This window comes from Balaenoptera borealis (genome assembly GCF_965194805.1).
Source record: "Balaenoptera borealis genome assembly, chromosome: 19".
NCBI lineage: Eukaryota > Metazoa > Chordata > Mammalia > Artiodactyla > Balaenopteridae > Balaenoptera > Balaenoptera borealis.
Window position 1 is genome coordinate 22816485 of NC_138878.1, and position 72089 is coordinate 22888573.

Genomic DNA, 72089 nt, shown 5'->3' on the forward strand with positions numbered 1-72089 from the left:
AACCCTCAGAATGGGGGAAAATATTTGCCAAAAAAGCAACTAACAAAGGATCAATCTCCAAAATATGCAAGCAGCTCATGCAGCTCAATATCAAAAAAACAAACAACCCAATCCAAAAATAGGCAGAAGACCTAAGCAGACATATCTCCAAAGAAGATATACAGATTGTCAGCAAACACATGAAAGGATGCTCAACATCGCTAATAATTAGAGAAATGCAAATCAAAACTGCAGTGAGGTATCACCTCACACCAGTCAGAATGACCATCATCAAAAAATCTACAAACAGTGAATGCTCTAGAGGGTGTGGAGAAAAGGGAACCTCTTGCACTTTTGGTGAGAATGTAAATTGATACAGCCACTATGGAGAACAGTATGGATGTCCCTTAAAAAACTAAAAACAGAACTACCATATGACCCAGCAATCCCACTACTGGGCATATACCCAGAGAAAACCATAATTCAAAAAGACACATGCACCCCAATGTTCATTGCAGCACTATTTACAATAGCCAAGTCATGGAAGCAACCTAAATGCCCATCGACAGACGAATGGATAAAGAAGATGTGGCACAGATATACAATGGAACATTACTCAACCATAAAAGGAAATGAAATTGAGTTATTTGTAGTGAGGTGGATGGATCTAGAGTCTGTATTACAGAGTGAAGTAAGTCAGAAAGAGAAAAATACTGTATGCTAACACATATATATGGAATCTAAAAAAAAAAAAAAAGTTCTGAAGAACCTAGGAGCAGGACAGGAATAAAGATGCAGACGTAGAGAATGGATTTGAGGACATGGAGAGTGGGAAGGGTAAGCTGGGACAAAGTGAGAGAGTAGCACTGACATATATACACTACCAAATGTAAAATAGATAGCTAGTGGGAAGCAGCCGCATAGCACAGGGAGATGAGCTCCATGTTTTGTGACCACCTAGAGGGGTGGGATAAGGAGGGTGGGAGGGAGATGAAAGGGAGGGGATATGGGGATATATGTATATGTATAGCTGATTCACTTTGTTATACAGCAGAAACTAACACAATATTGTAAAGCAATTATACTCCAATAAAGATGTTTAAAAAATAATAAAATCTAAAAAAAGAAGGCAGTCTAGAAGCAGTGACCACAGAACAGGTGTTTTTTTTTTTTTTTTTTTTTCACACTTATGGGAGTTTTAGATGAGAAAGAACTGGTTGCTTCCCAATGATTTTGTTGCTTGCTTTACAAATGATGATTATACTTCTATTCCACATAGAAGCCACTGCTGTTTGAAATTCCTTGCATGTTTTGCACCTGTGCAAATAATTTATCTTAATACAGACCTTGTATGTTGTCTTTTAGAAGTTTCTGTTTAACAGCTATTAGGTATAATAACCCACCTGTGTAATCTGGGCAAGTCTTTTAATCTTCTTAGGTCTTAATTTCTTTAGTTATGATATAATACACTTTGTCCAGAGCGTGAGCCAATGAACACTATACATCTATTAAGATGTAGTCCCAAGGGCCTGGACCTTAACACAATAAAATACAGACTGTGCCTTCAATAAGCTCACCACGTAGTGGGAAACAGAGGCAAGCAAAGAAGCAGACACAAGAGAGAGGTATCAGTACCACAGCAGAGAGATGCATGGAGTCCTATCAGAACAGGAAGGACATGGCCAACATTGGGGGTATGACAGGAGTGAAAAGTCAGGAAATATGTCACAAAAAGGGAATAATTGACCTATGTTTTTAAGAATGAGTAGTAGTTTGTGGGCAGATGTAAGGAGTTGGATAGTCTAGAAAAGGAAAGAAACAACAACTGTAAAGAAATTAGTTATCTTTTAAAAAATTGTAGAGGGCAGCATAATGCTATTAGGAGTAGCATAGAGGCAGGAGGCTGTGTAGGAGAAGTTAGAGATTCCAGCACCGCCCAAATCCTGTGCTGCCCCGTAAGCCTACTGGGACTGCTGAACTTTACTGCAAAAGTAACAGGAAAACACTGAGGAATATTAAGCAGCATTAGGTAATATCACAGTTAGTCCAAACATGTTAATTCTAGGGAGTTTTATGATCTCATATTTATAAACTACTGAATAAAAGTGAAAGACAATTAAAAGCAGGAGGGGGCTTCCCTGGTGGCGCAGTGGTTGAGAATCTGCCTGCCAATGCAGGGGACACGGGTTCGAGCCCTGGTCTGGGAAGATCCCACATGCCACGGAGCAACTGGGCCCGTGAGCCACAATTACTGAGCCTGCGCGTCTGGAGCCTGTGCTCCGCAACAAGAGAGGCCGTGATGGTGAGAGGCCCGCGCACCGCGATGAAGAGTGGTCCCCACTTGCCGCAACTAGAGAAAGCCCTCACACAGAAACGAAGACTCAACACAGTCATAAATAAATAAATAAAAGAACGTGAATTTCTTTTAAAAAAAAAAAAAAAGCAGGAGGAAAGTATGGTAAACACCCTTCATATTTAGGGTTGTACTCCGACTGTCTCAAATTTCACTTTTATGTGTGGTGACCATAAACCTTTTGAAATCTTCATGCTGTATCTTTATAGGTTTGACTTGTAACAAGTGTCTTAGTTGATGCTTGATGAAAACATTATAAATTATGTATATTTGGTCTGAAATCTTCTAAATCCTTGTGATACAGTCCACAAAGGATTATTTATTTATGTAATTTTTGTCTCCCCATTAAAATCACTAGAGACTAAATTTGGCTTAAGATAAGTGAACTAAAATTTGCCGGGTCATTTCATATCTCCAAACCCTTGGGCTCGTTTTTTGTTTTCTTTTTACCTTCCGAGGTACATGACTTAACCTTCTCCATTCTCAAAAAGGTACTTGGCTTCAGGATCTGATTGGCTCCTTGTCCAGCAGAGAGCTGAATGGTTTTCTAGTTACAGTAAGAATATCTCAGCATATATGTATTATCTTAGGGCCACGAATTTACTGTGCCAATCATTCTTTTGGAATTTCAGCCCACTTTTTAAAAACGTTTTATTTCATATTGGATTATAGTTGATTTTCAATGTTGTATTAGTTTCACGTATACAGCTAAGTGATTTAGTTATATATATACATCTATTCTTTTTTGGATTCTTTTCCCATATAGGTTATTACAGAGTACTGAGTATAGTTCCCTGTGCTATACAGTAGGTCCTTGTTGATTATCTATTTTATATATGGTAGTGTATATATGTTAATCCCAACCTCCTAATTTATGCCCCCCATTTTTCCGCTTTGGTAACCATAAGTTTGTTTTCTAAGTCTGTTGAGTCTGTCTCTGTTTTGTAAATAAGTTCATTTGTATTATTTTTTTAGATTTCACATTTAAGTGATATCATATGGTATTTGTCTTTCTCTGTCTGACTTACTTCACTTAGTATGATAATCTCTAGATCCATCCATGTTGCTTCAAATGGTATTATTTTGTTCTTTTTTATGGCTGAGTATTCTATTGTATATATGTACCACATCTTCTTTACCCATTCCTCTGTCGATAGACATTTAGGTTGCTTCCATGTCTTGACTATTGTAAATAGTGCTGCAGTGAACATTGGGGTGCATGTATCTTTTCAAAGTATGGTTTTCTCCAGATATATGCCCACTTTTGAATCCTCAAAATCTTCCCATTCTGATATTCAACATGTCTTTCCTCTTAATGAACATCCTTGCCTTATCTCTCTGATTCTCAGGAGCCTTGCTGTTGTTTTTATTTACCTAATCTGGTACTTAGTGGGTACTAATAAATACACACACCTGCACATGGTAGACATTGCCTTATTTTCCCTTTAATTTCCAAGAGGAGTTTAAAATGAGATTTTCCTCTCCAGCCTTCATTTGGGGCACTCGTTACAATTTACACAGTTACTTTCAGTTAAAAGGAAATGCAATCCCCTTTGCTTGTTGGAAATACATTGGGCAAATTGATTTTTAAATATATACAATTTCTGTGGTAAACTAAATGGAGAACCAGAGGACATTGACTATTAGGTACTGACATCAAAAAATGCCAGTTTTCTTAAGGGAAAGTTGTAAGATCATGGAAAGAGAGATCAATCAATTGGGAGATCAATCAATTGGGAGATCAATCCCAATTCTTTCGTTTCTAATGATTCTGTGACCTTGGGAAATTAAAATAATCTTCTAACACAAGTATCATTATTTTGTAGACAAGTAAATGAAGATTTTGAGAGAATATTTTGAAAAGGTTGAAATAATTTACAAAGCACCTAGTACCAAGTGCATGACACATGTTAGAGGCTTGATAATTGGAAGTTGTTATCATTCGTTATGTCTTCACTCATCAGTACTGATAGACATTCTTACCTCTATAAAAAGAACAAGGATATTTTTACCTGATCACACCCTGAAATTGAAAAAATCAGGTAGAAAATTGAGGATTAGAATCAGAGAAATACTCTTTAAAATGTTTAATGGTTCTCTGGTTCATAAAAGGAAAAGAATAGTTCATATAGACTTCAATTTGCAAAGCTCTTTTTTTAAACTCTCTGGAATCTTGCTATAAATAAGGGGGGAAAAAGAAAACTCAAAAGTTTGATGACTTGAAAAGATTGCCCTCCCCAATGTTGCTCCCATGACAAGTTTAAATACCCTACTCGGTGCTCCTTAAGCTCAGCTCTGACATTTGTCTTTTAATACTCCTCTGATCGTTCATATGTAATGTAACAGTGAATCCAAGTCTGAGTTATGGTTAATAACAATATTTTAATGTCACCCAGCATTTTAGTATGCCATAGTCTCTAGAAGAAATGAACCTTCATTATAATATAAATGTCTTTTATATATAGCCTCAACCAGATTCTTGACTACTATTTCAATACACTTATTTTAAGCATAATCAAATTCTGAGAAAAATGGTTGGTGTAGTGAGCAATGGCTGAATTATCCATCCTGTTGAATTTTCATTCATTGTCCTAAGTAAACCTGAAATTGACAGTATGATTAGAATGCAAAGTCAACCACTGAAATGAACATGTATAATTTGGAATTATTTCTATCACAGTATGTCCCTAAGAACATTGGACAAAGCAGTTACCAAAGGATTTTACTTTTAGAAGCTTAAGAGTGTTCAGAGAACTGTTGTCTGCAGTTAATACGTGTTTCCATGTTAGGACATTGATCTGGTTAGTCATTTTTATTGTATAAGAAAATCAGTAAATATTTTTAAATAAATATAATTTTGTGATTAGTATCAGTAAGGCAGTAATTTTTTTGTGCTTAATTCTACACAGTACTCTTGCACATACATATACCATTATAGAAATCCACAGGGTGTACTAAGCAAACATACTGATCTCCATTTTACAGATAAGGAAACAGGTACAGAGTAGTATTAACTTATCTAACTTCTCAAAAGGGATTGTTCAACTGAGTGAAGCATGTCCCCACAGGTGGGCAAATACTGGCATTCTTATAGGAAGCACTTGGACCAAAAGACTCTGATGTAACTGAGACACTCTTTGACTTAGAGTTATCACTATAAATAAATAAAGCCAACCTTTCATTGAGTTAATGACCATAATTTCAGTGGCATAGTGCTCCATCTCCAGAAAATTAAAGTCAGGGTGATGAAAGTGAAGTGGTAATATTCCTGGGGGCAGAGGAAGGTATATAATAGCAAATTGTTTCTACAAGAGCAACAAGAATAATACGGATTGGAAAACATAATGTGACCTGTTACCCACCATTAAAGTTCCACATTATCAGGACTTCTCTGGTGGTGCAGTGGTTAAGAATCCGCCTGCCAATGCAGGGGACATGGGTTTGATCCCTGGTCTGGGAAGATCCCACATGCTGCGAAGCAACTTAGCCCATGCTCCACAACTACTGAGCCTGTGCTCTAGAGCCCGCGAGCCACAACTACTGAGCCCGTGTGCTGCAACTACTGAAGCCCGCTCACCTAGAGCCCATGCTCCACAACAAGAGAAGCTACCACAACCAGAAGCCTGGACACAGCAATGAAGAGTAGTCCCCGCTCCCCGAAACTAGAGAAAGCGTGTGCGCAGCAACAAAGACCCAACACAGCCAAAAATAAATAAATAAAATAAATAAATTTATTTTTTAAAAAAGTTCCACATTATTAATGTAGGCTGGCATTGCATCTGACAAAAGAGGAGATATATTCATATTTAGTGTGTTCATCTTAACTCTTTGTAAGCCTCTGGCCTTTAGCAATATAATTACGGGTCAATCAGCGTCTTGGTATTAGAAAGTTAGGTTAAATGATTCAGTTCGGGTCAGTGAGAATCAGAGCTTTGTTACTTTCCATGCTGGTAGAGAAGGACAAAAAGGCAAAGCTACTTTATATATTGCAAGGTTATGAAAGGAAGGAGAGAGTGTGTGGTGCGATCAGAAGATTGAATCAAATGACTGAAAATGTTTTCTCCTGGGACACAAGAAATAAGAGATTTTAACAGGCTGTATGTTTTCACGGTCTTTACCTTTCATTTATTTTAGAACAGTAAAGAAATTTTTTTAAAACTTTATGAAAATGTCTGAAACTACAGAAAATTATAACGAGGAAAAGCGAAATCCCCTCTAACTATTATAATGCATTGCTCCTCTGGCTGTCTCTAGGTGGAAAGGTGAAGAGCATTGATCTTGGAGTCAGGATGCCTAGTTAGAGTGGAAGCTCAGTCTCTTGCAAACTTATTAACCTTCGGTAACTTTACCAAACCCCACTGTATCAGAATTGTCTTATCTGTAAACTGGGGTAATAATAGTACCTACCTTATAGGACTGTTATGAAGGCTGAGTAAGTGAATATTTGAGAGTACACTGAATAGTCCCAATCACATTCTAAGAGCAAGAAAAATGTTAGATATAATCACAATGATAACAAGTAATAGTAAATATGGTAGATTACAGTATTGTTGCCAACAATTCTAACTATTCACTCCTGATTTCTGTAAGAGCATTATTCATCCTCTCTCATTACAGTGCTCCTCAGTATCTCCTATGAAAGGACAATGCTGCCCCACCCATCTAAACTCGTTTTGGCCAATGAAATGTGAGCAGGCATGACAGACACTATATTTGAACAGGACCTTAAAATCCATTGTGTGTTCATTCAGTGCTTTTGTTCTTTTCCCTCTGCTGTAATAACAGCAGGTCTAAAACAGGGACACCTTCTTTGGCCCATGTCCATTTCAGACAAAAAAAAAAAAAAAATATATATATATATATATATATATATATATATATATATATATATCTCAGAATGAAATAAATAGTTCTTGTTCTAAGTCACTAAGATGTTTTAAGACCTCCACTACTCCAGCAAAGTTGACTAATACAATAACTAAACAGATGAATATATGAATGAATGAATGAATAAATAAATAAATTAATTAAAAAAACTCTATTAGCATTTAGGTTATTTTAAAAACATAACCCTTGATTATTTAGATATTCAATCTCTGTAATAATCTTAGATTACACACACATATATAGTTTTGTAATTTGCTTTTTTTTCCACTTCGCTTATGAATGTACTTTCCCCATAGCATTAAATAGCCTTTGCAAATGTTAGAGCTTATAGGTAAACTGAAATAGCCACTAGAAGCCTATAAGTAGTAATACTAGTAATAATTGTAGTGATAAGGTTGTTCTCTGATAATGAAACTATAAATATGCACATAGTGTATTTTAAACAGTCTTGTAAAGCCATATCGTGATGTTTGGGAAAGTGATGACTCTAAGGTCAACACAAGTTGACTGTAAAATCAAATGTATTAACATATCTAAATAAAGTAGCACAAAGAATGACACAGAGGTTGAAATTATCAGTGCCCATTCAGAAAGTGTTCAGTGATTATACAATAGATTTGAGCATAGCAGTTCCTTTGGCAGTTCATCCAGAGGATGAATTGTGTGCCTCTAAGACTGGTTTACCTAATACAAAGGCTAGCCACATATTCATGGTATCAGTTAACATGGATACAGAAAAGAAATAACTTGATAATATTAAAAACTTAATGATTCATCATGAAATATTTATAAATTCATTGGACTTTCTTATTCTTTTTTTACCTGTGTGAAGGTGGAACATATCATTATCATGCAGTGTATCCATCTCCTAAATGTCTTAAAGCTGACTGTAAGCATGGCTTTGAGGAGACCTGTTGCTATTAAACCAATATTTTTTGAAGCACATTTCATGAAACACTTGTTCCACACCATGCCAATAAAAAGGACAACAACAACAAAACAAGCAAGAGATTCCATAGTCAAAAACTTTCTAAAACTTTTGGTTAAACAATGGTCAATAAATGTCTTTACTCTAGACATTTACAGACCATTCGAAAGTGAATATACTAATTGGTAAGAAGAGATATTCTACAATGAAATTTTTAAATTGACCACAGGGCCCTTTTTAAGTGTATTATGCTTTTCATTAATATAAATAGGAGCTTGTCTGTTGTATATTTAATATGTCAACTAATCCTTGTTATGAATTAATGTTCATCAAACATCATTGATATCACTGAGTTGCAGTTTCCCAGTATTTTTTTTTAATTAATTAATTTATTTATTTATTTTTGGCTGTGTTGGGTCTTCGTTTCTGTGCAAGGGCTTTCTCTAGTTGTGGCAAGCGGGGGCCACTCTTCATCGCGGTGCGCGGGCCTCTCACTATCGCGGCCTCTCTTGTTGGGAGCACAGGCTCCAGACGCGCAGGCTCAGTAGTTGTGGCTCACGGGCCTAGTTGCTCTGCAGCATGTGGGATCTTCCCAGACCAGGGCTCGAACCCATGTCCCCTGCATGGGCAGGCAGATTCTCAACCACTGTGCCACCAGGGAAGCCCTTTTTTTTCATTTTATGTAAATTAAAGACATCAACAAAATGTATTCAGTTATCTTCAATTAGCTAAATATATCACTTGTAAGAAATTTATAAGCAGACTAAACTATCTGAAAATCCAAACAAGGATTAAGATGATAAATGAATGACTAACCATCTGTTTGATTATTTGTTTCATAATGAGAATATTTACAGGTGAAACTATGAATGATAGCCCAAAACACTAATATTTTAGAAAGTGTAGTAGGCAAAATAATGGCCCATGAAAGCTGTCCATGACCTAATCCCCAAAACCTGTACAAATGTTACCTTATATGGCAACAGGGACTTTACAGATGTGATTAAAGTTAAAGACCTTGAGGTGGGAAGAATATTATGGATTATCCAAATGGGCACAATGTAATCAGTGTAGTCTTAAAATCAGAAAAACCTTTCACCGCTTTGGTCAGAGGGAGATGTAATACAGAAGAATAGTCAGAGAGATGCAATTTCTCTGGCTTTGAAGATGGACAGAGGGGGCCAGGAGCCAAGGAAAGTGGGAAGCCTCTAGGAGGTTAAAAAACAAACAGACAAACAAAAAACCAAGGAAACAGATTCTTCCCTAGAACATCCAGAAAGGAATACAGCCCCCTGCAAGACACCTTGATTTTATTCCACTGAGACCTGTGTCAATTTTTTGACCTTCCAAACTGTATGATAATAAATTTGTATTGTTTTAAGCAGCTAAGTTTGTGGTAACTTGTTATAGTAGCAATGGAAAACTAATACAGTAACTATTCTAAAATGTCTAAAAATTAGTCCAGATGCTTTTAGGCTTATTGCTGGAAGTGGTATTAAATACAATTAAAACCTGTGGTTACTCAAAATATCAAACACCATCAGGACAATGTGTATGACTCAGTCACATAAAGTGAGGTTCTTACTTGCCAGCTTCTGCCAAGAAGACCCAGCCGTAAAATTATGAGCACATACATTTCCATGTACATATCCAGTCTCTTCTACTTTGGACAACATTTTAGATCACTCATTTCAGAGACTTTCCTTCTTAATACTTTGTTTTCAAAAAAGGTCCATTTTTTTTCCCTCCATCCCTAGCTTGGGTCCCACAGTGGATTGTTAATCTGTGGTCTGACTCTGGAAGTGTCATTTAAGGTAAGGCATGGGATGTACCTCCTCTTACTCCAGTATTTCTTAATTTCAATTTTAAGAGAAAGCTTATTTTGGCAAATTCTGAGATACTAATAAATCTTTCAATTCTTTTCCTATCTCTAAATCCCTCTACCAATTTATCAGACCCCCTTCTAGTCTTGTATTAAAATGCAAAAAATCTTTATCTGTTATCTCTTTCTTATTTTTCTCTTGCTCCATCTTGGCCCTACTATAGCCAGCCTTAGCCTTTAGTCATTTACCTCTGCATCCTGTCTAGTGATGTCACCCAAGATCACTTTTTAAACATTTTTGCAATATGTTTATCTGTTTTTAGATGAGAGATGGGGTTATACCATTCAAGTAGTACAACCAATTTATTGCTTATAACTCACGTGCCAAATGAGAATCCCCAAACTGCCAAATATTTACTCTCTGAACTCCTATCAGATACCAAATGCTTGGCATCAGTTTTGCCCCCACTTCCCTACCTATAGGCCCATGTCAGATATTGTTACCAGATCAGTAATACCCGGGATCAGTCTCCTCAGACTGTAGTAAAAATCGCCATAAACTGTGTAGTGGCAAACAACAGAAATTTATTCTATTGTTGTTCTGGAGACTAGAGGTCTGAAATCAAGGTGTCAGCAGGGCATACTTCTCCTGAAGGCTTTAGCTTTTGGTTTGCCAACAGTTCTTGGTGTTCTTTTGCTTGCAGCTGCAACACTCCAATCTCTGTCATCATATGGCCTTCTTCCCTATGTCTCCTGTATCTTCAAGTCTGTTTCTTCTTATAAGGACACCTGTCATTGGATTTATCGTCCACCCTAATCCAGTATGACCTCATTTTAACTTAATCACATCTGCAAAGACGCTAGTTCCTAATAAGATCATATTCATAGATACTGGGGATTAGGCTTTCAATATATCTTTTGTGGAGACACAGTTCAACCCACAGCATCCCTAGAGAGAGCTTTAGAATACTCAACAAGCTATTCCAAACAGCCACTTACAATCAATCAGTAAGGGATGGAATAAAGAATCAAATGTAATTTGGAAGGCAATATTGAGGAGTATTTAAAGCATGAATTCTGAAATGAGACAGCCTTGATTTGAAGGCTGGCTGGACTTAACAGCTGTGTGACTTTGTAAAGTTACTTGGCCTTTCTGTTCCTCAGATGTCATATATGCAAAGTGAGGATCATAATACGACCTATTTCATAGGGTTGTGGAGATCAAATGAAATAATATAGGCAAAAGCACAATGTCTGGCATTTTAAATGATCAAGATACGTTGGCTTTTAAAATTGTTAGTTTTTCTGAAAATATTTTAATTGGTTTATTATTATGAACACTGAGGTGTTATATGTGATCAGTATTGTGCAAAATATCTGATTAATGAAAACAGCCTTGACTTTATCTTTTAAAAAAAAAAGTTCGTATTATATACAATTTTAAAATTTACAAAAATTGAATTTTAGTGATTTTTATTATTAAAGTACTAATTGCTCTATAGTGTCAAGCATAAAAAAGGTGATTTAAAAAAATTTTGCAGCTTTGTCTATTTCTCTTTCTCTGAGTCTCTTTTCTCTTTCTCCTTTCCTTTCTCTCTTATTATCTATTTATATATTACATATATATTTTATACACTTATATATTGATATAATTACATTATTTTATTATATTGAAATCTATAGTATATATAATGATATGCATACACATTTTTCAAGTTTTTTACTAGCCTGTGGAAACAATTGTTAGAATTCTGTGATAGTCTAGTAAGTGCACTTATTGAAACTTATATAATTTTATAATATTTTTAGCACTGTATTTGGTGCCCGATTTAAATATGCTCTTAATGTTAAAATATCTGACACCTTAAGGAAAAGAAAGCTGGGATATTTTTAAAATTAAGTAAAAAGTATGACATAAAACTGAATGAATACTTAGGGACAAGGTAGTACTTAAATACAGTTGAAGTAACAGAAGTAAAGGCTAATTCTAGAAGCTTTGCACAGCAGTTAAAGATCACACTTCACATATAATAAACAGTTAAGTTAAAGTTAAGCTCTTATAAGATTTCTTTATATATAGGTTTTTAAAATCACGAATCCATACATTTATTTCTATGTAGCCCTGGCTATGGTATATTAGTAGATGAACAATGCTGATTTTATTTGCTGTTATGTTAAATCAACTTGCATTTGTGCTTCCAGATCATTTTACTAAACAATTTTTTCAAAAATGAAAGAGAAAGCCTTTGATATTCATTTATTACTACTAAATTTTGATGACACACACGAGGAAATTGATGCATAGCAGCCATCCTTCCTCTTAAGCTTTCTTGCTTTGGTTTATATATAATCCCCCTGTATCACACAGCCAGCTTTGGACCTTAAAGGACATCAACATAAGGAAAAGATGTATTATAATTAGATACAAATTATTAATCATTCAAGGGAAAAGCTCAAACTGTTCTATTATGACAGACAGATGCCGTGAGTTATATGACTAACTTGATAGTTCATCTATCAATGTCACCTGACTTACTAAAATATACACTTTTCTCTCTTGCATCAAAAAACATTGTTCAAGATTATTCTCCCTAAAATAATGTTGCATGGACTCTTGTTTTTGTATATTTTTAAAATACCTCATGTGTAATTTTTCCAAGCATAATGAGAATGAGTAAGAAGGAAATGCCCTAACCTGTTGACTTAAACTTTTGAGATGGACCTGTGTTTTTTAAAGACCCAATGACACTTTTCCCCTGGGGTGGACATGGGGAGTTATTTTCACGTTTCTCCTTAGCAGAAGCATAGTATCTGAAAGCAGCTGAACAACTCTTGCCACCTGTTCCAGGTATTTAAATTTATGTTGCTCATTTTTTTCCATGCATAATATATATTTATCCACCTCAGGTGAAAACAACATCAGAAGGAAAACCCACCAAACCAAATTAAACCAGCAGGATTTAAGCCAAAATTTAGTTGCAAGCAGCTTGATCAGTGATGTTTTATTCATCAGTCACCTGCACTTATATCAAATTGTTTATGCACAGATTTCAAGCATAAGTAGCGAACGCACCATTCCATTTTACTTGTGTAATATCATGGATTAATATGGTGCCCATTAGTCTGTTAGATCCCCCATAGATGTTCAGGTGCTGCATCAAATGACTTCCTATTAGTTGTATTCAACTTATTTTTCAAATTGAATGAAAATCATTTTCAGGTGTTTTAAGACATAATGAGGCAGATTATTTAAGTACTTAAGCCACTTTATGAAAGTAAGTTAAGCATGAGTGGAAGAAGCATTAATGCATTTATGCTACAGAACAATTTACTGAGGCAATTTATATATTTTTTTCAAAGCTCACGTCTTTTATAACCTAAATATTTTCCAGCGTTTCTTTAATTTTTATTAGAGAGGCAATGGAAAGTTACAGGGTAAGCTGAAATTATGTGAGAGGCCTACTTTAGAAAGGTTGGCGTGGGATGACCTCCATGGAAAGCGAATATTAAGTAGAAATCTTCAAAGGAGGCAAGACTGCAAAAGTCATAGGGGGGAACATTTCGAATAGAGCCACTATCAGGCACAAAGAACCTGAGTTGGGGACAAGCTTGGCATGTTCCTGGAAGAGGAAGAATGCTTGAGTATCCTTTAGTGTACTTGGTTCTGCCATATTCCAAGACCATGCTCTTTACACTACACCACACTGCCTAAAAACAAACCCCCCCCCCCCATAAAAAAGAAATAAATAAAACAAACACGGAGAAAGTATAAGAGTGTTCTTTATCCTGAACCATTCTTTACTCTTTTCTTAAGGTCACTACATCTCCACTGATTACAGACAGTCCTTGACTTAAGATGGTTAGACTTATCAATTTTTTGACTTTACAATGGTAGGAAATTGATATGCATTCAGTAGAAACCCTACTTCAGATTTTGAATTTTGATCTCTTCCTGGTCGAGCTATGTGCAGTATGATACTCTCTTGTGATGCTGGACAGTGGCAGCGAGCCACAGCTTCCAGTCAGCCAGGCAATCACGTGGGTAAACAACGAATACACTTACAACCGTCCTGTACCATTCTGTTTTTCACTTCAAGCACAGTATTCAATAAATTGCATGACATGTTCAACACTTTATTATAAAACAGGTTCTGTGTTAAGTGATCTTGCCAAATGTAGGCTGATGTAAGTGTTCTGAACACATTTAAGGTAGGTTAGGCTAAGCTATGATATTTGGTAGGTTGGGTGTATTAAAAGCCTTTTTGACTTAAGATATTTCAACTTATGATGGGTTTATTGGAATGTAACCCTATCATAAGTCAAGGAAGATCTGTATGCTTCCTTTTTTTCCTGAGGCCCTCACCTATCAAATGATACTGTCTTTTCCAATCTAACATACATGTTGCTAAAATATTTAAAGAAGTGCCACACCCAATTTATATGTTTTATGGGGAATTTCATTTGCAGGAAAGATGGATAGATATATGAAAGATAGAAAGTTAGAAAGAAAGATAGATGATAGATAGATAGATAGATAGATGGATAGTTTTTTTACCCTTTTTAGAAGATCCATGTCCAGGAATTTTACACATTTTCTTGAGCACTACTAAGCCACTTAAATTCACTGAAACTTCATGTTATACATTATTATGTAATATTCATTTCTTTATTCATAACTAATAATATCCATCATTGGTTCTGATAAATTGAGTCTATGAAACTTTTTTTTTCTTATTAATACTATTTTTAACACATTCAGTTATTTGATTCAAGAAAGGTACTATTCTTACCATTGTGTGTTTTACAAAAATATCTGAAATGCTGTGAAATATACAAATAATATCATAAGTCAACTTTGTTGCAAGAAAAGTAAGATTTTAGAAAAGAAATGATTGGAAGTCGCTTGATTATGTGATAGTTTGACATATACAATGGATAGCTTACTTTAAAAAAAATCTAAAGACATTATAAAAGGCATTAAGGGGAGACAAAGTACAACATTCAGAAGAATGATTTTACATAAGTTCTTTGATTTTCCTTTTACACTGTGTTCTTTATCACTCTAGATAATTTAAGCTATCTTTATAAGATGTACAGATGCCTCTTTTTAAGCTATCAACTATGTTTGCTTGTTTTCTTAAGGAGAATTAAATAAAATAACTTAGAGTTATACTATACTTTGAACCAACAATATTAAGATTATAGGTAAATTCTAGTACAAAAAGAAGTCACAAATGGAACAAATGCTTTTTACGTTGAAAGTACACTAAACTAATGAGAGAGAAGGAACTCTTGGATCAAAAATCCGTACCTTATTCATGAACAAGTAGCCATTTTTGCTCATCATATACATTTTATTTTTGCTCACCAGACATGATAGTTTGAAGTTTTTGTTCCTATTCAAGTAATTCTGAGATAGAAAAAGAGAAATCCTGTTGCTTTTTAGTGCTTTTCCCCATTCTAGACATCAGTTTCTAATTTAGGAAATTGAGTGATATAAACAGGTGATCTCTAAGGTCCTTTCAGTGTTGACATCCCTGGATTCTATATCAAGCCGGATTCTCAAACTGACCCAAAAAATGATGATGTGGATTTGTTTTTGAGCTACTAATAGTTCTTCATTCTTAGAATATGACCTTTAGGAGTGTGGCATAGTGCAAAGCGTCTTGTAATAGATGTTGGGACACAAGAGTTCTCATCCTAGCTCTGCCACTGACAAGCCTCATGGTATTAGATATCTCACTTAATTCTGTCAATCCTTATTTAAAAACTTAGATGACTTCAAATTGTCTTTCTCACTATAAATTTCAATGAGAGATAAGCAAGTTGCTCTTAAAATGAATCTTGACAGTAATTATAGCCAACACACAGTGAAAACATTCTCAGAAAACAAAAGGTTCTGTAAAGTCTTCAGATCTTGATTTGTTTATTCCTTTTGAAATATGGAGTGAGTTATGGTGGCCACTTGGCATACTTGAAGCCCTTCAAATTGTCAATTCTTTGCTCTTTCCAAAGCTCTGTAGATCTGTTTTCTGTGAAATGTTTGTTTCTCTCAATTTGTAGCACTCTGTAGGGTCCCACACTCAGAGCATAAAATAAAAAATACAAAGAAAAGTAAATAATCTTACCCAAAATTTATTACAAATAGCAGTTTGGAAGACTCATTATCACAGTATGAAACATAAAAAAGAAGGATCATAATCAAAGAATGTGAGAAAAATGTAGAAAATATGTGGGTACATATCTATGCAGCTATTTCAACAACATCCAAATGTGTGATGTTATGCTGTTCATGCATGAATCAATAAATACATTTCCATACTCATTTAACAATGTGTTATTGAAATTAGACTATAGTTATAAATACTAATTAGAATTAAATCATAAGAAATGAAATACGCTCAGCATCTGCTACCAGTCTACGGAAAATGAAGATGCTCAAATTGGTTGAAATTCATCAAATTTTGTTTCATACTTTTATCAGGATTTTATAAAACAAAAGTATGAGGGGGGGAGTCCCCAGGCTTCAAGAGACTATAAAATCTCAGTGAAGTTGGTTGCATGCATGTCAAATGAAAAGGGATAAAAGCCCCTTAGTACACATGCACTGCTGAGTTGGTCGAATTGAGCCAATTCTCATTTTTCAGGGTTGTTGAACACATCAGGGAAGACCTGAGCAGACAGATGAAATACAGACTGTACTCTGTGCCTCAGCTTCAGCAAAATCCAAGTGATTTCTCAGCCTGTACTTCTGAATTCCTGCATCCTGGGTCTGAGTGCTCTTTAACACTTGTTAGTTAGTACCTGTGGTGCCTCACTCAGGCAGCCCTGCTTCCTTGATAATATAATGTGAGACTCCAGCCCTCTTCAGCTCTGAGCTACAGAATCTTGGGCCAGAGCAAGGCTGACCTTTGATTGCAGCTTCTCTAAAGACGATGGAAAGCTGTGGAGTTCAGTAACTCCATGGAAGACTTTAGTCTATTCCAGGGTGGAAGAAGCCACACAGGAAAAACTAGAGAGAGCTGGGAGAAGCAGGGAGGAGAGACTGAGGAGAGATATATGTTGAAGACTCAGGAGATAGAATATTGCTGAGGAGTATATACTTGGAAAAAACCATAATTCAAAAAGACACGTGCACCCCAATGTTCACTGCAGCACTATTTACAATAGCCAGGACATGGAAGCAACCTAAATGTCCATCGACAGATGAATGGATAAAGAAGATATGGTACATACATGCAATGGAATATTACTCAGCCATAAAAAGGAATGAAATTGGGTCATTTGTAGAGACGTGGATGGGCCTAGAGACTGTCATACAGAGTGCAGTAAGTCAGAAAGAGAAAAACAAATATCGTATATTAACGCATATATGTGGAGTCTAGAAAAATGGTACAGATGAACCGGTTTACAAGGGAGAAATAGAGACACAGATGTAGAGAACAAATGTATGGACACCAAGGGGAGAAAGAGGGGAGGGGGGTGAATTGGGACGTTGGGATTGACATATATACACTAATTTGTATAAAATAGATAACTAATAAGAACCTGCTGTATAAAAAAAATAAAATTCAAATCAGCTATAAAAAAATAACATGACATAAAAAAAATAGAATATTGCTGAGGAAAGTTCACTGGATTATGCTAGGGTTTCACAACCTTGTTACTATTGACATTTGGGGGCAAGTAAGCTTCTTCTCTAGGTATGTAGTGTTGTTGTGGGTGTGTGTTTGTATTGTAGGACATTTAGCAGCATCCCTGGCCTCTACCTACTAGATGCCAGTAGCACTCCTCCCAAGTTACACAAATCAAAAATACCCAAGCATTGCCAAATGTTCCATGCTGTGGGGTCGGGGTAGCGGGGAAGGGTGGCAAAATCTCTGCTCATTTAGAAATCTCCTGTGGTTCATCACCTGCCTCCATGGTTTGGATTAACTGCTTTCTACTTTACCTTTTAATAATCATACTTCTTCAGAAGGCTTCCCTTACTCTCTGTGAGACTTAGATGCCCCCCTGCATGCTTTGTTAATACCCTATTCTTACTTCACTCAACAAAAATGCATTAAACACCTACTATATACTATGTATGTCTTAGAGATATGATAGTAAATAAAATTGACAAGGTTCCTATCCTAATGATGCTTTCATGTTTGAAGAGGAAACAGACAGTAAAGTGTATAGTCACAAATAAGCAAAAATTTTGTGGTTGCTAGGAAGGAATTAAAGAGAGTGAGGTGATGGGACCACTACTTAGTAATTAAGGAAATAATTTAACTTGAGTGGGCATGGAAGCTGACAACTCAGCAGGGACATATGAAAAAAGAAGGAGTTATAACAACCAGGCTGAGGAAGCAGCAAGGGCAAGAGCCCTGACATGGGAACAAGCTGGAATTATTTAAAGAACTGCAGGAAGGCCAGGGGCTATAGTGTTGTGAACTAGGGGAAAGGCAGATCTGAGATGAGCTAGAAGAGGTAGTCCTGGGCCAGGTGATACAGAGCCTAGTAAACCATGGTAAAGCCTTAGATTTTATTTCAGTGCTGTATCGTAGCACTTAATATACTATCTCTACCTGTCAAGAGACATGGTCTATTATTCATGTGACCTTAAGCAATTCATGCCATTTAAAAAAAATCTGTAAAATGGGTAACCATATATGCCTCAAATAGTGTTGTGAGGATCAAATAAAATGTTGTGATGCTAATAAGTATTAGTTAATGAAACCATAGTCACAGCATTACATGCATTATATCTCTTAGTCCACAAACAATAGGCTTTATTCCCACTGTGAGGATGGAGAAAAGACACTTGAACTCAATGTTGAAGGCAGAGTAAGAGACTGTTGGTGCAAAACACATGATGGAGAGGACAAGATACTCCAGAAAATGGGAGCAATATGTACAAAGTACAGTTATCAGAAATCCTGGAGTAGAGGGTGACAATAAGCAATTAGATATGTATGGCTGGAGTGTAAGGTGCAGGAGAAGAAAAATCTGGAGAAATAGATTCTTAACTTATTTGGGTTATTCAGTCTTGCTAAAAGTAACTTTACTTCTTTGAGCCTCAAAGGGGCAATAACACGTCTTTAATAGCATTACTGTAAAGGAAACATAAAATAATCTTTTTAAACAGAGCCTAACACAAACTAAGTTTTAAAAATGTTAGGTATATAGTCAGATATCCAAAGAATGCTTATTAGTGCACCAACACCCTTCTAAGATCATTTCCAGTGATAAGCTAATATACTCTGTTCCAAATTTTTCCCATACTACATTTTGATGAATGACTTGAATGAGAACACAGATCAGATTTTTTAGATAACCAAAGTTGGAATGGATAGTTAATATACCAAGTGACAAAAATCATGTCTTGATAGGCTGAAGTGATTAAATTTAACATAGATAAATGTATAGTCCTAAACTCACATTCAGAAAAAAAAAAGTATCTGAGATGAGACAGATGTGGGTAAACAGCCATTCATATGAAATATCAAAGGGCATTTTTGTGTGAATGCACACTCAATATGCAATAAGAATGCTATATATTTTCCAAAAGTGCAGATGCAGTGCTATTTTAGTGGCATTCATAGAGGTATGTGTCTGATATAAGAAAGTAATTATCTCACTTCAGTAAAACCAAAGAATCTTATTGCAGTGACAGAAAATGGTTGATACGTATAGATTGTTTGAATGATTACATCTTTGAAACTAATGACTAAAGTGATCAGTATATTAATACTGCAAATCTATCTCTAGTGTCCATTTAGAATGAAAGGTATGACAGAGCCCCTGAAAGATGTGAAAAGCAGTGCCTGAAAGGAAATGGAGCTCACAATATTGACCTTCATCTTCTCTTTTGATTCCTATAATTCCACTAGTGTTAAGGAGGCCAGTATACCAGTTGGCAGATCTTTTCAAGGAAGTTGACCCTGAATAGCTTGCTTTTGACATATGGCCAATGGAAAAGTCAGACTGTAATTCATCTGGGGAGTCTGGTTGAAATGTGTAATGATGGGCACGACATGTACTCAGCAAGAGTGGCACGAACCCATACAAGGGAATTGGAATGAGTACAAAGAGGACGCTCCAAAAAAAGGGTGCAGAGAAAAGCACAGCCTTCATTTGAAATATACTCTTGTTGAATTTCAAGAGACTGGAACATGTTTTAAGGAAATCTGGGCTTGCTTTCAAAAACAGGATCCATTTATAGTCTGAGGGGAAAGCCACAGGAGGGTAAGGGATGCTGGCTGAGATGTACTTTGAATTCCTTGATTTTCCAAATCTGAAGCTCAAAGTCAAATTCAGACCCTGCCAACTACTTGAACCATGACGAGAGTTAAAAGGTTTTCATAAGTCCTTGAAAAATGTAACTACAGCTTGACTTTAATTCTCCAACATCAATAATGGTGGCTGGGTTGGGTAATCCTTGTGATACTACTCACTTTCACTCCCTGGTACAAACTCTGCATTTATGCCTTGTTTTGGAAAGGTATTACTCATAGAGGACGAATGGTAAAGTGATTTATATAAGATGATTCTCTTGAAGCCATGACAGTCATGACTTGCTTTGCATTCTTGGGGTGGATTTGAGCCTCTGCAGCCATGAAATTTTGTAAGAGAACATGAAAACTCTTTTAAGAAGCAGGTGAACACAGGATTATGGACAGATAATTCTACAGGAAAATGGTGAGCACAGATTATTAAGGACAGGTGCACCACTGGCAATATCATATCTAGATTCAAGAGAGAGAGAGAGATGATAGATAGATGATAGATAGATAGATAGGTAGAGTCATTCAGTCTTTTAAGTCTTATAGTGATTTTATCTAGCAGACCCTCTTTACTGTAAAATCCCCTCTTACATCACTTATCACTCATTCTCAGCTAATTGACTCTTGCTCTCAATTTCAGAAAGAGTGCTTCCAACTAAACTGGTTTTAAAAAATATTACTTTCTCAGCTTTTTTCCACATGTTAATGCCCCTTGCCCATGTTCACTTTTACCCTTTTTATAACATTCCTTGTAATAAACTGTATATAGCCTAAGTTATGCTCTAAAAACCTCCAAATCTTATTTGCACAACAGAATAAAATGTATTTCTCACTCACTCTAAACATTTCATAAATGCCAGCATGGGGCTGCACTTAACACTGTCATCAAGGGACCCTGGCTGACGGAGGCTATGCCTTGTTATAGTTGTACTATCTGTGACTCTAGCCCCTTTCCAGTAACTAAGGCAGGGGAAGAAAAAGAGTAGAGACTTTTGCTGATCAAACCCTCCCTCTAGAAGTGATATCCATCAATTATATTCACATCTCATGACTTGGAATCTACCCACTATCATGCTGTAGTGGAGCCATTGTTAAAACTCTCAACTGTGATGAACTGAAATGTGATCCCAGTGGAAGGGAAGTACAAGCAAGAACCGTTAACCAGGCAGTTGAAAAGTTTGAGGAAAGTAATAACGATAAGGACAGTAGGACTCTATGGCTATTATTAGGAAAGGGATGTACTGAATAAGACAATGATAGGCTGGGAGTGAGTAATCAACAATTAAAGGCTAAGTGTGAAAACCAGTGGATTAGGAAAAAACCCAGTCTTCCCTCCTGTCTTTATCTTTTACTCTTTTTTTTTAATTTATTTATTTTTAAAATTTTTGGCTGTGTTGGTTCTATCACATATGCACCATACGATCTGTCAGACTGATAGAGCAATGAAAGTGATTACTGAAGAACAGACTGGCGATGACCCCTGAGTATATGGGAAAGCATCCATCAGGACACAGTATACACCCTAAATCAGTGACCATTATATTTTCCAGTGTACCCAATAAATATAATATGAGTCTGAGAAACATGGCTGAAAGTGTGAGTAACTACACATATCATCACTCCTAGTGATTCATTTGGGGAGTCTGTGCTTCCAATACTGCAACTCTTGACTCTGAAGGTTTAGACGTCCTGATCCTTTGCCAGAGGACGCAGACATAATCTCATTCAACTTTCAACTATAGCTGCCATCTGGTTACTTCAGGATATATGTGCCAAGAAATCAGCAGTCAAAAAAAAAAAAAGGAATCACCAATCTGGATAGGGTAATGGATTTTGATTATCAGGAGGAGATAGGGCTGCCAAAGAATATGTTTAGGTACCAAAGAATATGTTTGATATCCAAGAGATCCAAAGTCACATCCCTTGGTACCCCCTTGCCCAAATTTAATAGGAAATTGACAAGCAAAACAACTGTGGCCTGAGAAGGGCATGATGACTATCAGTAATACCCCCTTGATACGAAGATTTGGGTCACTTGACTGTGTAAGCTACCTAAAACCAGCAGAGTTGCTAAACAAGGCAGGGTGGAATCTAAAATGTGTAGTAGAGAAAGGAGATCATGAATATCCCTTGTGGCCTCAGGATTAGCCACAGCAGGAAAATAAACCAACCAGAATCCTGGAGGAACTGTTTTCAGAATTTATCATACGAAGAAAGTAGATCTAACAGTGCAAGGTCTGCCACCCAGGTGTGTGAATCATTCTCCAGGAATTTCCCTCATAAAAAGAGAGCTAGCTTATCCAAACACATAACCTATTTCTGAGACATGCCAATTAGAGTCACTGGTCAAGGAGGAGGTATGCATGTCTCAAAAGAGGACACTTATGAAGCTTCAGCCTACCTCCAGTGGTACCCTTGCATTGTATGCTTATAATTCAATGTTTCTCATTGTTCACGCTTACCTATTTCATTCACCCACAGGTTTTGAGCCAAAGCATATTCCCCCCAAAACTTTTATATACCAATGTCCATCTCAGAGTCTATTGGGGGAAAAACCTGACCTAAGACATACACATCTACAATAAGAACCGTGAAGAAGAAATGCAGGTTTCTATGAAAGTGTAGAATCTAAGATTAGGTTTAAATAGGAGGCAAAAAAAAAAAACAAACCCATGTGCAAGAGATGATTAGGCTATAATCTGGAGGATGTAAATAAATGTGGTATCTGTTGATTAGGCTGTGGTGAAGGGCAGGGGAAAGAAGAAGAGTATTCTATCTAGAAAGAAAAGCATGTGTAACAGCGTGAAAGCACAGTGACAGGGGTAGCATGATATGAGGGGCTAAAAGGAGGCCAGAGTAGCTGAACCACAGAAGGGAAGCAAGGACTGGAGAGATGGAGTCTCATATAGATCACATTAAATACAGTGATCTTCATTCTAAGATCAATGAGGTAGCTACTGATTTTTTGTTAATGCAGTTGTATAGATTGAGGCAAGAGGTGAGAGATGATCAGATTCCCATTGTGAACAGCCCTTTCTGTCTTCCTCATAGAAGAAAGAGAAGGAGCATACTGAAAATGGAGAGACTGGAGACACAACTATGGAGGTACAGGTGGGAGGCTATGGGACCACAAGGAGGGATATCTAACCCCAAATTAGTAGAAGACACAACTAAACAAGAGTGGGAAAATATGTCAATTGGAGACTATCAAGCAGAGGAGAGAGGAAGGGATTTTCTAACAGAGATAAAATATGTGCAAGCTTCTGATCAAGAGAGAGCCATCCTTAAAAGTCTTAAGCAGGCATTTCACAAAAGAAGATTTTCAAATGGCCAATAAACATGTCATTCCTATAAGGCACAAAAGAAGACATAACTAATTTATACTGCTAGAAGTCAGAGTAGTGTTACCCATGGGACAGTATCATAAAGGTCATAAAGGGGGCTCTGAAGTGTTGGTAGTGTTTTTCTATTGCTTGATCTGGATGCTGGTTATAAGGGTGTGTCGTTTTTGTGAAAATTCGTCAAGCTGTACACTCACAGTATATTATACTTTCTTATACGTATATTTTACTCCAATAAAAACTTTAAAATGATAAAAATAGTAAATAAATAAGAAGAACACAGCCCACAGCATGGAGATGGTAGATTTGTACATATATAATAATGATCTCAAGGCAGACAACAGTGCCTTGTTCTAAACAAAAGCACTTTATAATAAACATAATAAGAAAATTTCTCTAAATATCATGAGTCTTGTCAGAGACACCTGTTTTAACTTCATATAAAGACATTTTATAAGCCACTGGGCCTTTTCCTCCTTTCCTGGTCATCTCAGGGACCAGGAGAATTTCTCTAGTTAATTAGGACAGTAGAGGAAAAGAGACTAGAGTTGGAGTGGATTTCAGTTCTAATTTGGCAAGTCAACCAGCTGCGTAGCTTTGAGCACATCCCATAACCATTTTGAGCTTCAATTTCCTCATCAGTAAAATGAGGATTGTCTCCATACCTCCTGGAGCTATTAAGATCAAATCAAGTAATTCTAGGTGAAAAAAGAGAGAGCCAGTCTTATCACCAGCGCTATAACTTGATAGTTACGTATAGTTGGGAGCAGAAATGTATGAGCTGGAGAGCTGAGGGTCATTTCCTGAACGGACATCTAGGGTTGGGGTTTAGACTCTACACTAACAATAAAGTGGAACTGCACAGTAGAAGGTATCAGAGTGACATGACTATAATTCTACTTTAGAAAGATCTCACTGAAAGAAACTTAGAGGACAAAGTGGGAGAACTGAAGAACCATGGCAAGGTTCTAGAGTAGATAGGAGGAGTCCGTTACCTTACTAGAGTTTCAAATCAAGGAAGGTGATTCTGTCAGTTGTATATAAGGAGGATTTCCAGTGGAACAGGATGTGGAGACTGGTCGCCAGAGGCAGGGGAAAATAACACAAAGATATTTGCATAGGTCATCAAAAGATAAAGACTTCAGTGTACATGGTGGTAGAATGTCCATGAAATCCTTGCCCCGCCTTTGGATGGAGTTCGGAGACTGAAACAAGTATATCATTAAGTGAACGACAAGCCCGGTTGGCCTGGAACTCTTTCTGTTTAGCCACTGAACGCCCCACATCTAGTGAAAACCCTCAGTCCCAGGCAAAGGATTACTCTAAGAGGTGAGTTTCAATATGGATAAAGTTTCTTAGGTTAAGTTGCAGAGGAAACAAACTTTGAGGAGATTTGCATGCAGTGAATTTATTGGCAGGTTGGTTTGGGGGTGAACAACAGTAAAGGGGTGAAGGCAACAGGAAGAGGGAAAGCAGGAACATGAACTATGATGGAATCACAACACAGCCCTCAGTTGGTCCTAAAAAGAGCTCTGGAGCTGGGCTGGCCCTCAGGAGTTGTCTCACATTGAGGCATGGGGGCTGGGGATTTGTACTCCTACACAGATCACTCTTTGGATTTCAAGTTGTCCCCAGAGAGGAAGCATGGTCAAGGTTAACTTCTGGTGAAGGACTGAGCTGTAAGCCATCAGCAGCCCACACTCCGATTCTTAGCATCTGGGAGAATGAGCGCTTTGGCCCTTCACAGGGGAACTAGACCAAGCACAACAGCATCTATTAAGAGAGCAATTCCACAAATAAAACCTGGGAAACTCCCTTCATTTCTGCATGGGTTCTTGTTGCTAGTTGGCTTTCTGTGAGGGCTTACAAAATGTTCAGCAAGTGAGCTTCCTCTCCTATGTTCCTTCTAGTTTATTTTGATGGCTCTAACTCAGCAGCATGTGCCTTCTTTAATAAACACATGTCCAGCTCCTAGGAAGAGACACCCATATTAGGTATTGGATGGATGTGCTGTTCCCTTCTTTATTTAGACCTGGAAATGGAAGTCACCCCTTTATTCCCCTGTCCTTTTCCCTCTGCTTCTCCCACTTAGGAAACATTTACCAACATCAAAGAGCAGTGGAACAGTAGAGAGCTGACTTAGCCATAAAGATTTCCCATTGCTGTGTTACATGTGACCTTTTCCTTTTGCTGTTACTTAATTCTGCCCTCTGGACTTGCCTCTAAGGTGCAGAGAGAGAACCAACTCTCTGCACTTCAGGAATGCCTTTCTTCTCAAATTATCACTTGAACAGGCAAAATGATCCCTCACAGACCGCTTTAAGCTTGCAAATATGAGAGAAGCGCAAGATATGCCTTTCCAGGTTTCTGGGAACTCTATGACTAGAAAGAAAATGCAAATAATCATTGTTAATTAAAGGCATCTGGGACATGAGTCGAGGTGAATTATCACTGATATTAGTATAGGTTCATAAACATTTTATCTTTAAAGCCATTTTATTGAATATTGATTAAAAGCCTCAATTTTGGAATCAGATTTTGTGACCTTCAATTTGACCTCCTCCAACTCCCACCTGTGTTATTTTGAGCAGATTGGTTAAATACAGTGAGGCTTAAATGCACCATTTGTATATGTGCAAGGAGGGTTATAATAGGTAATATGTGGTACATGTTCTGTCCAATCTCCTCTTCCCTGACAGTGAACCTGTCCCCCTGCTATAGGTGTTGATTGCTCCTAGCACTTACCTGCACTTTTCTTCAAAGGTTTTCCCTTGGTTGAGGGCCACTTGAAGAGGCTGGGCAACTACTCACCCGCAACTCAGGCCAGTAATTGATTCTACAGTGGGCATATGTCCCAATTCTGACCAAAGAATTATGAAAAGTGTTCTACTGGGAATTTTTTCCTCATTAGGAAGAGGCAACCTTTTTCATCTTCTGAATGTTGCTGTGTTTCTGTGTACTTCATGAAACATCTGTAGTTATCAACAAACTGTACTGAATATGAAACAAACATTGAAGTTGTCAGGGCAGACAGGAAAAAAAAAACCAAGATTTTTGGTAACATAGGTGACTCCCTAAATCAAACATTCTGGAGAATTTTGTTTTCCACTGGAAAGACTGGACTTCCTGTTATGGTGGGTAACACATGTCATTATTGTTTAGTGAGTTGATTCAAGGGCCCTCTTCCTTGCAAGCAAAAGCAGGCTAACAGATAGGGTGTGTGTGTGTGTGTGTGTGTGTGTGTGACAGAGAGACAGGGACAGAGAGAGACAGAGAAGAAAGAAGAGAGAGGGGAGAAGAGAGAATATGTATCCTGGCATCCACTTTGATTCCCTAGTCTGGGTCCCTGAGGAAGCCCTACCTACTTCTCAAAACACTTCCCAGCTTTCTTTTTCTTGAACTGGATTGAATTGGGTTTCACTAAAGGGGACCTGAAAACCTGATATTGATTAATTCCTATTTCAAAGTGCTTAGCACAGCTACAGTACAATAAACACTCAATGACTATTAGCTATTTATAGCATTCTTAATTATCAAGATAATCATTATGTTCTCTCATCTCGTCACTCCTTATGAAACCAAAGTGGTGGTTCTTAAAACTAGTTTCACATTAGTATCACCTATAAAGCTTTGAAAAATTAATGTAACCCAAATCTTCCACTTCCACTGTAATGGAGTAACTGATTCAGGTCTTCAGTGTAAATAACTAGGAAACTAGACAAAACATATAAAACAACTTGTGTCACTATGATATACAGTTGGTCTTTGTCCTTGATTCCTGGCACACAGCTCCTAAAACCTTTGGAATCTCTGGAGTGATAGAAGCATCATTTGTTCTAATGAGGCCATTCTTTTTTTTTTTTCCAGTGAAACACAGTTTACTTACATATATAAAAACACATATACAAGCATATACATATATATAACTAAAATTAAAACTTCATAAGGCAATATTTACCTCCAATGCAAGTCATGTATTCTTTTTTTAAAAAAAATTTTATTGGAGTATAGTTGATTTACAATGTTGTATTAGTTTCAGGTGTACAGCAAAGTGAATCGGTTATACATATACATTTATCCACTCTTTTTTTAGATTCTTTTCCCATATAGGCCATTACAAAGTATTGAGTAGAATTCTCTGTGCTATACAGTACGTCCTTATTAGTTATCTATTTTAAGCACAGTAGGGTATATATGTCAATCCCTGTCCCCCACCCCCTGGTAAACATAAGTTTGTTTTCTACATCTGTGACTCTATTTCTGTTTTGTAAATAAGTTCATTTGTACCATTTTTTAGAATCCACATATGAGAAATATCATATGGTATTTGTTTTTCTCTGTCTGACTTACCTCACTTAGTATGACGATCTCTCGGTCCATTCATGTTGCTGCAAATGGCATTATTTCGTTCTTTTTTACAGCTGAGTAATATTCCATTGTATATATGTACTACATCTTCTTTATCCAATCCTCTGTTGATGGACATTTAGGTTGGTTCCATGTCTGGGCTATTGTAAATAGTGCTGCAATGAACATTGGGATGAATGTATCTTTTTGAATTATGGTTTTCTCAGGGTATATGCCCAGTAGTGGGATTGCTAGGTCATATGGTAGTTCTATTTTTAGTTTTTTAAGGAACCTCCATACTGTTCTCCATAGTGGCTGTATCAATTTACATTCCCACCAGCAGTGCAGGAGGGTTCCCTTTTCACCACACTCTTTCCAACATTTATTGTTTCTAGATTTTTTGATAAAGACATTCTGACTGGTGTGAGGTGATACCTCATTGCAGTTTTGATTTGTATTTATCTAATAATTAGTGATCCTGAGCATCTTTTCACGTGCCTCTTGGCCATCTGTATGTCTTCCTTGGTGAAATGTCTATTTAGGTCTTCCACCCATTTTTTAACTGCATTGTTTGTTTTTGTGATATTGAGCTCCATGAGCTGTTTGTATATTTTGGAGATTAATCCTTTGTCTGTTGTTTCATTTGCAAATATTTTCTCCCATTCTGAGGGTTGTCTTTTCATCTTATTTATGGTTTCCTTTGCTGTGCAAAAGTGCTTAAGTTTAATTAAGTCCCATTTGTTTATTTTTGTTTTTATTTCCATTACTCTAGGAGGTGGATCAAAAAAGATCTTGCTGTGGTTTATGTCAAAGAGTGTTTTTCCTATGTTTTCCTCTAAGAGTTTTATAGTATCTGGTCTTACATTTGGGTCTTTAATCCATTTGGAGTTTAGTTTTGTGTATGGTGTTAGGTAGTGTTCTAATTTCATTCTTTTACATGTAGCTGTCCAGTTTTCCCAGCACCACTTATTGAAGAGGCTGTCTTTTCTCCATTTTATGTTCTTGCCTCCTTTGTCATATATTTGTCCATTTTTTCGTGGTTGTACATTTTATTGGCATATAGTTGTTTGTAGTAGTCTCATAATCCTTTGTATTTCTGTGGTGTCAGTTGTGATTTCTCCTTTTTCATTTCTAATTTTATTGATTTGTGTCCTCTCCCTTTTTTTCTTGATGAGTCCGGCTAAGGGTTTTTCAATTTTGTTATCTTCTCAAAGAACCACCTTTTAGTTTTATTGATCTTTGCTATTGTTTTCTTCATTTCTATTTCATTTATTTCTGGTCTGATTTTTATGATTTCTTTCCTTCTATTGACTTTGGGTTTTCTTTGTTCTTCTTTCTCTAGTTGTTTTAAACCTATGGTTAGATTGTTTATTTGATATTTTTCTTGTTTCTTGAGGTGAGATTGAATTGCTGCTTTTGCTGCATACCATAGCTTTTGGGTTATCATGTTTTCATTGTCATTTGTTTCTATGTATTTGTTTTTATACAAATTTATTTTATTTATTTATTTTTTGGCTGTGTTAGGGCTTTGTTGCTGTGTGCGGGCTTTCTCTAGTTGCGGAGAGCGGGGGCTACTCTTTGTTGTGGTGTGTAGGCTTCTCATTGTGGTGGCTTCTCTTGTTGTAGAACACAGACCCTAGGCATGCAGCCTTCAGTAGTTGTGGCTCACGGGCTTAGTTGCTCCGCGGCATGTGGGATCTTCCCAGACCAGTGCTTGAAGCCGTGTCCCCTGAATTGGCAGGCGGATTCTTAACCACAGCGCCACCAGGGGAGCCCCTCTATATTTTTTTATTTCTTCTTTGATTTCTTCAGTGATCTCTTGTTTATTTAGTAGCACACTGTTTATCCTCCATGTATTTGTGTTTTGTACAGTTTTTTTTCCTGTAATTGATTTCCAATCTCATAGCGTTGTGGTCAGAAAAGATGCTTGATATGATTTAAATTTTCTTAAATTTTCCAAGGCGTGACTTGTGGCCCAAGATGTGATCTATCCTTGAGAATGTTCCCTGTGCACTTGAGAAGAAAGTGTATTCTGCCACTTTTGGGTGGAATGTTCTAGAAATATCAATTAAATCTCTTTGGTCTATTCTGTCATTTAAAGCTTGTGTTTCCTTATTTACTTTTCTGTTTGGACGATCTGTCCATTGGTGTAAGTGTTGTGTTAAAGTCCCCCACTATTATTGTGCTACTGTTGATTTCTCCTTTCATGGTTGTCAGCATTTGCCTTATGTATTGAGGTGCTCCCATGTTGGGTGCATAAACATTTATAATTGTTATATCTCCTTCTTGTATTGATCCTTTGATCATTATGTAGTGTCCCTCCTTATCTCTTATAACAGTCTTTATTTTAAAGTCTATTTTATCTGCTACGAGTATTGCTACTCCAGCTTTCTTTTGATTTCCATATGCATGGAATATCTTTTTCCATCCCTTCACCTTCAGTCTGTATGTGTCCCTAGGTCTGAAGTGGGTCTCTTGTAAACAGCATATATATGGGTCTTGTTTTTGTATCCATTCAGCCAGTCTGTGTCTTTTGGTTGGGGCATTTAATTCATTTACATTCAAGGTTATTATCGATATGTATGTTCCTATTACCATTTTCTTAATTGTTTTGGGTTTGTTTTTGTGGGTCTTTTTCTTGTGTTTCCCGCCTAGAGAAGTTTCTTTAGCATTTGTTGTAAAGCTGGTTTGGTGGTGCTGCATTCTCTTAGCTTTTGCTTATCTGAAAAGCTTTTGATTTCTCCATCAAATCTGAATGAGATCCTTGCTGGCTAGAGTAATCTTGTTTGTAAGTTTTTCTCTTTCATCACTTTAAGTATATCCTGCCATCCCTACTCGCCTGCAGAGTTTCTGCTGAAAAATTAGCTGATAACCTTATGGGGATTCCTTTGTATGTTATCTTTTGTTTCTCCCTTGCTACTTTTAATATTTTTTCTTTGAATTTAATTTTTGTTAGGTTGATTAATATGTGTCTTGGTGTGTTTTTCCTAGGGTTTATCCTGTATGGGACTTTCTATGCTTCCTGGATTTGGGTGACTATTTCCTTTCCCATGTTAGGGAAGTTTTCAACTATAATCTCTTCAAATATTTTCTCAGACCCATTCTTTTTCTCTTCTTCTTCTGGAACCCCAATAATTCGAATGTTGGTGCGTTTAATGTTGTCCCAGAGGTCACTGTGACTGTCCTCAATTCTTTTCATTCTTTTTTCTTTATTCTGCTCCTTGGCAGTTATTTCCACCATTCTGTGTTCCAGCTCACTCATTCGTTCTTCTGCCTCTGTTATTCTGTTATTGATTCCTTCTGGTGTATTTTTCATTTCAGTTATTATGTTGTTCATCTCTGTTTGTTTGTTCTTTAGTTCTTCTGGATCTTTGTTAAACATTTCTTGTATTTTCTCAATCTGTGCCTCCATTCTATTTCTGAGATTCTGGATAATCTTTACCATCGTTACTCTGAATTCTTTTTCAGGTAGATTGCCTGTTTCCTCTTTATTTATTTGGTCTTGTAGGTTTTTAACTTGCTCCTTCATTTGTGACATATTTTTTTGCCAGCTCTTTTTTTTTTTTTTTATGAGTGGGATTTTGTTCTTGTCTTACTGGTTGTTTGTCTTGACAACACTGGAGTTTGTAGGCTGTTGGGTAGAGCTGGGTCTTGGTGCTGATACGAGGACCTCTGTGAGACCTCACTCCAATGAATATTCCCTGGGGTCTGAGGTTAGTGCAGTGGTTCCAACACAGAGCTTCCACCGCAGGAGCTTCAGCCTGACCCCCAGCTCGTGAACCAAGATCCCACAAGCCATGTGGGGTGGCAAAAAAAAAAAAAAAGAAGAACAATAACAAAGTAACAAATAAAACTAGACTAGGAAACTAACAGATATGTTAGAAAGAATATAAAAATAAAAATATGGATGAATCAACAATTGGAAGGTACAACAGTACCACAGTAGTAAAAGAAGAGGAGAAGGGAAAAGAGAAAAAAAAAGGGGGAGGGGGAAGGCCTTGGCTGTGGAGGGTGGGGCCTAAACAAGGGCAAGGTTTGCACGGTGGGCAGTGTCTATGCTTAGGACCCACAGGGCTGGAAAAGGCCCTATGGGCTATGGGGGGTGGGGCTTAGGCTCAAGGCACAGAAGGGGCCCAGGCGTGCCCCCCACCCCTGGTCTCCGAGGGCGGGGTACCTCACCTGTGAGCTCAGCAGGCTTCCTGGGCTCATGTGGGCCGGGCAAATGCCCTCCTCTCCTCTCCTGCTCCTCCGCTCTGGGAGGGCCCCTCCTGCCTGCCTCTCCTGATCTCTCCAGTCTCTCTCCTATGGCCCCAAGGACCCACACGACCTGGAGGGGGCCTGGGATCTCAGGAGGCTCCCAGGGCACGAGAGGGCGGGGCAGTCGCCCTCTGCTTCTCTCCCACTCCTCCCAGATGGCTCCTCCCACCGGCCTCTCCTGATCTCCCCAGCCTCCCTCCTATGCCCCCAGGACCCACGCATTCTGGAGGGGGCTTTGGAGGGGGTTACCGGCCTGGGAGCTCAGCAGGCTCCCCAGGCCGAGTGGGCCTGGTGATCACCCTCCACTCCCACTCCTCCTGGAGGGCCCCTCCCCCCTACCTCTCCTGATCTCCCTGGCCTCAGGGACGCTGATCCTGTCTGGCCTCCACTTCTCCCCCTTCTGTCCCCCCACGTCCTACTGGTTCACTTGGGGGTTCCTCCCATCTCCTTGGGCATCAGGGTCCCCCACCAGTGGCTGGCAGGCACCCTAGTTGTGGGGAGACGCTAACTCGGTGTCTTCCCACACTGCCATTTTGAGTCAAGGAAATATTCTTGAGATTACGAAGCAGATATTGCAGGGTTAAAGGAGTCCAAGGTACTGGAAGTGATGAAGCTACACAGAGAAAAAGCTCCAGAAATCTGCAAGAGGTCCCATGGGTCTGTTATTGAGTACAAAGCTGCATGTGTATAGTGGATAATTCCATAAACCCAAGCAAAGGTACCCTACCAGGAAGCTGTAAGATAAACAATTATCAGAGTTTACTTGCAGCAGTCTTCTTAGTTCTGACCAAATAGAGTGGAGATTGCTCCACTGAACGCCCAGAACATCCTGTAGGCAACAGATGGATCACACCTTAGTAGTAACGCAAAACTGTCTCTAGAATAATAACTACTGTTGACCAACAGTAACAAAGTTTAAAAAGAAGCAAGCCTGGGAAGTCTCAAACTGATCCACAAGTAATTTAATTGCCAAACAAGACAAAATTTGACATTTGTAAAAGAAGACAACAAATCCCAGATTCTCACCAGTGTGATATTCACAATGCCCAATACCCACTAAAAATTATTAGGCAGTAATTTTGGGTAGTTCAGGCAGTGTCGGGTATGTAAATTTGATACCTCCAACTTCTCTGACAAAATGAACAACAAAGATCAACAAAAGTAAATAAAATGACAGAAACTCAAACTGCCAGCATAACATGAAGATTGTGAACAACTAAAACTAACTTGCCTGTAAGTTGAAAAAGAAACACCAAATTCCAGCCAGCTTTCCCTGTGCTTTCTGCCACAAGAATTTGGAAATTCAAGTACAGTTTGGAGAAAACTCTATTGAACAGAAATTAGAGGATTTATGCTTAGGTTTTTTCAATTTTTCTAAAACCGTGTCAGAAAGAGATAGACTACCCTCTGTTTGAAAATGCTTAAAGCATGCAGGTAAATCAAAGCATGGAAAAGGTTAAACATCTTTGTAGGGGGAAAGTGATGAAAAGAAAAGGAGAGACACGTTTGAAAGGACATAGTAAAGGGGGGGGGGTGGGGAAAGCAAGGATTCTGCAAGATAAAATAAAGTAGAAGATATCAAAGATCACTCAACTGTCCCAGCCCCTAAAACAAACAAACAAGCAAACAAACAAAAAACATAATTTTCTACTCTGACAGAAGAGGGCATTCTTGAACTAGGAATCTTATAAGGCATTACAAACTAACAGATCTGACCACCGAATATCCGAGGAATGAACATTCTTCAACTGCTGTATGTGTATTTGCGTGTATTTGTGTGTGTGTATGTATGTGTGTCTCAAACAACAAAAACCTATATAACACAACATTCAAAGCTGAATTAAGTATGCTCAAGCATTTAGGGATATGAGAAAACAAATTGAATCAGATATTTTAAAAGTAAAAATAGAAATGGGAAAGAAAAGGAGGAAATGAAATAAGAATTGATGATCTCTGGAAAGAAATAGAAGAAAAAGAAAAGTCATATTAGAAATTATAACTAAATTCCAAAGTGCTCAAGGAAAAAGATATTTAAATGAGAATATTAAAAAGGCATTGAAGAAAACAAGGAAACAACCATGCAGTGAAAATTAGTTAAATAAGTAAAAATGTGCAAGAAAAAATGGTTGAAATTGAAGATAGTCAAAGAAAAAATAACATCTGTACAATTGGAGTCCCTGTGGAAGCTAAGATGATGCAACAAAATTCATATTAAAACTGTTGTACGAGAACAATTTCCAGAAATAGAAGAAAGCTTATATCAACATATTTAAAGGGCCCACCAGGTACCTGGAAAAATGACCAGCAATGATCAACTCCATGATATACACTAATAAAAATTTTTAATTTGTAAAGATTTAAGAACTATCCTTAGGATTTCCAGCAAAAGAATAAGCTATCTCACAGGGGCAAAAAAACTTAGACTTCTTATCAAGCACACATGGAACATTTATAAAGATTTAACATATTTAAAAATAAAAATCAATCAGTAACTTCCATAACTACTACAAATATCACTCTGATCATAGTTTAATAAAACTGAAAATTATTTGAAAAAAAACCAGTAGAAATCAAATAAGTTTTGGGTTTTCCGCAAATCTCTGTCAAGTATTTGACATGATATTTGCATGTACCCTGGCTCAAGTTCAACCTGAAGGTTTGGTCAGGTGCTGTGTTAAGAGAAAGCCACAGCTCTACTAACTGTCCTTCACAATTCCTCCAGTTGGTTCCTTTATATTCCTAGCACATATAGCAAGCAGTGACCTGATCATCAATTTTTCCAACCCTACACTGAGATTCAAACTTCTAATGCTAAAAATGCATAATGAGTGAAATCTCAGAATATATCATTTTTGAAACATCAGTAAGTTACAGGTTATTAAGGAAGGATTTTCACCTCCATTATGTTTGGGGGAAAAAAAGGGAGATTTCTTCTAGAATTTAACTAAGAGGATACTATGACAGATGCTTTCAAATAATGATAAGAAACTGACACTACTACTTTTTTTGAGTAGGTTTGATATTCTCATTTTCCTTCTAACTGAGATTGTGACAGAGCAATGTATAGCATGTTGAATACCCAGGTGGAAAATTACATCAAATGAATGGAAAATACATTGAGCTATCTATTCATTCCATCATTCAGAAAAGTACATTTACTACCAGCTACAGGTGAAGCACTCTGATAGATAAAAGCCCCCGCAAATTTATTAAGACACAATTCTTGCCTCCCAGTAACTTATCATCTACTGAGAGAGACAAATTCGCAGACAGGACATTTCAGTAAAATGAAATTAATATTATTGTGGACATATGGGTAAACTAAAAAAGAAAAGAAAAGAAAATGTGCTTGAGATGAAGAAGAAGTAAAGAGGTAAATAAAGAGATCAGTGCCTCACAAAGAAAGCAGGTGGAAATTTAGATGCAATTTTGGAGGTTAAGAGACAGTTTACTCAAATATACAAATGGGAAAGTGTATCTGTTAGCTATTTCTGCAACTCTGCTGCATAACATACAACCCATGACATACAACAGTAAGCATTTATTACTTCATGTGTATGTGGTTAAGCTGGGCCAATTCTCATGACCTCAGCTGAACACACCTATATATCTTCAGGTTGGCTTTGGGTGCTCTGATCCTGGCTGGGCCTGTCTGGGTGACTTGGCTTCAAGCTGCAGAACTGGTTAGACTTGGCTCTTCACTGTGCATTTTTCAGATCTCATCCAAGTATGCATTCTGAGACACATGCTGAGGGGCAGCAGCTACATAGGGGAAGCACTTCTAACGTGGGCAGAAGGGCAAAAGAATGAGCAGAAGACTAGTGTCTCTTGGGTCTGAAGTGGGAGCTGGGAAATGGCACAGGGTCATTTCCTCCCACATTTCATGCTCCATAGTAAGTCATATGGACGATCTATTATCAATAGGATGGTAAAGTGAATTCATCCCACTCTGATGGATGATACTGAAAATTCTGTGACAAAGAGAATGTGTAATTCTGATATAGGGAGGAAAGGAAGAATGGGTAATAGATCATTCAATCGATAAGTATATTCCCAGCTCATATAATAGATGAGCCAGAATTATTTTTAAAACATATTATACATATATATTAAATATATAAATTATTAAAATGTACTAAAAAGACTGCATTTATCTATGTTATTTTAGGGAATCTATAGTAGTTCCTTTAGGTTGGATGGGCACAGGGGACATTGCCAAAAAGTAAGAATAAAATCTGAGCTCTTTTTCCCCCAAATAAACATTTAATTTGCTTTTGAATTAATGTTTGTTTAATGATCAAATATGTTTTCTTTTTACCTATGGACTGTCATCTCTTACCCACAATTACAAATAGGTCTTATTATCTTATTCATCAGATTGGCATGCAGGAAACAGAATGTATTTTAACTTTTCAGTAGGTGGTGAATCCTTGCCCCATCCAGTTAGCATTAAAATTCTTATTAACAACAAAAAAAATGCTGCATATAGATTTTTATCTTAAGATATGCTGTGGGGAAGACATGGGCATAAATTAGAAATGGAATGAAATAGAGTATTTAGAATTTAGACAACTAACAATTTCTAGTATAGCAAACACTGCATGCTTTTTGTGAAATAAAAAATTCTGACATCTTTGCCCTTCATGAGTTGGTTTAAAATGACACATGATGAATGATGAAATATTTTAAACCAGAATAGATATCCTGTTTCATTCCATTTCCAATTTGCACCAATATCTCTCCCTTTGTATCTCTCAAAATGAAAATTCATGTGTACCAACCTGTGGAGAAAATTTTATTAACTATAAAGAAAATATTAACTATTTGTGTCTGTGATTTAGGGAGTAAACATGACCCTGCAAAATTTTTCTTTTAATTGTTTTTTTACATCAAAATATTTGTATTCAAATGGAATTAATGTTCAAAATAGAATCTTGCATTGCCATTGTTACAAAAACTCTTCATTTATAATAATAACTTAAAACTTTGATATTTGGAAATCTTAAAATATGTTATATTTGGAAGCTGCTAACACATTTTTTAAATCAGATGATTTATATAAGAAATCTTCAAAATAGTTAGCTAGGAGGGCAGTTCACTGTAGTGATGAAGAGTTTGGTTTCTGCTGTCCTTCATCTTCAAAGCCAGTATGAAGTCAAACCCTTCTCACACCTTGAATGTCTCTTATCTCCTTTTTTGTTGCATTCCTCCTGCCTTCCTCTTCTGCTTTTAAGGATTTATGTGATTACATTGGCCTCACCCACGTAATCAAAAAGATAATCTCCCTGTTTTAAAGTCAGCTGGCTAGTGATCTTAATTCTATCTACAATTAGTAACCTTAATTCTACTCACAAAGTCTCTCTACAGCAGTAGCAAGATTAGTGTTTAAGAATGTTTTTTCAGGGTGAAGAATAGGGTCACTTTAGATTCTGTCTACCACACTGCCTCACAGGGTTCTTTTGGAAATTAAATGAAATACTACATATAAAATGTTTCATGCAGTGCCTGACCCATAGTAAAATCTCCATAAATAATAGCTGATAACATTGCTGATTAATCAATAGCAAGTCTGATGTTTGGGTACATCTGCCTCATTCAGTCATCCTGTAAAGACTGGACAAAGGGACTTCAAATTTTGAGGGCATGTGTGTAGATTTAGATTATTGCCATGATGAGAGTTGGTAATTCATATCAAACTTTTGAGTGAAGCTCTTATTTTAGACTTCCGAGTTCAGGTATGTCATTTTTTAAAAAGTGTTTCAATAAATAAGGAAGGCTGCAGATCTAGGCTACACATTTTTTTTGCCATGTGACCCTGGAAAATTTACCTTAGTCATCTCGGCCATCAGAGTTTTCAGCTATGAAATGGGCATAATAATACTTAGCGACATTATTTTTATTATTTTTTAAAATTTTATTTATTTATTTATTTTTGGCTGTGTTGGGTCTTCGTTTCTGTGCGGGGGCTTTCTCTAGTTGCGGCAAGTGGGGGCCACTCTTCATCGCGGTGCGCAGGCCTCTCACTATCGCGGCCTCTCCTGTTGCGGAGCACAGGCTCCAGACGCGCAGGCTCAGTAGTTGTGGCTCACGGGCCCAGTTGCTCCGCGGCATGTGGGATCTTCCCAGACCAGGGCTCGAACCCGTGTCCCCTGCATTGGCAGGCAGATTCTCAACCACTGCGCCACTAGGGAAGCTACAGCGACATTATTTTTAAAGGATAAGAAAAGTACTATGATATTTTCTAAATCATAAGTTTCAGTAAATGTGTGTCACCTCTCCCCTTATGCCCATTTCAACACAGGTTTTTTGGGGTTTTTTTTAAAAAAGATTTATGTATTATTTATTTATTTAGGCTGCATTGGGTCTTGGTTGCGACATGCGGGATCTTCTGTTGCAGTGTGCGAGCTTTTCGCTGCAATGTGTGGGCTTCTCTCTAGTTGTGGCATGCAGGGTTTTTTTTTCTCTTCTCTCTCTCTAGTTGTGGTGCACGGGCTCCAGAGCGCATGGGCTCTGTAGTTTGCGGCGCGCAGGCTCTCTAGTTGAGGAGCCCATCAGAGTGGGATGAATTCACTTTACCATCCTATTGATAATAGATCGTCCATATGACTTGGTTTAGTCCATGATGTGCTTTCATTTTCTTAGTCTACAAAAGGTGATAATGATTCTTATCTTATAGGGACATTCGTGAATTAAATTAGAAAGCTCCATGATTTAGTGCTTAACAACTTTCCCCTTTAAAAAAGTGAAGAATTTTAAAGCATTTCAAAACCTTTTGATTGACACATTTCCATCTCTCAGGTCACTCATTAAGTAACACTAGTGTTCCAATTACTGTAATAAGAAGGATTGTAAAATACAATTCTGTTTGGAAAATGTGCAGTTAGCTAAATTCCCAATAGCTGAGTCTTTACCACTGGGGATTCACCTCCAGTGCTTTTGTTGGCAGCCTTTACTAAGCCTTTAGTTGGCAACATCTGAAAAGGCAGTGTCTTGCCCCTGCTATTTATTAAAATGTGTTATCTATATTTTAAAAGGAATGTTCTCTATCTGTGTACTTTGCTACTGGTAACAATGTGGTAGGCAAGGTCATGAAAGATTAGCTGGGATTTAAAATAATTTAATGTTTGACAATGATAATGAAATGTGTACTGTGTTGGATCTTTGCTTGTTAAACAGGGATAGTTTTTAATCGGGAAAGATTCATTCAAAAAATAATTATAACACCAAACCCTAAAACAAGAACATTGAAAGAGAAAAAAAAATGCGATTACTTTATCTATTGAAACATTTTACAGCTTTGGAGAATATATATATTCTCTCAATGGACTTAACCGCCAATGAGTGTGTGTGTGTGTATGTGTGTGTGTGTATAAGGATATATGCAAATTATTAGTAAATGTGTGTAAATTGTATATCTATAAGGAATACCATATATACATATATGTATATGATTAGTAATTATATATATACATGATGTATATATAAGTTATATGAAGTAAATGATATATAAGATATAAAAATAGCTAGTTATGATATGTGTAAATTATATATATGTTATATATATACATAACTTATATGTATGTGTGCTTAATAAATGGTTACTATTATTATAAGATAATGACTTTTTAACATGTTATTTCTAAGACTGAAAGTTCTTTGAGGGAAGGGACTATAGGAAAGATATGTGTGTGTGTGCATGTGTGTGTGTGCGTGTGTGTGTGGTGGTAATATATAATCATATATATTTATATATGTAATAATATATAATATACAATTAATATATATTATGTAATATGTATTATATAATCATATATATTTATAATCACATACATTGTATAATCGCATATAACATATATATAATTATTTCAATTCGGGGGAAATATTGAGCATCTATAGATGGCCAATAAACTGATCTCAAACAGACAATAAGCTGCTCTTTAGGGAGGGAATACAAAAGAAAACATGGAAACACACTTAGACTCTAACTAAACATGTGCTAGATAGTGCAGTAGGTGCTTTCAAATGAAATGACATGTATCTTCTCACTTAATAATCCTGCCAAAGCTATGAGATAAATACCATCCTAATTTGTTTGATTATACTAATAATTTCTATACTGAGCTTACTGGGTCAAAATGTATGAACATTTCTATGGTTCTTGCATGCAGTAATCTAATTTTCATAAGTCTCATAAAGAAAACACCAAAGAGGTATTTGTAATATGAATTAGGTTATCCAGTGCTGTTCATTTCAAAGTTTTATTTCCTCTGAAACCCTGTTGTGTTATATTGATTCACTCTTAGATAGCAAGGGGTCTTTTCCCAAAGCTTTTGATTTTAAAAAAAGAACACTTTAGTTACTAGTCATTCTCCTTTTACTAGTTGATATTGTCGAAGTAATTGGGTTTTATTCTATTTGAAGATACCTATGGGTAATGGTCAGGATAGTATACTTTACAGAGATTAGCAGGCAATAAACTGGCTTCTGTCTGGGCCTTCGAACCAAGGGCATCCCTGTTTAATCTAACAACCTGCTGTGTAGAAACTGTTTCCTGAGGTATTCTCACTTAAAAGTGGCATCCAAGAAATGTCTTTTTGAAGAACAGCACAGTTGTGTTTTTCTAAAATACCACTGCCTAAAATCCCTTCTCACAAGGGGTGTGGATGTCAATAAATGAGACTATCATAAGAAAAAAAAAAGGTCTTATTTTAGAAAAAAAAATATTCATATATTCAAAAAGCATGTCCTAGACCAGTGCTGAGACCAGAGGTACAGGAATGAAGAAGTGAAGAAACTGTGGTTCTTTCCCTCACGGAACATGAAGTCTTATAAAAGAAATAGCATGTAAACAAGTCCTCCTGTGTTTAAACACTAATCACAGTGATCTATGGTGTTTGGTAATCATAATAAAAAAAGAGCAATCATTTATTAAGCGCATCATCTCTGCCACACACTGAATTAAATATTTACAAATATAATCTCATTGGATGCTCACAATAGCCTAATGTGGTAGGTGTACTATGATCATATCTTCCTGAGGGTTACCTGGGATGAGAGAGTTTGACTTGTCTGCCTGAAATAATGTGGAGGGGTAGAGACTCTGTTAGGAACTGAACTGTCCGACTACAGAGTCGGGGTACCTCATCACTATGCTGTATGGCTCAAAGAAGGATGGGATTATCTTTTATTTGGGTGAGCGGTGGGGGTTAGTGGTGTTTGGCAGGGGATGATATTCAAGGATTCACAAAAGAGTGATGTGTTAAACAAGCTGATTTAAAACGTAAAAAACATATGTTTTCCAAGCAGACTTGAACATGGGGAATTCCAGGACAAGAATACAGCACGTGCACAGATAGAGGGGCCTGAGAAATCACGGCTGGAAGAAGACAGAACGTTCCGCATGGCTGGAAATAAGCTGCAAAATGAGTAAGTGGCCTTATATGATTCTGCAAAGATAGTCATGTGACATAGCTAAAGCTTTTAGAGTGTAAATTGTCATTGGACTCCATGGAAGAAGTTAAAGCAAACGAGTTGTATGGCTGATTTAAGTTTCAGAAAGATGGCTCTTCAGAGGGATGGAGGGATTAGAGGGAGAGAACCTGAAAATGGCCATTCTGAGACAAAGGCTATTGAAAACGTCCAGGCAAGAAATTATGGACTAAGGCAGTAGTAATGGGATGGAAAGGTCAGGTGAGATGAAGGACAACTTGATTGGAAGTGGGTGGATGAGGAAGAGAAGGGATTGAGGAGATTTCACATTTCTAGTTCAGGTGACTGGGTGAAAGGAGGCTCCACTGTAGGTGCAGCAGCATTGGAAGGCAGGGAGAAGAAGAATAGTGAGGACATTTTGCTTATGTCTGACACTTAGTTACGTCAAATTATGGGGTTACTTCCCCAGAATGAAAACTGAAAGCTTTTAACCCATTTTATTTCCAAATTAACAGTAACTGAAGCCTCAGCATAGTAGTTTAGCAACCCACGTATTTTTGAACTGTAACTAATAAAGCACTTTTTATCCAAGTCCTGTCTTCTACTCAGTACGTTGAAGAGCTACATCTAAATCTATAAGTTTGTCTACCATATTGGTTGCCTAGGGGAATCAACTACCAAACAAACAACAGCAACAACGAATATCCAGGGAACACATTTTTGCCTTCTTTTAGCACCCGGACCTTATTGGTGAATGACTTTACCTTCTCACCATGACCTCTCTTATTGAGAAAATTACCGGTCTACTCCTCGTATCCTTCCGTTCACTACTATAGTTCTGTTCCTTTTTCCTATCCATATTAATTCACTTGATACTATTCTTCCTGCCACCAGGAACTTCTTACACAACAATTTTCTAAAGTTTATTAGGCATTAGTCTGTACACTGGCATTATATTCACCGTATATTGGCATTATATTTACTGGTTGACACATTAACTATTTAAAATACATATTACTTTTTTTTTTCATCCAAAAAACTTTCACTGAAGCTTTGAGAGTAGAAAACACAAACTTCATTAGGATTTGAAGATAAAGGTAAAGGATATGAGCTATTGAGGGTCCACTCTATGCCAGATACAGTGCTTTTATAACCATTTATTCTCCTAACTCATGCTGTGAGATTGGTTTAGTATCCACATTTTTAAGAAGAAGGCTATAATGTTTAATGAGGTTAAATACTTGTTAAATCTGCCACAAGTGGCTGGGATTCAACTCAATCTTGTGAGGAGATAAAAGACTGCTGCCTTCAGTTGCTTTCCCCTGGGTAGATGTTTAAAAAAATCACTGTGTTTTCTAACCCCTGCATTCAGTTAGTTTCAAGTTCTTTTGTGTTAGATCTCAACAGTCTAAAGAACTGCCCCAGATGAAATGATCACTTTAGGACAAACATTCATTGCCCTGATTGTTTTACTAATATATTCTAAAGTGATCATTTCTCACTATGGAAAATACGATAAGGGTATTCACATTGTCCATGTTTATGGCTCCTCAGTGAAATTACAAATATTTGCAGAAGAGTTTTAAAGAAGACTTATAAGTGCTTTAAATATTTCCCTCTTTCGTGTCTAAGGAAAAATTATCCTTCCATCATATATCAACTACCTTGTCCTTTTTGACTGTATGGAATTTGAATATTGATGTACATGGAGGCAAGAGAGTTGAAATAAACATAGCAGCTCAAGTCATCCACATAATAAAATGCTGAACCAGAAAGTGAAGGAAGAGAGACAAGGACTCTGTGAGTTGGATTTAATCACATTATGGATGTTCGGCGTAAGAGAAAGGAAAGGTTTCAGTGTGAGGGAAATATTGTGGGGAGATGGGTAAAGCAAATTTTCAATAACTTTTTAGAATCAGAGATTACTGTACGTCATTTAATTGTCTTATAACTATTTTTCATGCCAGATTAATATGTCTTTGATTGGCATCTTATGGAAAGGTGGCCACATATTTAGTGGGTTATACTGACTATATTCATATAAGATAGAATAAAGAAATGATAAGCAGCCCTTAGATCTAAAGGCAAAACTTGAATTTTAATTCAGGTGCTACCCTGTTTTCTTTATGTGATATTAGAGGAGAAACCTTAACCTCAGGGTCTTCATTTTCATTCGCACAAAAAAGAGAGAAGAGTAATATTTTTCTTCTATATCCCAAAGACTAGCAATGTGAGAAATCCTGGCAAGGAGGAGCCATGGTCATGTTCATCAATCCAGCTAAGTAATGCAGGAATTTGCCAACCTCATAAATAATACTTTTCTAAAAATGTAGCCAAAATTCAAAACTGCAAATTGTAAATATTAGAATTACAAATTATTATGGTAATTCTATTTTCAGAGAACTAAAACGTGATATTATATCACTGATTTTACCTTTATTTCAGATGCAATTTTCAATAACATAATATGAGCTTTTCTTATAATTTCCTTAATTTTGCTCTTTTGTTTCAAAATCAAACATATGGATAGCTGGCTTATGAGTGTCCAGCTAACTATTGACATATATTGCTTTTGATGTGCATTTTAATATTGTCTATCTTGCTTTTAATTTCATTACACTTTTTGACACTCCATTTTATCACTACTATAGGTACTTTTCCCTGTTGCCCACTGTTTTTATAAATCAGGCAAATTCAATAAATATTCAAGTAGTTGCACAAACTGGCATGCTGCTGATGTGGATGGTGACAGCAGGTAGACACACTATGTGGGAAAATGAAATAGTTCATCAGCTGATGAGCAAAAGCCAAAATCTGGTGTAAGAAGGGGAGTTCAGGGTTGCAGCACACATCAATGGCAAGTGTTTTGAAAATTAAAGCTCTGCAAATGAAAGATTAGACTATATATGTGTATGCAGAGAAAATAAAGATTAGAAGAAGAGATAAAGCCTCTTCATGACAAGCTTTCCAAGAGGGGACGCAGTAGGGTCAGGAAAACTTTCCAGAACAAAGAGAATATACAAAAGAATTGCAGAGTTTCAGAAGCTCGGAGTAGGAGCAATTTCTACGTGAGTGAAATTATTAAGAGGGCGATGTAAGAGAAAGTTTTGATATACATTTCAAGAAGTTTCAGTATACATCTGGATAAAATTTCATTTGAGAGAAATAAGGATATCTATGGGAATAGTAGATTCCGAGGCGTGTCTTATAGATAATTAAGAGAAAAATAGCTTGGGGCCAGACAAGGAGGATTTCTGTGCCCCTTAGGACAGTCTTCCTTCCCTTTTCATTCAATTCTTTATAATCCATAAGTTTCTTAGAAGCAGAAACTTTGAATTACTTTTCAGTATATGAATATTCCAGTATCTCCGGAATCAAAAAGCAATATGAATTGATTCTAAGAAAAAACCAAAAAGGAAAAAAAAAAAGCACTCTTTATTCAAGCAGATTTTGGATAGTACCCCTCATAATACCTGTCATCTCTTACCTTCAAACTTCAAACTCTCTCCCTCCCGATACGCCACCCTGGTCAGTTCTGGCTAAAGTTTTTTTTTTTTTTTTTTTTTTAAATTATTTATTTATTTATTTATTTATTTATTTTTGGCTATGTTGGGTCTTCGTTTCTGTGCGTGGGCTTCCTCAAGTTGTGGCAAGTGGGGGCCACTCTTCATCGCAGTGCGCGGGCCTCTCACTGTCGCGGCCTCTCTTGTTGAGGAGCACAAGCTCCAGACGCGCGGGCTCAGTAGTTGTGGCTCACGGGCCTAGTTGCTCCGTGGCATGTGGGATCTTCCCAGACCAGGGCTCGAACCCGTGTCCCCTGCATTGGCAGGCAGATTCAACCACTGCGCCACCAGGGAAGCCCCGTGGCTAAAGTTTTGATGATTGGCTCAATCATTACAGGGGCTCATTTTTCCTCTTTCCCAAACTAAGTAATATGATAAAGAAATTTTGAGTCTCATGTTGTCTGTAAGAAAAAGTGATATAGCCCGTTCCAACCGTTTTTTAAAAACCTGAGAATATCAGTGTCTTATTGTTACAGAGGGAATAGAAAAAGAGTCAAAAAAATGAAAATTCTTTCTGTGTTCAATTTTGAGACAACATGGACACAATAGGAAATGTAATAAAAAATTATATAAACTCTTTGGAGCCTCGAGATTAAATTTTTCAATAGACCATCTACTGAACCTGTTTAGATTATTGTCTGTGAACTCCCAACTTCCAAATTGTAAGTTTGTTGTTTCTCTGTTTGCATTTTCTTTTTAATTTTTGGGTGATGTGCCAAAGGGAAAAGCACTGGGAAGAAAAATCAATAAAACATAGTTATAGTTTTGAACTATCCAAATTAATCCTGGGATTTTAAACAAGCCACTCAAATTCTTTGATCTTCAGTTTTTTAATTTATAATTTAAAAAACTGAACAAAATAGTTGTATATCATTGTAAGGTGGAAAGTAATCTATCTACCTTTATTTAGTTAAATATAGAAAAATTTTTTAAATTTATTTATTCCTCTGCTAGTTATATCCACATGTAGTGAAATTCCAACGTACACATCTCTCCAATGTACTGAGGAATCTCAACCTCCCCAGACCAGAATTTTAGATTATTCTGTAGGTGCATGGAATTTTCTATATCAGTGCACTGATGGTTAGTGTGTCCAATCAGGCTGTGTCCAATCAGGCTATGTCCACGAATCTGGCACAGGGAGACAATTCGATATAGTGGGTCCAGTATATCGTGCCCTGGCCTTTCTCTCTGGTGAACAGTAAAGGTGCCTTTTTTCTTTTCCGTACCTCAACCCAGGAGCCGAAGGCCTCTCTTCAATTATCTTGAGTCAACAGTGCTGATGTGCATCTGTTAACTGTACTCATTTCCATCAGTACTTCCCTGTGACTCCTTTCCACTCAAGGACAGCTACACTGTCCCCCTCCTCCCAGGAATGGGCCTCTTGAGCAAGCCCACTAGTCATCATCAACAGAATAGACAAGATTGAATAAAACTTTGGTTACCAAGTAAACACTTGGTGGAGGAAGTAGTCATTCATCAAAGATGGTTAGCAGTGGGTGAAGAGACTGGAGAATGGAGGGAATTCTACTGTCTCCAGAAGGCCAGAGACTTTGGCAGTTATTTTTGTCTGTTTAACCAAGCATTGCCAAGTGACACACATACAAGCAAATCTTCTAGCTGGTTAAGGTTTGAAATAGTGTGGCAGCGGCTATATCTTCCATTGTTTATGCCTGCTATGAACTAGCTTTCACTGATAAGTTGACTAATATTTGGTATAAATAGCTCCATCTTTCTCACTTAGACTGGCTATTAAAGCTACTTTTGTAGAATATTTTGAAATTTTAAGATTGACTCAATGAGCATAAGTTCCCAGAAAATCTATACAACTTTATGGTTCCCCAGAATGTTGTAATAGTCTGTGATCTTCAGAATAGAAAACCAAGATCTCTAGAGCATAAATGTATCATCAGAGACAATGATATCATTTGCTATTCTGGAAAATTAACACGTGTTAGATTCTGAGATCTAGCTCCCTCTTTTCACCAAAATTTCTTGAAATCTAATAAACTGAGACAGCTTGTAAAAAATTATTTTGGGGGGTGGAGGGCTGACTTCACTCATTCTGCTTTGAAGTGGTCAGCAATGTATTATATCTACTGTAGAAGTGATCCTAAGATGCCCTAAAGATCACATGATCTTCTTTGACTACATTAGTCATAGCTGTTAGGACCAAGGAGACTAATACATAGGCAGGGCTAAGATAAAACATATATATCTCTTAATAATTTTTTTTCTGACAAAGTGAGTTCTATTTCGGGAATAGAACAATAATCCTTAGGAAACATGTTACTATGTTAATATATGTCACCATTTTTTCTGCTGAAAACTACACAATGTTGTTGAAAGAAATCAAAGAAGATCTAAATAAGCGAGGAGACATACTGTGTTCAATGAAGGGAAAACACACACAGTGAAGATGTCAATTCTTCCTAAACTGATATACAGGTTTAACACAGTTCATATCAAAATCCCAGCAATTTTTTGTGGATATAGACAAGATTATTTTAAAACTTATATAGAAAGTGAGAGGATTTAGAATAGCTAAAACAATTTTGAAAAGGAAGAATAAACTAGGAGGAAATCAGTCTACCCAATTCCAAGAATAGTTGTACAGCTACATTAGTAGAGTATGGAATTGGTGGAGGAATTGGTGGAAGGATAGACAAAGACATCAATGGAATAGAATTTTGAAACCCAGAAATAGATACATACTCTTAATAATTTGAATTCAAAGAGAAATGCTCCTGAATCAATCAGATGATGGTGGTCTTTTGAAGGAGTGAAGTCTGGAATGGAGCAGCCAAGTTCTTCTTATTCAAGCAGAGGAAGCCAGAGTCGTAGAAAGCAGAAAAGAGGAGAGATCAGAAACTTTGGAGGTTAGGAGCAACAGAGAGAAAGGGAGAGAAAAACAGAGAAGAAAGAGAATTATTGACTTCTTGTTTCTGTAAGTTTCAGCTGCTTCTGGAGACTCCTTTTTCTTTCCAATTAACCCATTTTATCTTTGCGCTAATTAGAAAAGACATCTTATTGTTGTGGTTGTTGTCCCAGGCTACCCGCAACCACTTACAAAGACAGATAAACAACTTAGAACAGTTCAGCAAACTAAACAGTTCAAGGATAATAATGCACTGAGGTTTGCTGAGAGTTTCAGGTTTGCAAGACAAGCCTTCATGCTTCTGTGCAGAAAATGATAGAACAGCAATCTCCAAGGCAATAACCGGAGGCAAAGGTACATGACTTTCAGATTTAGGATAAAATTTAGAATTCTGAGATGGCATATTTGAGGCAATAAACACTAATGCTTTATGGACACCAGCAAGGGGTGTCCATGTGCCTAAGAGTCTCACTGACTAGGACTGGATACCAGGTCTAAGGCTAAATCATCCAGGGCAAGTCACTTAACCTCTTCAACATTTAGTTAGTTAAATGGAAATAATAACAACAGCTATTCCACAGGAGAGCTGTAATGATCAACATACAGCAGAACACTCTAAATGATATGCTGAATATTCGAAAGTGGTTTAGTGGTGTTAACATTGGTTGTGTTTTAGTTTTTATTATCTGTCACTTGGAAGGGTTTTAGAGAAGGTCTATAGATGAAGACACTAAAATGCCATTTGTTAAAATTTTGCAAATGTATAAGATGTTCTTTGTCACTTGACACTCTTGAAGTCACATGAACTTGGGGGGAAAAAGGGCCAAGTTCAGAAACACACATGTTCACGTTTGAACTGTTTCAGTTATTTGCTCAATGCCAACTTTTCAGAATATGAAGTTATTAATGTGTAAAAGGAAAGTAATGATATGGCCCTCAGAAATAAATCATTGGGATGAACAGATAAAATGCACATTAAATGATTTACAAAGTTTTAAATACTATAATAAATATGTATGATTATTCATAATTTTTGGCTCCCTAAGGTAGTGAAACAGCTTTGAAATTCCATTCTGACAATCTAATACCTTTCCTCTACATTTCTTTGCAAAATATGACTTCTCAGGAATTGTTTGGTTTATGACATACAATCTGCATTAGCAGAAGTAAGCACACAAATTAGTTATACTTATTGAATAGCTGTTTGCTAACTGGCCTAAGGAAACTTATGAAGTTTAAGAGTTTGAAGTAAGGTATCAAAATACACTGGCTCACTTTAAAGTATAGAATTCTTTTTTAAAAAAATTAATTAATTTATTTATTTTATTTTATTTTATTTATTTTTTTATTTTTTTGCTGCATTGGTTCTTCGTTGCTCCGCACGGGCTTTCTCTAGTTGCAGTGAGCGGTGGCTTCTCTTGTTGCGGAGCACAGGCTCTAGGCACGCGGGCTTCAGTAGTTGTGGCACGCGGGCTCAGTAGCTGTGGCTCACGGGCTGTAGCACACAGGCTCAGTAGTTGTGGCGCACGACCTTAGTTGCTCCTCGGCATGTGGGATCTTTCTGGACCAGGGCTCGAACCCATGTCCCCTGCACTGGCAGGCGGATTCTTAACCACTGCCAGGGAAGCCCCTAGAATTCTTTTAAAGATACAATGTAGTAATTGGTAGGTATTCTGTTAAATGTTAGCCACATAAATGCAATTGATTATAAAATAGTTAATTAAATTAAGCATAGCCATTTAACTCACCTACCATGAGTCCCAAGATTGTGATGTAATTGAAATCAAGGTTCCATTTGTTACAGTTCACTGCTGTGAGCTTTCTTGCAATCTCTGCCAAACAAAATGAAACGAATAGAGGTTACATATTCAAGGCCCCTGCCTTTTATTCCTTAAAGTTCATCAATATGTAAACCCCCAGGGAGTTAGCTTTCTCAGTTTGTACACCAGGCCTTCACTCATGTGAGGATCACAGTTTGGTGAGTCATGTAAAAGATACCTGCCATCACTCTCTACCCTATCCTCCCAAAAAAGAGGATAACCTGAAAAAATGCTTAGGATATAAATGGGGGGAGAATAGTAAGAGCAATAAGCAGTGCAGAAAGCTTAAGGTGTGGCAAAAGGTAGAGATATAAGCAGATATATCTTTTATATATAACTTTATATATATATCTTTTCTATAACTTGGGAAACAGATAACATTCTGTACTAAAACTGACTTTGGGCGATAGAACTTCAAAAAGATTTTATATAAAATTCTGAATTGCAATAACTTTCCAGTCACTTCTCACTGATTCAAGCCACCTCACAAACGTTTACTAAAATTGTTACTGAATCAAATTTGGATCCACTTGCTCATGTGCAGTAAAGTCAATCTACCTATACTGGGTTGTAGTGAAGGAAAGTGCAGCATTTATTGTAGGCACCAAACCAAACTCCTCAGTGGGTTTTAGGGAGGCATTTTTTTAATATATATATATATATTTTTTTAAATTGGGTTATTTATTTATTTATTTATTTTAATAGCTACTTTATTTATTTATTTTTGGCTGTGTTGGGTCTTCGGTTCCTGCGAGGGCTTTCTCTAGTTACGGCAAGTGGGGGCCACTCTTCATCGCGGTGCGCGGGCCTCTCACTATCGCGGCCCCTCCCGTTGCGGGGCACAGGCTCCAGACGCGCAGGCTCAGTAGTTGTGGCTCACGGGCCCAGCTGCTCCGTGGCATGTGGGATCTTCCCAGACCAGGGCTCGAACCCGTGTCCCCTGCATTGGCAGGCAGATTCTCAACCACTGCGCCACCAGGGAAGCCCCAGGGAGGCATTTTTTTAAGGCAAGTTGAGAGAGGGAAGTCTCAGGCTATATGATCAGCTTGTGCACAGTTCTCTGACTGGTTGATTGTGAGGTAACAGGGTGGTGTCATAGGAGTTAACATTATCAATCCTGAGGCTCCAGCTGGTGTGAGGGCTACGTGCTCATGATCATCGAATAATTAACTTCTTCCATTTAGTGGGGGTTTTAACATCTGTAAAACAACTCAGGAAATGAGCATCAGATACTGTTATCTATGTAATTCAGGGAGGAACTAAAGATTCTGTGACTGCATATGACTGATTTACTCTTTAAGTTGTTATCAGTTCTCCTGGCCCAACTTTTGTTTCTGTCATTACATGTTCACATTCTTTCAATCATTAATTCTTGAGCCAGACTTTTGTGTCTCAGGGGAGGCCTGAAAAACTACAGTTTTTCTACAAACAAGAGGCAGGTAGAGGATATGGTGGTAGGGGGGGTGGGGGGGGTGGGAAGGGTCTGTCCCAGGAAGGCCGCATAGGGTCCTGTTCTTTTACGTAATGAATCATCAAGTCCACGTCTTGGATCATATGCCAACTCCTCCAGTCCCTCCACCCCATTCTGAAGTTCTTTACATCCGTAGCCATTGCTAGTCTAGTTTGCTTTGTGTTTATAACCTGTAGAGAGGGTAGCATCCTCAGACATTAACTTATTCATGTACCAATATCAAGCATTCATTAAAGGTTTGGAGTTTTATAGATGCTCAGTAAAGATTGTGAAATAAATGACTGAATAAACAAATTAGTGGATAATAGATAAATGGATGGGTGGATAAATGGACAGATGGATGGATGAACAGATGGATAGATGGATGGATGAATAAGCAGATGGTTGTCTGAGTCTTGATCAAACTGAACTATTCTGTTGTCATAAAAATCAAAACATAAAGCATTAAAAATATATACCCAGCACTCTAATTTTATTAAAGGCTTCTTCATAATCTACTTTATTTTTCTTCAAATTCAGGATATTAGGGCAAATCTTCTTTCTCTTTCAAATTATCAAAGAAGGAATTTGGGGGAAAACACTTTTTTTTAATTCAAGAAATATTGAACAGCTTACAAAGCCCCTACACAAAGAGAGAAGAGATCAATTAATGTTATCATCAGTGCACTTAAACGTAGCTTCTAAAAATGAGACACTGATGAAAAGGCATTTAAAAACTGTTCCCTTTACGCGATTCTAAAGTAGTTGATGTTATTTCATTTTTTTCTCCTCTGAGCTTTCAAAATACTCATGCTGAGATACTGAGATTGTATTCAGTTTGTGAAGTTAGTGACATAAAGCTTCTCCAGCCACTCCCATTATCTAGCACAAAGATGCTAAAGCAGAATTGAAATCCTGTTTTATATATATATATATATATATATATATATTGCATTAAATTGGTTCCCAGCGGGGTATCTTAATTACGATGTGCTTATTACCTGGGTCCAGATTAAGTGGCATGGACTGTATCACAGTCTTTATAATCAGACAGAAAGCAGGGTTAGCCCAGGCCCTGATTTGCTAATGAAGGCTAATGGCCCATCACCTTCATGGTACAATTGTGGTGGGGGACTTTTTAATACCACACCAGACACTGCTTTAATTTAACGCTAAGAATGCACATAACCCTATTGCCCTTTCTTAAGTAAATAGTTGTAGGTTTTAAAGTATTACTCTCCTAAAGAGAGATTTCCATCAGGTCCCCACTTTATGCTATGTGGCATTAATATGGTTCTTCTACAGAACCTGGTAAGATTGGAATTTTTTTTTTACTATTTTGGCTCCTCCTCTCTCATTTCTATTATACCCCCACTCAAACGCCCATGACATCATACGCTCCCTACCCCACATATACCCTCTTCTGATTAGTCTTCACCTCCCCTCTCAATCTTTCCAGAATCCCCAGAGCATCAAATCTATGATAGACCAAGAAGTTCTTTATGATGTAAAAGTACAAGTCAGCGTTCAATCTCCAAGGTCCAAGATGGCTAAGAGATTGAGCTCCGGAGTCCCAAGTGGATTTTTGTATGTCCTTTGTGACAGAGATCAGAGAAAGAAAGAGAATTCTGTCTGGACCATCCATACAGCCATGTAGTTTTGCAACGTCTTCTTTATTTCTTTCACTTTACAAAATTTCTATTTTTTAATTTTGATATGTACCTGGATGCAAAGCAAGGGAGGAGCTATTCCACTTGACTATAGAAAGCAGGAAAATTAGTTGATCAAAGGAGCAGGAAGCTTTCTCATCCAGGTAAACACCCCCTGGTTCATCCTCATCAACCTGTGAGCAAAATCGTATCGAGTGCCCTAGTTTTCCTTACTCTTGAGTGCCTAGGAAGCTCACATATGAATTAAATATTCAGTTGAGTAGCAAAGATTCTATGAAACAGTCCATCAAACACCTTTAAAATCTGAATTGCTGAAAGAGCCAGCATAGTTACATAAATATTTGATGAAGGGGACTCAGTTATTGGTGCTGCAATAATTATACAAATTGTAATGGTAATCCTCACTATCAATAATACCTTTAGAGGAAATGGCATTATAGACTTCACTTAGAATAATAACGATATTAACATGGTACTGACACTTGGCAAGCCAGTGTCTCCCAAGCTGGGCTCACTTGGCAATCAGGACAGCAAGGAAGCTTAGCAAACACATATTTTTTTGGCTGTCGTTCAGTTACTGGAGTGTCAGAGAATATTTGGCATTTAATGCTATGCAAAGTGTTGTTCCCGTTTGATTGTTGTATACTATATAAGCCTTGGAGCATGACGTGAAGTAATTTAACAACTGGAATAACAGGCATTTGGGACAAAACTAATTTCATAGGAAGGCTGATCACAGACACTCAACTTGTTCATAAAAATGTTACCTTGTCATATAATACGAAGTTGAAGATCAAGCTACAGAGGGGGAAAAAAAGCCAATTATGTCCCTTGATTCTTATGACACAAAGTCTGTTTTTCACGATGATATTATCTTAGCTCTAAATGTCATGATGTGCCTTGGTCTTTCTTGCCACGTCTCTCTCCAGTTTGCAAGAAATGGGCAATCGAGTTAGTAAGTTTGTCAGGGTTCTAATGAGCTCTTTTTTTAAAAAATTAATTAATTAATTTATTTTTGGCTGCATTGGGTCTTTGCTGCTGTGCGCGGGCTTTCTCTAGTTGCGGCGAGTGGGGGCTACTCTTTGTTGCGGTGTGCGGGCTTCTCATTGCAGTGGCTTCTCTTGTTGCGGAGCACGAGCTCTAGGCGCACGGGCTTCAGTAGTTGTGGCACATGGGCTCAGTAGTTGTGGATCTCAGGCTTAGTTGCTCCATGGCATGTGGGATCTTCCCAGACCAGGGATCAAATCTGTGTCCCCTGCACTGGCAGGCAGATTCTTAACCACTGCGCCACGAGGGGAGTCCCCTAATGAGCTCTTATACGGGCTCTTGTATCGTAGGAGAGCTCTTCATTTCTACCTGGTGCTGAAATATTCTCATCAGTGTATCAGACATTATACAAAGACATAGGAGAATACAAATGAGCAAGGTAGAGTATGAGCCACTGCTGATTATTGGAGTCTGTTTTGTTTTCCTGGACAGCTTACACAGGTGTATTCTTAGGAGTCAGTCTCCATATCACTCCCACATTTTTAAAGTCACCTCACTTTAGTATCTGTTAAGGAAGAGGAGGCTTCATCTTACGATCTCCCAGATTCACCCACTCTGCAGCTGCTCTTCAGCATTGTGTCTTCTCTCCATCAACTGTGGTGCTTGTCACTGTCAGTGACTCTTCAGCGTTGATAGAACTGTGACATTGATAGAATCAAAGCTACACTTCCCTTTACTCTCTATCTTTTATCTTCTTCTTCTTTGGAATCCTACCCACTATTTTAGAATTCAGTGAATTCTTGGATGTAAGACCTACAAGTTCCAATTTCCAAAAATATTCTCAACACACCCACTGCTTACTATACTCACTCACAACAACCTAATTCATGCCACCATCATCTTTCACCTGGACTATTGTGCTCAACCTTCTCTTGGTCTTCCTGCTTCTCCTGTTGCAACCCTACTCTCGTTGATCCATCCAACACACCAAGCCAATACTTCCCCTGCTCTGAATCAACACAGGGCCAGGTACCAGGCAACTAGGGACAGCCCCTATGCCCTAAAGCCCACTGGAATTATTCAGACTAGCCAATGCTAAGCTGTTTACCCTGCCCTGCCCTGCCTTGCCTTTCCTACAAAAACCCCAGTAAAGCTTTCTGACTTGGCTTTTCCCTTGCTCCTGCTTCTGCCTGATCAAAACTGGTCAGTCTTAATTTTTCCTTTCAATGGCATTGACCTCTCTGTGTTGACTAGTCACGTCCATACGTTAAAATTCCATGGGTATAATTTTAATACAGGGGTCAGTATGGATTATAGTGCCCAGTTCAGAGCACATTTGAAGGGGTTCTTTAATGAATTAGATAATATACACATAAGACTTGTCCATGACTTGAACAGGAGAGTAAAACAGAGCCGCTCTAGTTGAACTGGAGGTCCTTCTGCTGTGACCATTGAGGAAAACCACTTTTCAGGAGAGGAAATAGGCATATGATATTCATATGTAATTAATGATATTGGCTTGCAGAAGTCTGTTTTTTCACATGCATCTAGGTCAGTTTAGCCAATATACCTTTACCAGGTGTATCAAGAGCAAATCCCTGGTCTCTGGATCATGAACTTCATTTCCTATAAATGCTTTTTTCTTTTAATAGCACCTTTCTGTGGCCCATTAATTCCACTTTTGACACTTTAAAATAAGATAGGAAAAAAATCAAGAACTTAGTTCTCCTGCCTAGTCATCGAGTCTTTCAGATGATTGATGGAAGGACAGAACTATTCATATATGCCTGGCAGAAATCAGGTTTGTTCTCCAAGAATCAGAAGATCGAAAGGCAGGAGGGATCCTGTGATTCATGACAGAGGGTGGTAGGTGCTTGGATGAGTGATTTAGAAAAAGTGGGAAAAGGTGGAGGCAGGATCTGGGGAATGGGGCACTGTAAAAACTTTAAGGACTAACCACTTATAAAAGTATTAAAAGTATTAAATCCATTTTTAACGAGTCATTGTGAATAAAACCTACTTACTGCTAATATTGCAGGACTTCTGTCAACAAGAATATTCTTCCTTGTTCATTTGTAACTTGGGAAAAGAAGTGGAATTTAATTAGGAGGAGCCACTTCTGGATAGCACTAAGCATTTTTTTATATTGCTGATGCTTCCTATTAGCTTTTAAAAAACTGCATGGCAATCTAGCTTGACAGATGTGCTAACAGGGATGGATGTGACATTACATTCCAGGTTTTGTTGTGGTTGCTGTTTTGGATGAATACAAACGCAGTTCTTTGCGACTGATACCCTAAACTTTTAGTATTCAGTGATTTAGAGAATTTCATAGTAAGACAGACCCAATTTTATTAAAGACTTTCAGGCAGTTTGTCTTACTCTTTTTATCATGAATACGTGATACAAAGATTTCAGCTGAAACATAGTCTTCTTGACAATGGACAAGACAGACGAAGTGAGGACTCAGCCAAAAAGACCTGGGATAGGGTAGATTCATAAGCCTGGGGTTGGCCGCCTGAGCAACTTAGAATCTGTCCCCTGGAAAGAGGCTCTGTGATGGAGAGAAGGTTTGTCGGGGAATGGTCTCAGGAGATAACACCTGTAAGAAAGTGAGGGAGGCAGAATTGAGCAGAGAGAGAAGCTGGCTGACAACCAAGTTGCATCTGAGACCTTAGAAGATCCCACAGGGAGCTCTGAAACTGGACTGGTCCTTTAGAGTTGTCCCACATTGAGTAAACGTGGCTGGGCCTTTGCACCTGTAAATCAGCCAAACATTACCTGTGGCTGAGACAGTGCCCGGTGAGAAACAGCTGTGAGCTCTTTGAAGCCAGTATTGCTTCAATCCTAAAGAAGGATCTGGGCAAAGCACCATAGTATCTATCATACTCAGCCTGGAACTGGACATTCAGAGCCACGGAAGTGAGTGAAATCAGAATGCATGTAGAAAGATTAGTTTCAAATATGGGGATGTAAACTTCTAAATGAGTGATGAGGCCCAGCTAGACCTTTGGCGGGGAAAGTGAAAAGCCAAGTTTTTGGAATAAGGGAGATATAGTACTAAAGAAATCTTTATCAGAGTGAAGGGAGGTGATTTACAGAGGGCGATAGCCTAATTGTAATACTTCTAAGTAGCAATTTCCTGAAGTTGTTTTATTGGGCAAATAGGGGCTGCTGGTTTAGTGGAACAAAAGCTGCGGTGAAAAACAGATGTTTCATTCCTAAAACAATGAAGACTAATTTCACTTATGGTGATAACAAAAAGTTAAAGATTTTTTTTTTTTCTTTACAAACATGTATCCCCATCTTGAAACAAAAATGTTTAAAAGAGAAAAAATGGATGGAGATCAACTTTGATCAAGGAAGCACAAAACCTTCTAGGGCATGAAAGAAGCATTTTAAGGGTTTACACCAAGGTTTCTCAAGAGAGACACTATTGCCATTTTGGACCAGACAATTTGTCAGGGTGCCTGTGCTGTGCATTGCAGGATGTTTAGCGGAATTCCTGGCTTCTGCCTCATAGATGCCAGCAGCAATTACTCGTCCCCCAAAGTCATGGCAACGAAAAAAGTCTAGACATGATTTAATCACTGGGGGAGTGTGTGTGTGTACTGGGGGAGGTGGGAATGGGACAAAACTGCTCCAGCTGAGAATCACTGGTCTAAATAATTCTGTTTCATTCCGGTTAGGGTTACCGACTATCCCAGTTTGTCCAGGACTGAGGGGTTTCTCTGGATGTGAGAATTCCAGTGCTAAACCTGGGCAAGTCCCAGGCAAACAGTTCAAGTTGTTCACGCTCAGCGAGCTCTGTTTTGTAGTGCTGTGTGTTAGACCAGAAGAAATACAGTGTTACACCAATGTAAATAATATGCAGCAGAATTGCCTAGCAAAAATTGTCCTTTGCACCTAAAATGAGCTTCTAATTTCTTCAGTACAATGTTGGGGTGACAAGCTTCAATTAACAAAAGTGAATTCCATGTAATTTTAGCTCATCTGGTAAAAGATAGTTCACTGAAACTTGATCATATGTAAAAATGAATAATCTTGTTTTTATTTACAATGAAACTATGAGTTCTAAGTAAAATGTCATTATGTTTAACAGGCCTTAAGAGAGAATGGTTTTCACAAATAAGTTTTAACATTCAAAATCTAATTATTTAAATAAAAATAAAGCCCAGTGATTTATTTATTTATTTATTTATTGCCCAGATTATTCCACATTTAATCAAGGCCATCCCTCTCAATACTTCGCTTCCTAATATAGTTCAGTTACATAAGCACCTGACTTCGATCTCACTCCTAGGTGGTTTTATTTTTTCCTTGATGAAGGTGGTCAGGAAAGAAAAGGAAAAGAACTGTGCATATGTTGGTCTACTAGTTTCCTAGCGTGGCCATAAACAAGTTACCACGAATTTGGTGGCTTTAAAGAAGAGAAACTTATTCTGTCACATTCTGAAGGCTATTAGTGTGAAATCAAGGTGTCGTCAGGGCTGTGCTCACTGCGAAGACTCTAGGGGAGAATCCTCCCTGAAGCCCAGTGATTTATGATTTAGTTTTCAGCAGAGGTTTCTCAAATAAATCACATTATTTATACACTCCATTCATTTGCCCCAGTAAATTGAGGAAGCTGAAGAGAAAATGATTTTCTCACAGGGCAGTGTACTAGCATTATGCTCTCAATATGTAAGCATTCTGAATATAGTAATGCAAACTAATTGAAAATTTACTAGGGAGAGTGAAACTAGGTTAAATATTGTTCCCGTTGTTGAAAATGCATTGTTTAATTACTAAACAAATCCTTATTAAAATCCTATGGTTTGCTAAGGACACTGTTAAGTGTTGAGGAGAGAAAAAAATCAGTAATACTTTCCCCACAAGATAGCAAACTTGATGGGCAAGAGTTGCTATATATTGGGATATGAGCAAAGATTAATAATACTGAATAACAATAACTGTTATTGATTACTATGTGTCAGGCATTATGTTCAATACATTTTTATATTTTTATTAATAACTACAAGCTTACAAAGGTAGGTATATATATATATATATATATAGGAAAACATAGCTAAAAAAGTTTTTTTAACTAATTAATTTATTTCTTTTGAAGTATAGTTGATTTACAATGTGTTAATTTCAGGTATACAGCAAAGTGATTCAGTTATACATATTCATATATATACATATAAATATATACACACATATATATTCTTTTGCAGATATTTTTCCCATATAGGTTATTATAAAATACTGAGTAGAGTTCCCTGTGCTATACACTACATCCTTGTTGATTATCTGTTTTATGTAGAACAATGTGTATACGTTAATCCCAAACTCCTAATTTATCCCTCCTCCCACCTTTCCCCTTTGGTAACCATAGGTTTGTTTTCTATGTCTGTACGTCTGTTTATGTTTTGTGAATAAGTTCATTTGTATCATTCTAAAAAAAGAGATTTGAGCTCATTTGCCTGCAACTCTTCTGTGGTTTTACTAAAGGCTAAGGATCTTTCTCATACAGTCAATGGAAATGGTTTTGGGCAGCAAGGAAAGAAGGTCTTCCATGGGCACTAAAATCTCTTTACCTTTTTGTTCCTTACTAATCAGGGAAAGACATGTCCAAGGTCTAAAAGTATAATAGTCTTTCCATGAGCTCCCTTCCTTCCTTCCTATTCTCACTACTGAATATCAAGACCCTATATTTAGAACCCTATTTGTTGCTTGGGTTTTATTTTATATTTGAATACAGATATTGTCTTGAACATCTTTGAAGGTGAGCAGAATTCTCTTTTGCTTCTCTCAACTCCTCAACCAGGTCTTCCTAAGAGAGGGAGGGAAATGAATCCTCCTTCATGGTTTGTGAGTTTGTGGTTCATAAAACCTCTCTTCAGAATAGATTATTGGATGTAGAGGTGAACGAGACACTGTTTATCTTGTCTGACCACCTTTTGACCCAGCAGTTCACTACCATATAGAGAGCAGAAATCCTGTTATGGAACATTTGCTGGTTTTTCAAAATTTTATTTTTGTTATGGTACATTTTTAAAACCAACTAACGGGGACTTCCCTCATGGTCTAGTGGTTAAGACTCTGCACTCCTAGTGCAGGGGCCTGGGTTCGGTCCCTGGTCAGGGAACTAGATCCCACATGCCATAACTAAGAGCCCACATGCCGCAACTAAAGATCTCACATTGCTGCAACTAAAGATCCCACATGCTGCAACTAAGACCTGGAGCAGCCAAATAAATAAATAAATAAAAATTAAAAAAAAAAAACTGATGGTAACATTTAAGGTTCTAGAAGGTGTAATTATAAGGCAAGAACACATATTGCTTAGAGAAGGAACTCCTATGAGAGCAGGAGTTTGACTGAATCACTGTGTCCTGAAGCCCAGCAAAGTGATAGCTGCATGGTGAGAACTTGGCAAACCTCAACTGTATTGAATTGAAATAGATTTCCTGTATCACAAGAGAATCAAATGAATTATATATAGCTTAAACTACTGTAGTCATAACTACTGTATAACTACTTGTAGTCACGGCTACTATATTTGTAACTACTAGCAGTTATATAGCAGTTAACAATAGTGGTTTAAACCGCATATAAATTGTTAAACTTTGTATAAGTATATAATTTATATCTATCTATAGGTATATACATATACATATATAGTACAATATTTATAATACTATAATATATATAGCTCAGACACCAATCAGCGGAACTTTGCATCTCTATGGGCAGGGAAGGCATTCCCTTTTAATGAGTGGCAGTGATGTGGAGGAGAACAGATAGGGATTTGAGTTTCATTCCAAGTCTGACATTTACTAGGTTAGTGAAGATGGTAAACCTTTCTGCCCATCTGTGCTCCTGATTCCATGCTCGTAAAATTTACCAGCAGAAATTCTTTCCAGCTCTAAAGGCCTAGTATTTCCCGGTCACAAGCTAATCCACACTCATTTAGGTTTATGATGAGAAACCAGTAAGAAATTTTTCGACTTTGGAGCTTTCAAGAAAAAATTTTTAACTCTTTGTTTTGAGCACGTTGTCAATGTAAAAAATACAGTCACCTTCACATTTTCCCCAAATTCTCGGCACTCTTCTGTAGATGGCACCTTATGTTCTATTTTATAAACTCTGTTTTAGTTAAGGTGTTTTTGTTTAAATGCAAAGTAGTCATTACTATTTGAGATCTTAAAAGATAAATATAAAGGCAGGTTTTTTGTATTTAAAAACTTTATAAAAGGGAATGTATTGACATCTATATCTAAAAATGTAGAAAGGAAAAAATGGGAAGAAAACAGTCTCTCATTATGCCTATTTCCCACTGGATTTTTTCCCCCTGATTTTAAGGCATCCCAGTCCTTCTGTCAACTTCTCTTGAAGTGGCTGTCCCCGTCACTTGTCTGTCACTGCTTGATGTCATTCTTAAAAAGACTAGCAAACTTTCTGAGTGACATTGTAACTTCAATCAATTTGCATTTCTGCCACACTGTGAATTATTCTTGAAAACTTAGCATCCTTCCCAGGCTCTTTGAGGCCTTAATTGCCTAGAATGTCACTTGATCTATAAACTTTCTCCAGGTGGTTCTGTCTGAAAGGAAGTCTGTCTGAGCTTAAGGAGCATCTTCTTTCATAAAACATTTTAAAACAAGTTCTAAAATCGTGCCTGGTACACATTATTATGAGATATTGAGACGATCTGTCGTCGTGTTTGTTGAATTATTTAATATTCCAGACTTTGCAGAGGTAGCACAGAACCCTGTGGTAGTCACCACCCAGACTTTGAAGCCAAATTGGTTTCGGTCTGGATTTCCCTTCTACCAAGCCTTTGTCCCCAGGCATTTCATATTAACTCTATCCACCTTGGGTTCACTTGTTAAGAGTGGAGATTGAAAGCATCTAACTCATAAGGTTACTGTGTTGATTAAGTACAATTAAGTATTTCATGCTTGGAACATTGTATGGCCACTCTCCTTCCTTTGATGCCTGTCTCTGGGAAAACTTTAAGGGACATCTCCTAGGGAGCCCAAAACATGAAACTCTGATTATAAGTCAGGGTGTGGTGATGAAAAATCCTGGCTATTGCTACCAAGTCCTGATTTGAAAGATTCTGTTCGTTGTCTCTATCTAATATGCATCCTTATCAGACTGTATATGCCATTTTCTATCTTTGTCTCTTCCTCTCCCTCCCCCACTCCCTTCCTTCCTTCTCCTATTTCTTCCATCCTTTCTTTTATGTGCATGCTTCAGAAAATTGGTACCTGGAACTGCCATAAAGCAATGTATGGATGGATGTTTACATTTTCCAGATGAAGAAACTGAGATACAGAGAGATTTAGGAACTTATCCAAGTTCACCCAGCTAAGAAATGCCAGATCTGGGTATTTCTCCTTCACCAAGCAGCTCTGTAGCAGCATTTCATGGCCATCCTATTAGTTCTCTGATTGAATGACACTAAACCTGCACTTTTGTTTCTCTCTTAGGGAAGGGCTGATTCCAGGCCTAATAGCAGCTATTAACATTCTCATACAAGGTCCTTTTAAAATGTGGGAATAGCCTTGAGATTAATTTCTTTTAAAGCAAACTTAAACTAGCTTTTCTATTGATGCTATGAAGAGGAAAATAGTCTTGTCCAAAGTTGATAAAGAATTGAAAAGTGAGGTTAATAATAAAAGCAGAATTAGAAGCAGTTTCAATGGTGATATGTCACATGCAAGCCTATAAAATAAATAGCAATTATCACATTAGAAAAATGAGTCTCTTGGAATTGGAGCTATTTCTGACACTCTGTCTATGTACCATTCCCCTCTGCCTTGCTCACTTTGTGTCTCTTATTGACTAAATCAATGCATGACACTCCCCATCCCTGTGCTTAAGACAAAAGCTATTTTGTTCCATAAGAACTCAATAACTAAAGACAAAACCATGTCATTCCAAAAGCACCCCCTTAGCAAATAATGTCTGTATTATACTTCTCTTGTGTATGGAACAAACATTAACTAGCTAATGCATATTGTACCCACAAAGTATAATAATAAATCCTTAATAACTGGTATAAGATATTATATACAGCATAATACATGCTAAAAATGCTTGTTTTATGTTATCGTTCTGCTTCCTTACAACAGCAGAGTCATTAATCATTACTGCCATTTTACAGATCAGAAAATAGGAGTTTGGTGAGGTGTAATGGCATGTTGAGTTTTATGGTGCTATAGAGTGGCAGAGAGAGAAGTTAAACTCAGTTTTGTAGGGATATCTGGCCTTAATCTTAAGTGTATATCACCCCTCTAAATTTATTGTATAGAATATCGGCATATACATGATATGCTGGTCACTACCAGCAACAGAAAGTCACAATTAGTTTTTCCAAAGCTTGGAGACATTACTTCTGAAATTTTGGTTAAGTCAGATAAATAAAAATATCTCAGTATAACTTAATTATCTTCATTTCTAAGTGTTTCCATCAAGCACAAAAAGTTTCTCATGAGCCCTTTATGACGGACCTGCTTATTTATTCCAGAGATTACATGCAGAATAAACTTCATATCTGCAAGAGGACTCTAGTCCCCCAGGTAGGGCAGAGTTCATATTGTGGAAAGCCATCTACCTGAGCTCTTTCTCTACTGGATGCCTTAGTGTCATAATGGTCACCATAGACCCACCTCTGTGAGTATCGTCCGTAATACAAACACAGTCACTGTTGTGAATCATGTGACTGCAACAATACAAAATGGTCTTCCAGTGCTCAGAGATAAGTAAGCCCAAAATGTATTTGCTTAATTGAATTCTTTCTACAAAACACCTTTTTTGGCAGCTGGATAAGATGAGAAACAGTGAAAGGAAAGGTTGGCCACTTGACACTGTTGTGAAGCTTGTAGGTTCGTTTTCAGTTGTGATTATCATAGGCTCTGTGGCTCCCTGGGACTCTCTGGGAACCGCTGGAGCCATCTGACCTTGGACATGATAATACGGTGGGCCAGGAAGCATCTCTGGTGATTCTGCTGCTCACTAAATTGTAAGGACTGAGCTAAGTGCAACGCTTCTTGAATATGGCTGCATTTTTAAATCACTTGGGAAGATTTAAAAGTAATGACAAAATTAAATAAAAATATCTGGAGATAGAGCCTAAGCATGTATTTGTTTTGTTGTTGTTGTTGTTTATCTGAGACTTTCTGAATCTCTCTCAGCCAACCCCTCTCTGTTAAATACCTGATATGTGTCAGACATGGAATGATTGTTCTGCATGCCTATCATACCTTTATGACATAGGTATTCACCCTGCTTTGCAGATGAGGAAACTGAGGCACCAACATATTAAGTAACTTTCTCAAAGTCACTCATTGAGTAAGTAACCAAGATCTGAAGCCTGGCTTTTCGGCATCAGAGCCTGCTCTCTGACCCACTACTTGGCATCAATCTAGACACACAGCAGGTACCCAACACAAACTGGTTCTTTTCTTCCCTGCCAATACGTCAAAGTGCACTTCCCTTCCTACTTTCTTCCATGTTCTTTAGTGGAAAAACATTGAGCTGATGGATTTTCTTTGAAACTCTGCTTTGTAGGAGCTAAGTACTTTTCTTTTTTCCAAAAAAAGAGAGGTGAGAAATTCTTTTAAGAGGGGAAAAAAGGGAGCAGAAGGGAGAATATTATTTCATGAAAGACCTTAGGGTCGCTGGATTTCAAATGTAAGTGAAATTTAAAAAAAAACTCTGATAGTATTCTATTCATTATATACTGCCCTATAATCTTTTCCAGGTTTTTTTTTCCCTTTCTCCATTAAACTGTTTTTTTTTTTCTTTTCATGGGGGTATAACCATCATAATTTGCAGCTAAGAAATAACTTTACTGTGAGCAGAAAAATATTACTCTATTTGAAAATGGCATCTTTTTTTAGTAACATTTTTAACTAAGCAGTTGGCAGCAGTGATAGCATCACAGGGAACAGGTTGGCATTTCTATCCTTGTCCTGATGCAAACATATTTTACCTGCAGCTTACAGATGGCTGTTGGTACTCTGTCACTGAAGGTTTAGGACTGGGCTCAGTAGAATTAATCTGTGAGTCTGGAATAAGAGAACAGTATAAGAAAGAGGCAGAAAAATCCTAGAGAAAGATGAAATTTATTGAGTGGCTATCATGTGTCATATACTCTTCTAGGCATCTAATTTGATCCCCCTAAAACACGATGAGGAGTAACTGTTATTATTCCCATTGTAAAGAAAGTTAAAAAATTTCCCCAAGGTCATTCAGTAAGTGACAGAGGTGGAAGATAAACCCAAGGAGTTTGCTTTCAGAAACTGGACTCATTCTCTATATTATATAGGCTTCTGAAATACTGTTTTCTAGAAGACTCTGTGTTACTCTTAATCTTCTCTTTCATTTAATTAACAACAGTTTTTGCATGTGTATCTTGTGCTAGAGACTGCTGAAGTTGCTGGGAATTCAGGGGAAATTTATGAGAATACATAGCTTGAAGGAATTCATAACACTTTGTTTGATATACTGAAATTTGTCATCCTCTACCACACTGCAAATAAGCTGTAAGTTACAATTGATGCTGAATACACATTGTTTTCAATGAATAAATGTACAAATGAATACATGGAGCCAACTTGCTAGTGATGGGCACACGAACATATGCTGCTAATACATATGTCAATGTTTTCAGCCCGGACTATTATTTGTTCCCACAAATTTATTTCTCTCCTCTTTCTTAGTAAAGCAACCCCTGATATGTACCTAGTCTAGTGGAAACCAAGAATTTAATTACATTACCTACTCCTCTGTGTAATGAGGTATGGTCATGTAACAACTTTTAGTTAAATTAACAATAAATGTAGTTTTATGTGCAATTTCCAAGAATTGTCCTTGTAGAAAGGTAGCCTACTTTTCTTTGTCTTTCTCTCCGTACTGATTCCTGGAAGGCAGATATGATTGCCGGTGCTCAAGGGACCATCTTGGATTATGAAGTAACACATTAAGAACTGCAAAGCAGCAAACTGTAAGGATGCAGATCCTGATGCTCATGAAACTCTCTAATCTCCTTTATGTGAGATTACGTGAGAGAAGTAGATCCCCATTTTGTTCACGTCATGGTTATTTGTTTTTTCCTGTCATAAGCAGTTAGTCCTAAACTGAGTGATTCACTGTGAAGATACAAATATGCATAGCGTTGTAGGAAGACAGATTAGGGAGCATCTAACTTAAAAGATGGCTGGGGATTAGGAAGGATTCCCAGGAAGTTAAGGGTAGAAACTTGAAGAATGAGTAAGAGTTTACTAGCATCCAAAGTGATGAAATTCTTTCAGGAACCAAAATCATATTTCTATGATTCAGTAGTTATATCTCTCTAGGACACTTCCCAGTGGTGATTTTAGATGCATAATATCCATTAAAAATTCATCCATTAAATATTTATTGAGCACCCAATGAAGCAGACACAGATTCTGTGCTTAATAGAAGCTCACATTCCTTCACAAACTGGGACCAGTCTACCTCTGTAGTCTCAGGATCTGCTACTAAGCCGACCTGCACTTTACACGTATTTAATGTGTTAGGAGAGTGACTTTTAATTTTTTAATTTAATTTATTGATTTTTGGCTGCGTTGGGTCTTCGTTGCTGCACGCAGGCTTTCTCTAGTTGTGGTGAGCAGGGCTACTGTTCGTTGCAGTCAGTGGGCTTAGGCTTCAGTAGTTGTGGCGCATGGGCTTAGTTGTTCCGCGGCATGTGGGATCTTCCCCGACCAGGGATCGAACCCGTATCCCCTGCATTGGCAGGCGGATTCTTAACCACTGCGCCACCAGGGAAGTCCCAGGAGAGTGACTTTTAATATATCATGCTTGTTTTGCCTCTTTGCTGTAATATTATGCAGAAGTCTCTTTTCAAGTTGCAAGTTCTGTCAAAGCTTTTTGCATATGCCTCTTCCTCTTCTTCTTTCCTTCTCTTCTCTTCCCAGACAAGTCAGGTCAGACTGGGAAAGGTAGGTGTCTGTGGCATATCAAAGGTTGCTGTGTGGTCCAGAGCACTTTGTCAGAGTCCAGGCAGGTGGAGATGGGCAAACAAAATAAGCCAGGAGCATCTGGTTGTATGAGAAATTGAGGAGGTAGTAATGGTGATGGGGATTTCGAAAGAACACAGAAGCCTCTTTGAAGGGAAAACTTGAGAATCAAAATAGGTAATAACAGTAACAAATTACAACCCATTGAATGAAATATGAAATAGCATCTATACTTGTATAAAAATGAATGAATATATTGAAAGTTGTGTAAGAATTGGATTATGTACATAGTTTCCAAACAGTTCCCCATAAGATATGTATTGAATATTCATTGTAGTGGGAAAATGGAACACTTTTCAATGGAGAAGGCTGCTAGAAACTGTCTATACCAAGTGATCCAAGTGAACATGAACCAGCAATGGGACAAAGAGAATCTGGGCATCATGTGATGAGATGTAGTGAGAAGGAGACAGCACCACTTACAGCACACTCGCCACAGATGCACAGCCTGAACCTAATCATAAGAAATTATCAGATAAACTCAAATTGAGGGACATTCTCCAGAGTAACTGGATTGCAGTATTCAAAAGTAATAAGGCCATCAAAGGGCAAAGTAAAACAGAAGAATGGATTTAGGGTAAAGGAGAATAAAAAGACGTGAGGACTAAATTCTAGACTGATTCCTTTTGCTGTAAAGGTTACCTTTGACTCTACTAGCAAAACTTGAATGGAGTCTGAGGAGTAAATGGTACTGATGGATCAGTGTTAATTTTCTGATGTAGATGACTGTGCTGTGGTCGTGGAGAAGAATGTGCTTATTGTAGGAAATGCACACGAAGATGTTTGCAGGTGATGGGACGTCATTTCAACAACTTACACGTAGTTTTAAGGAAAAGAAAAACAAATCCACAAAGTGCACGTACAACTTTTCTGCAAGTTCAATACTGTTTTAAAATAAACTAAATGAATAAAAGGAAAAATAAAGTGGTCACAGGTCTCTCCCTGCTTCTTTTTTCACCCACCCTCATGCTGACCCTCTTCCTGCCTCAGTTCTCTTAACCGGAGAACAGCACCGTGGTTAAGAGCACAAGCTCTACATTCAGGCTGGTAAGAGTTTTAATCTAAGATCCACTGTTTATTTTCTTTTCTATGCGACTCTTAGCAAAGTATTTACCTCCTTGTGCACAGTAGCCTCCTCTGTGAAAGAGAAAACATAGTAGTGTTTGTCTTTTAGGGTTGTTGTGAGAATTAAATCAGCTACAGCGTGACGAGACACTCACACAGGGTCGGCACATAGCAAGCACTGAATACAGGTAACTCCCTTCGTTGACCTCTTAGGTCTTCATACATACATCAGTAACTCCAGCCACCTCACCGCTGTCTCACCATCCATGACCAGTAAGGCCCTCCTCAAAATTGCAACATCACTTAGCCTCCTCTCATGTGATTCCTTTCGTCTACCTCCAACTTTGAAATTTCAGAGTCCCTGGTAGAAGCAGTGCAGACCAGCCAGTTACCAGAGTGTCTTTTTTATCTCTGAACTCATTTGATCCTAACAACCTGCCTAGGATGTACCATGGTGTCCGGTTTACAGGAGAGAAAGCAGGTTCCAAGAAGTGGAAGACCTTGTCCAATTCACCCGGCAAACAGATGGCACTGCCTTCATGCAACACTCCTGCTTCAAGCCGTATATTCTTTCCACCATATCATGCAACCCTGTTCACCTGTGATTTCTAAACACTATACGTGTAGCATTGATGTTATTGCAGTATTCAACAGTGAGAGTGAGAGAGGAGTGGCTGAAAGAGAAATAGACGGGGGAGGTGAAAGTAGGCAAGGTTCTCTGAGGACACACATCTCTATATTCCTGTTGACAACAAGGGATCAGAATTTGAGCACTGCAGTTAATGGGAGATCCAGCTACCTCCAAGAACAGGATATGAAACATGAGATCGACACCCAATCTCGCTCTCTCTTAGAAAGCTGTGCGTGATGGTGAAGACATAGGGGCTTGACATCTTTATGGAAGGAGAGGTCCAGCGAGTCATCAGACGTGGTCCTCTGGGGACACAGAACACTAGTGCCTGAGGTGCCTGAGCAATTACTTTTGCAGAACTATCTAATTAGAGGCACAACTAGCTGAATCTTCCTCGTAGACTACATTTTAAGCAAATGGCTGGTGTCTGTAGAAGGACTTATGGCTTTGAAGTCATTGTGATCAACATCTGCAGATAATTTTCAAATAGCATTCTTTATGCTATGTAAATCAGACCCATGTTTTCAGGAAGTGTGAGACAACTTTTTAAAATATACAAATACTTCTTGATCTAAGATAATAATAGAAGACTTTTAACATTGTTTGAAAAGAATACTAAAGTTACACTATTGTTTTCAAAATATACAAGTAAATATGCACATTGCTCATTGCACACATGTCTTAATTGCATCTGTGGACATCTTAAAAATAGTATTAAAACAAAAAAAAATAGTATTGTATAGGGGGACTATTTATTTTAACTCAGACAATCTTTCGGTGCATGTTAATTAACAAATCAAAAGATGTTTCCATCCTCTTAATGGGCATGAAGAAAAGGAATATTTTACACATCTTTCCTGTAATTCCCTGGCTCTCTTGGGTGTTTGAAATCCACACGTTGCCAAGCCCTGCGACAGAAGAAAGAGACATACAAGCCTAGAGACTAGGAACTCTGTCAGTTTTTCATCATCATGTTCATAACCAGTGTAACAGGATGCTGACAGGAATTTCCCTGTTGGCTCCGAATATCAGGTGAAGCCTTAACCTGAAAGCACTGAATGACAAGTACCCCAAATTATAAAAAGGATCATTAAACCATCAGTGGAGGAAATTCCCTAAGAAATGAATTAACCTGGTTCTTTGCTACCAGCTCAATGCCAGACTCCAGGTTATAGGTAAGAAGAGCCCAGAGAACTACTGGCATGCATCAGGAATGCCTTCATATGTGTACTGTGTTCTGTGTTTCTAGATAAGTATATCCAATTGAGGCAAGAGAGGTGAGTTTAAAGAGAACAATTTCTGTTGGAGAGTGGAGTGGATGCCTGCACTGGGAACTAGAAACTCACCTGGAATATTGTGATTTATAATAAGAAATATATATATTTAGTCTTTGTCCTGTTTCTGACACTGAGCTTCTAAAACCCTTGGAATTTCCTAAGAGATGAGAACAATAAATGTCTTTTATTATGTTAATGAGATGGCTTCTGGGAACCCACCTAAGGATGGGGGCTCCTTGTCAAGAGAACCAACCAGGTGATTCGAAGGTTGGAACTTTTAGTCCTACCCCTGACCTCTGTGGAGGAAAGAGGGCTAGTGGTTGAGTCAATTGCCTATGACCAATGATTTAATAGATCACGTCTATGCGATGAGGCCTCCATAAAAACCCAAAAGGACAGGGTTCGGAGAGCTTCTGGGTTGGTGAGTACATGCAAATGTGGGGAGAGTGGTGCACCTAGAGAGGGCATGGATGCTCTGAGTCCTTTCCCTGTACCTTACCCTGTGCATCTCTTCCATCTGGCTGTTCCTGAATTATATCCTTTTATAATAAACCTGTAATCTAGTGGGTAAAATGTTTCTTTGAGTTCCGTTAACCAGCAAAGTAATTTAACCCAAGGAGAGAGTGGTTAGAACCTTTGATTTATAGCCAGGTGTAAACCAGGTATAAACCTTTGATTTATAGCCTGGGTCAAAAGTACAGGTAACAGCTTGGACTTGCTACCGGTATATCCAAGGATGGAGTCATGGGAACCTCCAATTTATAGCTGGTCAGTCAGAAGCACAGGTGATAACCTGGACTTATGATTGGCATCTGAAATGGGGAGGAGGCAGTCTTGTGGGTCTGAGTCCTCAAACTGTGTAACCTGATGCTGTTTCTGGGTAGTGTTGGAGTTGAGTTGAATTGTAGGGCACCCAATTGGTGTCCAGAAAATTGTCAGATGTGTGGGGAGAACCCCTCTCCCGTGTTGGAATTGGATCTCAGAATACTCCTATATCACTCATAAAAAATGAGAGCTGAGCTTCAAGAACTCGTGGGACCGTCCTGCACAGCTATTGAAGGAGAGGGAGTTGTGTGTACTTCCAGTGATTTGCAAGCGAAGAATGAGGCAAGTAAGCACCACAGAGGGGCCCCTAGCTGGAGTTGTCATGAAAAGATTCTCCTAAGAGGACCACTGGAGCAGAAACTGAAGGGCAGTTGCAAGAAGCCAACAGGAGAGGGCAGTACCGAGCTCAGGTGGTGATAAGAGCCTTAGAGGGAGGAGAGACTAACTTTGGGGCTTCTACCAGTACATTCAACAACCAAAAGAATGGCAGCCTCTAAGTAAAATCATCTCCCTGCCTTTTTCCCTCCCACCCATCCACTTTGTCCTGACCCAGGAGGAGCAAGAGAAATAAATTAAGCAGGAGAAGAGCAGAGAGAGAGAAGAAAAGGAAGACTGGAAGAACATTTCAGATTTGACCTACGCAAAGTTGACCTATAGAATTGTGGAAGAATGGCCATCATCAAAAAGTCTACAAATAATAAATGCTGGAGAAGGTGTGGGTCTACACTGTTGGGAGGAATGTAAATTGGTGCAACCACTATGGAGAACAGTATAGAGGCTCCTTAGAAAACTAAAAACAGAGTTACCGTATGATCCAGCAATCCCACCCCTGGGCATATATCCAGAAAAGACAAAAACTCTCATTCAAAAAGATACATGAACCTCAAGGTTCATAACTACATGCAATTGCCAAGGCATGGAAGCAACCTTAGTGTCCATCAACAGATGAATAGATAAAGAAGATGTGAGATAGATAGATAGATAGCTCTCTCTCGCACACAATGAATATTACTCAGCCATAAAAATAATGAAATAATGCCATTTGCAGCAACATGGACAGACCTAGAGATTATCATACTGAGTGAAGTAAGTCAGACAAAGACGAATATTATACCTATATGGACTCTAAAAATAATACAAATGAATTTATTTAAAAAACAGACATGGACTCACAGACATAAAATCCAGACTTGTGGTTACTGAAGCAGAGGGAGAGAAGGGATAAATTAAGGAAACAAACAAAAAAGGAAT